Raw genomic sequence first — 70986 nt, forward strand, 5'->3', positions numbered from 1 at the left:
TAACTTCACCAAACCTATACTCTAGGTTTGAGTCTATTTTAAATTTGATAAAAATATACATTTTAATTCGTTTATAGTTCTTATAATTTTATGTCTATACAATTTGAATTACATGTTTGGCTTTTTATTTTTTTTAAATGAAGTAATTTTGATTCACTAGTAAAAAAAAAAAATGTTACATATATAAAAGTAATAACAATTATCATACATTAACATTTTTTTTAATAATAATGAGAAAATATACTAATAGTATTGGAGCAGAGCGCTCAGAGCTCAACGCTCGGTGGTCAGACCTCAGCGTTAACCATAGGCAGGTCAGCTCGATTCTTGGGTCAAGTTGTGCATAAGGCCTATGCGGCTAGCGAAGGGTAGTTTTGGACCTTGTAGTACTTAGGGGGTCTAGCTTAAGTAAACGTTTCCTTTTAAAACCTAAGTCCATGTGTGCTAGGGCATGTAGAGGTTAGGTTGCATGTGTTCAAAACATAACGTAGCACCACGCTAAGGGTGACTGCGTAAACAAATTGGACCCCTGATGTTGGTACATGAGTTGGTACCCTGGTGGTTATTCTGTTATGATTTTATGCACTCCATGAAGGAAATATTATGTTTTGTTGCGACATCGTGAGGGTGTGCCCTTGAGCAGAATATTTTCTTGTTGAGTATGCTTTCATTTGAGATTATATTCTCGTGATAGAAAGTTGTTACAAGAGGTAAAGTATAAAGGGGACTTGAGATCCCAGGTTAAGGTACGTTGTTTATAAGACTAAAACTTACTACTTTTTGTTTCTTATAAGCCCTGTATTGACTTGATCATCAGAGTGCAATCAATAGGTGGGGCCCCTTCTGTTGCAACAGAGCAACGTTCCAGTGCGACAAGACACAAAACAGATTCCATAAGAGACAGACAGAGCTAGAGCTTGTCAACCGACGAGCAGGTCAACCGACAAGAACATTTGGTGCCCACTGTGGGGCTCGATAAAACCAGGTCCCACCCGCAGTTGTAATCAAGCTTTTAGGCGTGATGAGGAATAAAAGTGATGTGAGTTGATTTTAAGATTTTTCATTTGTATGGTGACACTTAACTTAGATTTGGATTTTAAGACAATTATAGATGAGAACCTAAGGAAAATATGTTGATCAAGAGTGATCAAGAGCTTTGAAGAATCCAAATCCAAGGTGTTTGATGAAAGGCTGGTGTTGCTGCTGTGTATGGGTGAGATCTTGGTAGATTAAAGTGTAATCCACTCCTTGTTTGAATCCAGAACTGATTTGATTTGAAAACCTTTATAAAATGGAATGCTTTCTAACTAAGTGAAAAACAACCTGTTGTTTTATCGAATCAATAGGTTGTTTTGTTCTTAGAAGGTTTTGAAAAAGGTTGAAAGTTGTTTGACTTGGTTGACTTAATTGTCAAACCAAATCAATCAGTTGTTTCGTGTTTTCAACCGATTGTTTCTTTTAAAATCCTAACATAATTCAGTTCTGATTTGTGAATCTCTCTTAAATGATTTCTAACTGAATGTGCTCCTGTTTTAAATGTTTTTAATTATTCTTGGGCGTATAAAAAGTTAGTTATACGCTCCTGGAAAGTAAGAAAAACAGTTTTGAGAAATCATAGTGCAAATTGAATTTCAAGTTTTCAAGATTCACATCAAGCTTTGGATTTTTAAGTGTGTGGAATAGGATTGGGGTGTACTTCTGATATTTAAGCTTTGTAATACCCAGGTGTATTCTATTCTCTTGAAGGGCTCAAGGTCACTCTTTTGGTGGTTTGTGTTGTAATCTAGTTTTGATTGCATAGTAGAAACCCAAAAGTTTATGGGGACTGGATGTAGCTCTTGGTGTAAGAGTGAACCAGTATAAACTGTTTGTGTGCATTTCTCTTGCTTTGATCTCTCTTAGATTCTGTTTTTAAGTTGTTTTAAATTCTGCTGGTATAAACAACCAATTGAATCGAAGAAAAAACCAGTTGTTTTTCTGTGTTTCACTTTAAAACAGATTGTATTCTAGGCTAACTTGGTTTCTTTTCTAGATTTCTTCACTGAGTTTCATTAAACCTTAAAAAGTTTTTAAAAATCTCTTTTAAAAAATTCACTCCCTATTGTTTAAAGGCCATATATTCCAACAATTGGTATCAGAGCTAAGTTCTTGAAGTTACTCAAGGTTTTGATCCTAAATCCTTTTTTCTATGGCTAAAAAACTACCTTTTAGGGAGGGTGCCTCAATTAATATGCCACCTTTGTTTTGTGGTTTGAACTATCAGTTTTGGAAGGTTAAAATGAAAATCTTTGTTGAATCTCTTGATAAAGGGATTTGGGATGCAATTTAAAATGGCCCTTTTATTCCTAAATTTGAAAAGGAAGGTGTTTCTATCGAAAAACCTTGGTCCCAATGGACTGATGCAGAAAATAAAAAGGCCAAGTTTGATTGCATTGCCAAGAATATCATAACCTCTGCTTTGAACTCTGATGAATTTTTCAGGATCTCACAATGTGCATCAGCTAAGGAAATGTGGGATACTCTAGAGGTCACCCATGAAGGGACAAATGATGTGAAAAGGGCAAGGAAACATACTCTAATACAAGAGTATGAGATGTTCAGAATGCTCAAAGGAGAATCAATTGCTGAAGTACAAAAGAGATTCACTCACATAGTCAATCATCTAATGAGTCTTGGAAAAGTCTTTGACAAAGAGGAGTTGAACATCAAGATTCTCAAGTGTCTTGATAGCTTGACAACCAAAAGTTACTGCCATCTTTGAGTCTAAAGATTTGACATCTTTAACCACAACCTCCTTGTTTGGAAAGCTTAGAGAACATGAGTTGGAAATGAATAAACTCAATGTTCAAGAAAGTGAAGACAAACATGTAAGGAACGTAGCCTTGAAAGCTGCCAAACACAAAAATAAACAAGACTCAAGTGATGAAAGTGAGGGAAAAACTCTTAGTTTGTTGTCCAAAAAGTTCAGCAAATTCTTGAAGAGAAACCGCAACAAGGAATCCAACAAAAAATGGTATGGAAACAAGAAAACTAGTGATTTTAATCCTCACAGTTATACTTGTTTTGGTTGTGGAGAATAGGGGCATATAAAAGTTGAATGCCCAAATAAAGAAGGCAATGAAAAGAAGTCAAGCAAGAAGGAAAAGAAAGGGAAATCGAAAAAGGCCTACATTGCTTGGGATGAAAATGAAGTCTCCTCATCAAGCTCCTCATCAAGTGAAGATGAAGAAGCCAATCTGTGTTTGATGGCTAAGGGAGAAAATGATACAAGTAGTGTAAGTTCTTGTGCCTCTTTAAATGCTGAAAACTATAATCAATTGCTTCAAGCTTTTAAAGAAACACATGAAGAAGTTAACTGATTGGCTCTCTTGAACAATCGGTTGAAAGGTTTGAACAACTGGCTTGAAAATAGAGTCAAGACATTAGAAGAAGAATTGGAAAATTCAAAAACTGATCTTGAAAATCTTGAATTGCTTTACAAGAATTCTTCTTGCTTGTGTGACTCAAAAGTTTGTGAAACTCTTGAAAATAAAGTCCATTATCTTATTAAAACTGTGGATAAACTTTCAAAGGGTAAATCTAACTTTGAAAATGTCTTAGCATCCCAAAAATGTGTTTTTGGAAAATCTGGTTTGGGGTTTAATCTACAAAGCAAGAAAAGTGGGATTTCAAAGCCTTTTTCAAAAGTGCTAGAAAAACAACCGATTGAAAAATCGAAACAACCAGTTGTTACATGTTTTTATTGCATGAGTAGAGGCCACTATGTTAGATTCTGTAAAATTAGGAAATATTTTGTTCCTAAAGGTATTATGAGATGGATTCCCAAAGGTTATGAAGTTCCCAATGATAAATGTAATGCAAAAGGACTCACTTTTGTAAGGGGACCAAATCTTGGTACTTGAATTTGTCTTTTGTAGGGAAATTTGATGAAAAGCATGCAGTTGTGGTACCTGGACAGTGGTTGTTCCAAACACATGAATGGAGATAAATATAAGTTTGTGAACATCACTTTCAAACAAGAAGGGCATGTGACATATGGAGACAACAAAAAGGGAAGGATTCTTGGAATAGGCTCTATAGGAGACAAGAGCAACTTATTGATTCATGATGTCTTATATGCGGAAAGTCTAAAACACAACATGCTTAGCATTAGCTAACTATGTGACAAGGGTTATCAAGTCATCTTCAAGCCAAACTCCTGTGAGATCTTCCTTCCCAACTCAAAGGAAGTAATGTTAATTGGTAAAAGAATCAACAATATCTATCTCTTAGATATCTCTTCTTCTTGTTCCATCGATTGTTTTCTTTCTAAGCATGATGAATCTTGGCTATGGCACAGAAGAATAGCCCACATTCACATGAGTCATTTGAACAAATTAATTTCAAAAGATCTTGTGATAGGGTTACCCAAACTCAAGTTTGAGAAGGACCACATATGTGAAACATGTCAAAAGGGGAAACAAATTAAACATTCCTTCAAACTAAAGAATGTTGTTTCATCTTCAAAACCCCTTGAGCTACTGCACATGGACTGTTTGGTCCTTCAAGAACCATGAGTCTTGGTGGTAACTATTGTGCTCTTGTTATTGTTGATGATTTTTCTAGGTACACATGGACACTCTTCTTGGAATCAAACAATGATGCTTTCTCTGCCTTCAAAAAGCTTGCTAGAAGACTACAAAACACAAAAGGCAGTAGCATTGGTTCTATAAGAAGTGATCATGGAGGGGAATTTCAAAATGATAAATTCAACAAATTTTGTGAAAAGATGGGGATCCTGCACAACTTTTCTGCACCAAGAACTCCTCAACAGAATGGAGTAGTGGAAAGAAAGAACAAATCTCTTAAAGAATTAGCAAGAACCATGATAAGTGAATCCTCCCTACCCAAATACTTTTGGGCTGATGCTGTTAGCACCTCTTGTTATATGATGAATAGAGTCCTCATAAGGCCAATCTTGAAGAAAACTCCTTACGAACTCTTCAATGGAAGGAAGCCACACATTAGTCACCTAAAAGTGTTTGGATGTAGCTGTTTTGGTCTGAATAATTGGAAAGAAAATATGGGAAAGTTTGATGAAAAAGCTGATAATGGCATCTTTATTGGCTACTCCTCAAATAGTCATGCTTATAGGGTCTACAATAAGAGACTCATGGTTGTAGAAGAATTTGTTCATGTGGTGTTTAATGAAGTTGATCACAAAGAAATGAAATCCTCGAAGAATTGCGTAGAAGAGGATGAACAAAACATCATTTTGCAGAAGCTGGAATCCTGTCCAGAAAAGCAACTGATTGATTCGTCGAAACAACCAGTTGAAATTCTGCAGCAGGATGAGTTGCCTAAAGAATGGAGAATTCCAAGGGATCTTTCAGTGGAAAACATCATTTTGCAGAAGTTGGAATCCTGTCCAGAAAAACAACTGATTGATTCGTCGAAACAACCGGTTGAAATTCTGCAACAGGATGAGTTGTCTAAAGAATGGAGAATTCCAAGGGATCTTTCAGTGGAAAACATCATTGGGCAGATAAAGAAGGGTGTTTCTACATGCAATACTGTCTTAAACTACTGCATGCACACAACTTTTGTCTCTCAAGTTGAACCCATGTCAATTGAATAAGCACTTAATGATGAGAAATAGGTGGCTACAATGCATGAAGAGTTAAATCAGTTCACTAGAAATGATGTATAGTTTCTTGTTCCCAAGTCATATGAGATGAATATCATTGGAACTAAATGGGTCTTCAGAAACAAGTTGGATGAAGCTGGTGTGACTACTAGAAACAAGGCAAGACTAGTTGCCAAAGGTTACAATCAAGAAGAAGGAATTGATTATCGTGAAACCTTTGCTCTAGTTGCAAGATTAGAAACTGTAAGGTTACTGCTGGCCTTTGCTTGTATGAGTGGATTCAAATTGTTTCAAATGGATGTTAAGAGTGCTTTCCTCAATGGAATCATCAATGAAGAAGTCTATGTTGAACAACCACCGGGCTTTGAAGATCATCAACATCCCAACCATGTATACAAGCTGAAAAAGGCCTTGTATGGGCTTAAGCAAGCTCCAAGGCAGTGGTATGAAAGGCTTAATAACTTTCTATTATCCAATGGATATGAGAGAGGGGTGATTGAAAAGACTCTCTTTATCAAGAAGTCAAATTCTGAAATTATCTTGGCCCTTGATAGGTCCTCTGGGTTCGTACTGCACATCGAACTCTGATAGCTCCACCACCCAACACACCATTTGTCATGCCACATCAGGCTTCTGTAAGACCTTGCGAATGGGCAGATCTGTCATCACGATCACAGTGAAGCTCTGGAAGTAGTGGCGAAGTCTCCGCGCTGAGAAAACTACTGCCTGGGCTGCCTTCTCTATGGCATGGTATCTCACCTCAGGCCCTTGCAACACTTTACTCACGAAATATATCAGTCTTTGTACCTGATCCTGCTCCTAGCTGATTGCCCGATCTATGACTGCGAAGCGAAGCGGGGTGCCTGGCTACGGTTTGCACAATACTGAGGGGCTGGCCAAGTAGTCCTTTAGCTTGAGGAATGACTCCTTCATGGTGCAGATGAACCTGCTATTTCTCTTGAGGCACTGGAAATAGGGATGTCCCCAATCTCCCCCTGCTAACACGAATCTGGACAGAGCGACCATCCTTCTGTCAACTGTTGCACCTCCTTCACTGAGATCGGGCTACGCATGGCTATGATTGCAACACACTTCTCAGGGTTTGCCTCTATCCCACGCTCAGTGAGTAGGAACCCCAAGAACTTGCCTGCCTCTACCCCGAACACACACTTTTCAGGGTTCAACTTCAACCTGTACTTAGCTATTGTGGTAAATAGCTCTTCTAAATCAGTGACGTACTAATCTTTCACTTGGGAGGTGACCACCATGTCATCCACATACGGCAGGACATTTCGCCCTATTATGGGTGCAAGTACTTTGTCCATCAGTCGCTGGTAGGTTGCCCCTACATTCTTGAGCCCAAAGGGCATCACTTTGTAGCAGTAACAGGAGAGCTCCGTCATGAACGCCATCTTGCATTCGTCCCTAGGATGCATGCGAATCTGGTTGTACCTCGAGAAGGCATCCAGGAAACTAAGGAGCTTGCCCTGAGACGCTGTCTACCAGGGCGTCGATGCTGGGCAACAGGTAGGAGTCCTTTGGACAGTCTTTATTGAGATCTGTGTGTTGAATCAAGTGTGATCAAAAGCTTTGAAGAATCCAAATCCTAGCATTTGATGGAAGGCTGAAGTTGCTTGAAGTTGTTGTTGTGTTTTAGAGTAGGATCTGGATAGTTTATCTTTGTAATCCACTCTTTGTTGAATCTAAAGCTTAAGTGTTTTCAAATATTTTAAGTTTAAAGTATTTTTCAAACTAAGTGAAAAACAACCTTTATTTTTTTGAAACAACCGATTGTTTTACACTTAGTTGAAAACTGTTTTGGTTGGTTGACTTGTTGTCAAACCAAAACAACCGATTGATTCGCTCTTTCAATCGATTGTTTGTTTGAAAATCCTAACTGAAACTGTTTTGTTAATTAAGTGTGCTTTAAATGATTTTATAACCGAATACACTCCTGCTTTAAATGCTTTGACCATTCTTTGAAAGCTATAAATAGTTTGGTTAAGTTTTATAACAAACAATTAAGATAGAAAAACATATTTGAGTTTTTCACAGATTGCTTTCAAGATTTGAGTTTTCACCTTTGAGCTTTGGTTTATCAAGAGAGAGTGGAATAGGATTACATCTGTATTGATTTCAGTTCATTCTGTAACAAGTGGCGTGATCATGGAAATGAAGTGGGTGAATGGGGAAGAAGCGGACCCACTATCCATTAGTGGGTAAGGACTAGCATTCAATAGTTAAATATTTACTCACTATTGTTACAGAATTTCACTTTAAGATGAAATCCATAGATATATCAACCCAAGGCATTGAAGGGATAGGAAGAGGAGTATATAGACCATGGGGATGCATCTTAGACTTAGCTTTGCGGCAAACTATGCATTTATCACACAAACTATGAACATGTTTATGCATATGAGGCCAAAAGAAATGTTCATGCAACACATCCAAAGTTTTAGCAACCCCAAAGTGACCCATTAAACCCCCCTCATGAGCTTCTCTAATAAGAGATAATCTAATAGAGCACTGAGGAACACAAAGACGTTTTCCTTTAAAAAGAAAGCCATCTTGTATAAAAAAGTCTTTGTGTCCTCCCTTAAGACACTTTTGATAGATGAGAGAAAAATCAAGGTCATCATGATAAAGTTCCTTAATGTGATCAAAGCCAAGATATTGAGAGCTTAAAAGATTTAGCAAAGTGTATCTTCTTGAAAGTGCATCCGCCACAATGTTTACTTTGCCTTGCTTGTGTTTGATCACATAAGGAAAGTGCTCAATGAATTCCACCCACTTAGCATGCCTTTTGTTAAGCTTGTTTTGGCTTTTCAAATACTTAAGAGATTCATGATCACTATGTATCACAAACTCTTTGGGAAAAAGATAGTGTTGCCAAGTAAACAAAGTCCTAACAAGTGCATATAATTCTTTATCATAAGTGGAATAATTGAGATGACTTCCGTTCAATTTCTCACTAAAATAGGCTCTGGGGTGGCCCTCTTGAAGGAGAACAACCCCAATACCTATGCTTGAAGCATCACACTCAATCTCAAATGTCTTAGTGAAATTAGGAAGGGCCAAGATGGGAGCATTAGTCAATTTTTCTTTCAAAGTTTCAAAAGCTTTTTGTTGTGCTTCTCCCCATTGAAAGACCACATCCTTTTTCACTATGTCATTGAGAGGTGCGGCAATGGTACCAAAGTTTGGGACAAATCTTCTATAGAAAGAAGCAAGTCCATGGAAACTTCGGACTTCATTCAAGGTTTTCGGTGTAGGAAAATTTTGAATGGCCATCACCTTTGCGACTCACAACAAACCCTAGGAATTCTATATGATCAAGAGCAAACATACATTTAGTAAGATTAGCATACAAATGTTCCTGCCTAAGGGTTTCTAAAACTTGCCTAACATGCAACCTATGGTCCTCCAAAGATAAGCTATAAATGAGAATGTCATCAAAGTAAACAACAACAAACTTACCAATGAAAGGTCTAAGAACATGATGCATGAGGCGCATGAAGGTACTTGGTGCATTAGTTAAACCAAAGGGCATAACTAACCACTCATATAAACCAAAGTTGGTCTTAAAAGCCGTCTTCCATTCATCACCCGGTTTGATACGGATTTGATAGTAGCCGCTTTTAAGATCAATCTTTGAAAAGATTTTTGAACCATGTAATTCATCCAACAAATCATCTAGTCTAGGTATGGGATGCCTATACTTAATTGTAATGTTATTGATGGCCCTACAATCCGAACACATTCGCCATGTGCCATCCTTTTTAGGCACTAAGATGATAGGCATAGCACAAGGACTCATGCTATCTTGAACCCACCCTTTCTCAATCAAAGCCTCAACTTGTTGGCGAATTTCCTTGGTTTCACTTGGATTGGTCCTATATGCTGGACGGTTTGGTAAAGAAGAGTCCGGTATCAAATCAATTTGGTGCTCAATCCCTCTCAAAGGTGGAAGTCCTTTTGGAGGATCTTGAAACACATCTTGAAATTCTTCTACCAAATTTTCCAAACAATGAGGACTATCAACAAGTGTTTCTACTTTAAGAGTTCTAGGGATGGCTAAGAAAAGAGAATGATGAGCCACTATTTCCCTTTCAATCTCATGCCTAGACACAAGGAGTGTAGGCTTAGAACTCTTATCTTTTTTTATCTTTTTTATCTTTTCACTCTCCCTCTTTTTCTTCATTATGATTTGGTCCTCATGGACTTCTCTAGGAGAGAGAGATTTTAAAGTAACCTTGTGACCATGGAAATCAAAAGAAAGTTTTTTGGTAAAGCCATCATGTAAAACTTTTCTATCAAATTGCCAAGGCCTTCCCAAAAGAACATGAGTAGCTTCCATGGGCACAACATCACATAATACCTCATCTTTGTATTTTCCAATAGAGAAATGGATGAGGACTTGTTTATTCACAACAATTTCTCCTACTTCACTAAGCCATTGTAATTTATAGGGCTTTGTATGAGAGATAGTAGGCAATCCAAGCTTATCTACTACTCTTGTACTAGCCACATTAGCACAACTACCCCCATCCACTATCAAGGAACAAATGTTGTTTTGAATAAGACATCTTGTATGGATAATATTTTCCCTTTGACTTTCATCAAAAGGTTGTGAAACTTGGCCAAGAAGTCTTCTCACAACTAACAAATCCCCTTCAAGTGGACATTCACTCTCTTCCCCACTAGATGCACTAGAATGAAATGAATGTTTAGAAGAATCCGAATCATGCTCACTCACTACAATGCCTTCATGCATGTACATACTTCGTTTAGAAGGGCAATTAGCCGCTATGTGACCATAACCCATACATTTAAAACATTTGGTATTAGACGTTCTAGTGGGTGATTTAGGCCTAGAAGTAGATGGCTTAGGTTCCTTGGGTTTGAAAGAAGAATCTTTGGAAGGAAATTTAGAAAAAGACTTTTTGTTCCTCCAAGACTTGTTGTAGTAACCATCATTGGGAATATTTTTGAAAGAATTTTTCTTAGCAAGTTGGGCTTCCACCTTCATTGCAAGATGAACTAAAGAACCCAATGATGAATACTCTTGTAACTCAACAATATCTTGAATATCCTTCCTTAGACCACTCACAAACCTAGCAATCATAGCTTCCTCACTTTCCTCTAATTCAATTTTAAGCACAAGCGTTTCTAGCTCCTTATAATATTCATCTACATTTAGCGTGCCTTGTTGAAACCGTTGGAGTCTCAACATGAGGTCTTTCCTAAAGTGTGGGGGCACAAACCTAGCGCGCATTTGATCCTTTAAAGAGTTCCAAGAGTCCACGGTGGTTAAGATGGTTGCTGCCCCTTCAAGACATGTGTTTGATGAAGACTTCTATGTACATTTCATGTGTATTTTGCTTTGCTTTAAGTGTGTCTTAGGTAGTGCTTAGAGGTTGTTTAAGAGTGGGCTTTTTGCTGAGTAACTCACCTCATAACCACTGGCCATGTGATAAGAACAAGCATAAGGTTTCTTAAAACTGTTTTTCACATGTTTTACAAAAAACACGTTTACTGCATAAAAATAAATCTGTTCTTTTCTAAATAAACAGATTCATTTTTAAACTGATGCCTTGGCTAAGTCTGGTGAAAATTAGATTTTGTGCATCATGTATTTTGACTAAGTCTTCTACCTTTCAAAACGACTGTGTTTTGAATAGTTAAGCTTTTCTGTTTTTGTTTTGAAAAATAAATCTGTTCATCTGTAAATGAATAGATTCTTTTTTGTCTCTGGTGCCAAGTACAGCTTAAACGTTTTTCAGTTTTATCTCTGCACCAGAATGGTTGACTAAGTCTCCTCACTTAACAAATTCTCTAACTGTTTTTTGAAAATAAATCTGTTCATTTTATTTTCAATCTGTTCATTTTATAACAGCTTTAACTTTTTTTAAAAAATCTGTTATAAGTTGGCTTTCTATAAAATGAAAACTTGTTTCTGAGTTTAAGAGTCGTTCACACATTTGAGAAAACAAGTTCTACAGCAGAGAATTAAGAGTTTACAAAGAATTAGCATTTGTTCTTCAAAGATTTCAAAAATCACAAAGTGCTTGTTCTTGTTTGGTTCCAAAAGCTTGGTGTGAGGTGCTGCTACTGTTCTAGCAATCTGTTCTACGGGTTTAAGGCAGATTTCTGCATTCTCAATCTGGTGTAGTCGTTTCACTTTTCATTTCTTGTAAAAGTTTGGTTGTACACTCTTCTTGATAGGGTTTCTTGAAGAGTGGGTGTGTGTGCTGAAATAGGTTTTTTCAGCAAGTGTACCTAAGTTCTTGTAGGTTTCAAGAACAGTGGGATTTGTGTTGTTTGAATTGTGATTTAGTGAATTTCACCTTGGTTTAGGTGAAGACTGGATGTAGCTCAGTTGAGTGAACCAGTATAATTGCCTTGTGTTCATTTTCTCTCAATCTTTGCACTTAAGTTTCTGCATAATTTTTAAAACAGCAAAGAAATAAATCTGTTCAATCAAAAATAAATCTGTTCTTTCTGGGCTCGGTTCATATTGTTGTTAATTTCTGGAAAACTATTTGATTTCAAGAAGAACACTCATAATCTGTTAATAGCCACTTGAACAGGTTGATTGTATAAGATATCTCAATTCATTGTCTAGCCATTAATTGAACCTAAATCATTTTGCTTGAAATTGAAGCTTGCTGTTTTTTTGTGATTCATTGTTTTTCAATCTGATATCAGTGTGTGTACATCTGGAAGATCTATCTGCATAATCTTGTGATTAACCTTGCTGTATAAACGCTTTTCAAACACACAAACAGTGCCAAAATAAATCTGTTCATTGTCACATAAATCGATTTATTTTCTGTAAACTGTGTTAAACACTGTTTCTGCGAGAAGCTTTTAAAAGGTCAATTCACCCCCCTTCTTGAACTTTGACACTATTAAACCCAACACACGGGAGGACCCTTGTGATAGATAATGTCCTTTACAACACCATGCCACCATTTCATGGCATAATCACTAAACTCTAAGGTGGCTAGCTTAAGCTTATGTTCATCTTGGATCTCATGGATCTCAAATATTTGTTCACACTTAGCCTCCCAATCTAAATATACATTAGGATCACTAGAGCCATTAAAACAAGGAAGCTTGACCGAAGGTAGCCTAGCCTTTGCATCTTGGTAGAAGCCATTTCCATGATGATGTCTCTCCCCTTGGTGGTAGTGTCTATGTCCATGGAATTGGGGTGGAGTTCTCCTTCTCCTATGGTCTTCTTCACGGCCTATGTCATTTGAAGAAGCTCTTGTTGAAGGTCTATGTGAATGATGCCCATCATGGATAGAAGGAGATGGCCTAGCTTGTTGCACCTCCATCTTTTGCAATTTCTCTTCCAAACGCCTAATGGTGCGTTGAGCTTCATGCAATTCACCAAGGACCGAAGCTTTGGAAGGAGAATGCTGCTTGTAGGATGCATCACTTGAAAATCCAGCCATTTGCAAATAAAAACAGCAAACAAGTCAAGAAACAAAATTAGCAAAAACAGTGAGTTTGACAATCAAATTGCCGAAGTGAATTTGGCCAGAAAAAGAGGTCACTCTCAAAGAAATAATGTTCCTGTACCAATCTGATCTTGAGGTCTTGGAATCCTCAAATGAAAGATGTCAAAGCAAGGCACACCAATCTCAAAGCCAACCACAACAAAACCAATGAAGCAATAAAGACAAACAAGAAAAAGTATAAGCAAAGAAAGGCTAGAAAAAAAGGAATACTAGATGTTTGACAAAATCAAAGATTAATGAACAAAAGACAAGCAAGAAAATTAAAGAACTCAATGAGAAAGTAGGCACACAAAAGAATACTTAAAGAAAAGCACTAGAGTAGATGAAGAAAACAAAAATTAGCTACTGGAAAATATTTTTTATGCAAACTGTGTTTGATGTTCACTGATTTAACTGGAATGATATAGAGCGAAATGGATTATGAAATTTTAACCACACAAACTTCAAGATCTTAGCTCAAAAATGGCACTGGAATTATGCAAAAACAGTAAGCCAATTAATTGAGATAAATTTTTCAAAATCGCTGCCAGATTATCGTATATTTTTCGGCAGTAATGTACACTTTTTGTATTTTATTTATCATTTTTTGTGTACTTTGAATTTTTGAGTATTTCTTTTTTTTATGCTTTTATAACACTTTGAATAACACAAATCCATAATTTCAGAATTTTCCAGTGAGTAAATCAATTTCAATAAGGAAAAACAGTAAGCACGTTTTCAGAAAACAGAGGAATCCTAATAGGAATGAAAAACAGAATTATGAACTAGCAAAGACATAATGGAAAATGATGTATACAGAACTTGTATAGGTCTAGAATACAAGCATGAACTCAAACTAAAACAGAAAATGCACAAAGGATCAAATATCAAACTCAGAAAATTATATGACACCAAAGCAAGAAACAACAAAATCAATAAAAGTACTACAAGAAGTGATGACAATTATGGAAAAACAAGACTAAGACAAAACTTGTATGGATTCAAAAAGGAAAATACTCAAAAATATTGATCTTGCCGGCAACTCGAACGTGGAGGAATCGCTTCGTAGCACTCTCTGCCCTGTCTACGCGACTGCGTCTTCTGCAGGCGCACCCTCAGAACCTTCTCTTGCTTCTCCGAACGTGACCTGCAAAACACACAGACGGCGCCTCTAGCGGCCGTTTGCACTCCGACGATCAAGTTAGTCCACAGAACCACCAAAGACTAGGAAACTAGTAATGTGTGTGTGAAAAACTCTTGCACTCTGTTTTTCGTCTCCCCACTTCTCTCCCTGATTCCTCCTTTTATCTCTCTGTCTCTGTTTCTGGGCATAACAGAATTCTGTTATGCTTTTCTGGCATGTGTCAGAAACCTGTTATGCTTTTCAGAGACAGTGTACCTGCAGAATCAGAGAGTGTGGGCGTCTGTGCGTGTCCGCGCGTCTCTGCGCTGGGCTGCGCCTGTCTGTACCCTTAATGGTACGGAGTGCACTTTTGTCTGGACCGCACCCCTCTCAGATGGTGACACGTGGAGGCCTGCAACTCACATCTAACCACACACGTGTCACTTACTGGAAGGGCTCTAGCGCTTCTCTTTGTCTGCCTAAGTTACGCCCTTGCAGAGTAACTTAGGATATTTCTTCTCATCTGGGTAAGTCGCATACTCTTAGGAGAACGTCGGGTGTGGCTGGTCTAGGCGCACTCACCAGACGTTGCTCTCTGCGTATACAGCTTACCCTTCACGATGTCACGCACGTAATGGGTTGAGGGAATCACCAATCACTGACTGGTTTACTAGTTCCTTCAGGCCACTCTCGTGCATGATTCCCTGAGGTGTGCTCATGCGAGATCCATGCGTAACGCTCTCGCTGGGAACCTCAGTCCCAGTTTAACTGCGTGTAACACGAGACCCCGATGACTGATCAGTGTTTTTTTTTATTCGCTTCTCGCGCTCTGCCTCCAGGCGCGAGTCTGAGAACTGGTCCGTTGGTGGCCACTTGGCTACTGACCACCGATCACCATTCTGGATGATCTGTCCCCCGACCTCTCTGCCGCCTGATCTGTCGGTGGTCGCTTGGTTACTGACCACCGATCACCGCTCTTGGCGATCGTCTCCCTGACCTCTCTGCCACCTGGTCCACGTGTCACCCTGCGAGTGGTCCACGTGGTTCTCTGCTGCTGACGTCATCAACTATCGATGACCGATCGCATCACAAGCCCCTCAGTCTCGAGTCGAGAACTCGTTCTCAGCGAAGAGACTAAGTGGTCGTGCCCTCAGTCCACGTGGCAAGTGGGGCCGCCTCACGTGCCACCTCACGTGCTGCTTCTTTAACGTTTGGACTTCCTCTCTTGATCTCGCGACACGTGGCCCCATCGACGGCTAGCGCTGTGCGTCACTAGCGCTTCTCTTATTCAAATTGGCGCGCTCCTTTACTGTTCTTTCATCTTCTTCATTCGACTCCCAGACTCTCTGCGAACTTTCCTATGCGCACCTTTCTCTCCTCAAATTCTCTGCTGCCAAATCTCTTGCGATCATCCAAAGGTATGGTTTTTCTTCTCCCTGGCCCCTTTTTGGTCATCTTTACCGATTGCATTTATCATTCTGGTTATCATGCATTCATCTTCTCTATTTTCCTCTCCCGAACCCGCGCTAGGGTTTTTCACCCCCTCACTGTGGCTTCTACTTCTTCTTCTTCTCTTTTCACCTGGGCATCTCCTTGTCCTTTCCTATTCTTCCATTCATTCTGACTTTCGTTTTTCCTCCATTTGCAGCTATCTCGCGATGGCTCGCTTGAAACAAACTGCGCGTTTAGTTGCCTCGTCCTCTGGTGCACAGCCTTCCGCGAGTGCGCCAGCTTCACCACCGCCTGTTGCTACCTCCTTCCATGACAACGCCAGGGTCTACGAATGGGCCTCCCTGGCGTTGCTCGCTGAAACCTCCACTCTATTGCCCCAGGGCCACCTCACGTCCTTGCTGAGCCACAATCCTGATGAGCCTTCCTGCGCCATCGACAGGGAGAATGACTTCAATATCCGAATTCGCATTCCTCCTCGAGGAATGCCCATCTGCGCGGATGACAGGGCCACCAATGGGGTGCCCTTCGTCTTCATCTACTCCGCTATCTTCAAAAGGTTGAAGCTGCGCCTCCCTTTCACCTTCTTCGAAAAGGAGCTGATGATGGAGTTAAATGTCGCGCCTTGTCAACTCCATCCAAATGCCTGGGCCTTCATCCGGGCATTTCAAATCCTTTGCAGTCATTTCGGGCACAACGCCTCCGTGGACGTGTTCCTCTACTTCTTCGAAGCGAAGAACCCTGGGGACAGGTCCTGGGTTAGCCTGAACGGGGTTGCTGGGCGGGTGCTCCTGGGCCTGTACCAGCAATCCTTCAAAGACTGGAAGGGCAGATTCTACATGATATCTGCTACCCCTCAAAGTCCAAGTCTGCTCGAGGGATACCCCCTCTACTGGGTTCCTGGAGTTGAATTCAAGAAGTCCAGGGACCTCGAAGCTATGGCCCCCTACGAGCGCGAGCTATGTGGGCTGCTCCTGGGGGCCAAGTACAACTCCGCCCGCCTCATCAAGGATGAATTTGATGTGGTGGCTCTGAAAAAGTATATAGGTAGCTCTTCTTGCACTTCTTAGGATACTTGTCTCTTCTCATGCATGTTTTTATGTGCTTTTTTACTTACTTGCATAACTTGGCCAACTAACCCCTCCTTTTCTCGTCTATGCAGACTCAATGACGGGGAAAGACAGGAAGCTGGCCTTGCTGGAGCTTGCCAAGCGTCGGGGAACCAAAGGCACTGGGTCCTCCTCTTCTACAACTGAGCCCATCGCAGCCCCTCCCCTCTCGGTCGCGCCAGCTGAAGGCCCCGAGCAAGGAAAGAAGAGGAAGAGGCTGGTGAAGGCTTCCACTTCACTTGCTGCTGCTGCTACCGTCGCCTCAACTGAAGAGGAGAGCTCTGGCTCTCCTCTCATACACCGTCAGAGGAAGAAAGCAGCAGTTGAGGGGGCTTCGTCTCTCCAGCCTGGAGAGATCGAGGTAGTGGAAGTAGAGGAAGGGTCTTCCCCACCTCCCTGTGCTCAACCTGCCTCAGAGCCCTCCAGTCTTCCTTCTCCAGGCCAGCAGTTGCCTCCAACTTCCCAACTGCCATTTTCCCCCCCAGCAGGCCAATCACCTGGTCCACCTGCTCATCCTGCTGGGGGTCCACCACCACCACTGCCAATTCCCACCGCCACTGCTGAAGGTGGGGGGTCCAGCTTGCGCCCAAGCACTTCTGGGGCCAACCACGAAAACTTCAGCAGGGTCATCACCCTGGTCCGACAACTCATAAGCAACCGGGAGCTTGTCGAGTGGAGTGGTGATGAGGTGGATATGCACCTGGCCAAGCAGGTAGTGCTCTCTCTGGAGTTTTCCACCCAGCATCGCAAGCAACTAGCCCTGGAGAAGAGGGTGAAGGATCTTGAGCACGACAAGGAGTCACTGCGAAGTTGGTTCGAAGCTGCCCAAGAATCTGTGGAGTTGATGCGGGGCATGGTGGAGAAAGCTAGGAGGGAGTACCTAGCGCAGGTCCAAGAGACCATCAAGACAGAGATCTTGATGGGGCAAGTTGTTAGTTCTTTGGACTGCACGGTGGTGGAGCTGCGGGCCGAGACCTCCTCCCTACGCCAACTGAATTCTCAAATAGTGGGGGAGCTCGAGTCCACCAAAGAAGCAGCTGCAGCTGGGGAGAAGAGACTCGAGGAGGTGGTGGGCAAACTGTCCGAAGCTGCCTCCTCCCTTGATGCCATCACCACTGAGAGGGATGCTGCGGAGGCCTCAAAGCAGAAACTGGAGGCGGAGAATGCTGATTTGATGAATGTGGGTGCTGATGCCCTTACTGATGGATTCGAGCTAGCACTCGAGCAAATCAGATGCGTTCTCCCGGACCTGGACCTCTCGCAGTTCAGCATCTATCATGAAGTGGTAGATGGAAAGCTCATCCCTCCTGCCCCTTAATCTTTTCTCTTCTCTGTAAATTTAACTTCTGCACAATTTTCTTATTACTCTGAAATTTGTATAAGACTTGACTGTGAATACAAACTCTCAATGCTTCTTTTATTGCATAAGTTTCTTCCCTTGTATTTTCTTTGAGCTTCACTTATCTTTTTGCGCGCGACTAACGGTTAGCTAGCTTAGGTTCAGCGCGATCTTGGGCTTTACCTTTCCTTTCGCACACGACTAAGTGTTAACCAACTTAGGCTTAGCGCGATCTTGAGCTTCGTCTTTCACTTTGCGCACGACTAAGTGTTAACCAGCTTAGGCTTAGCGCGATCTGCTTCTCTTATTCTTTTGCTTCTACTTGATCACGACTGGCTATTCCCTCAGCTTGGTGTTTAATAGTCCTCGTGCGCTGCTTCGCACCCCTAGCCAATTACTGACGACTCATCAGTGATCGTTCTTTAGTCTTTACTTAGCTTTCTCTGTCGCTCTAGCGCTAAGTGCATGGAGGACTTTGACATCGATCGCTCAAGGTGATGCCTCGTCTTGGGGAAAGAAAAGTGTTTCTCGCTAACCCCTCTTACTTTCCCCAAGGTCATCACCCTTTGGCGGGTTGAGTCGCTCATTCCCTGCCTCACTCCTGGGGTGAGAAGGGTTTCGGACTAAGAGTCTTACTGGGCCAATATTGGTGTATGCCAAGCGGGTAAGGACGTTTTGTCAAAACCTTTCCTTTCCCTCCCTTGGTCTTACTAGCACCCCTGGCTTTTCAAACCTTTAACTGCTTGCGCTCACACCTGGGGTGAGGAAGACTTAGATCGGTGCCAGTACTTGCGCCTAGGGCAAGTAGGGCCTAACCAATCACCTGCACTTGCACCTGGGGCAAGGAGGATTTTAACTTTAATACTTGAGCACACTTGATATGCTGGAAATTTTTCTTTAATTGGGTGGCCTCGTTAAAAACCCTCTTTAGGGAAAAGAGTGCCCCCTTGTCTGTTCAACTGTTTCCACCACATACAAAGCATGTGTCTTTTAGCGCGAGAACGCCATTACTGTACAACTTTAACTGAAATAAAATTTTAAATGGGTGGCGTTCCACGTTCTGGGGATTGCTCCTCCTTCCAAAGTCTCTAGGCGATAGGCTCCGTTCTCTAATGTCTCCACCACTCTGTACGGGCCTGTCCACTTTGGGGATAACTTGTTCTGCATGTCATTCTGATGCGCCTTTCTCATCACCAGATCACCTTCCTGGAAGCGCCTGGGCCTCACTTTAGAGTTGTGCCTCCGCTCTACTCTTCTCTTCACAGCTTCAGCACTGACTCTGGCCTCTTCCCGCACTTCGTCTAGCAGATCCAGATTCACCTTACGCTCTTCATTGGACTCTTCAGCAACGAAGTTCAAGAATCTGGGGGAGCTCTCCTGTATTTCCACAGGAATCATGGCGTCTGTCCCATAGACAAGGCTGAAGGGTGTCTCATGGGTGCTGGACTGTGGGGTGGTGTGATAAGATCATACGATTCTGGGGACCTCCTCTGCCCAGCCTCCTTTGGCCTTGTCTAGTCTTCGCTTCAGCCCCCTGAGCAGCAATCGGTTTGCTGACTCCACCTGCCCATTGGTTTGTGGGTGCTCCACTGATGCGAAGACCTGTTGTATCTTTAACTCTTCACACATCTTCCTCAGCTGATGACTTGTGAACTGGGTGCCATTGTCGGAAACCAGCCTCTTGGGTATTCCGAAGCGGCAGACAATGTTCTTCCAGACGAAGTGCTCAACTTTCTGTGCGGTGATGTGCGTGACTGGCTCTGCCTCCACCCACTTGGTGAAATACTCGATGGCCACGATGAGGAACTTCATCTGCCTTGTCGCCAGGGGAAAGGGTCCTAAGATGTCAATCCCCCATGTATGGAATGGCCACGGGCTATGGATGGACCTCAACTCCTCAGGGGGTGCCTTGTGCCAGTCTGCATGCAGTTGACACTGTTTGCATCGCTGAGCAAACCTTATGCAATCTTCCTTCAGCTTTGGCCAGTAGTACCCCGCACGGAGTACTCTACTTGCCAAAGCACGACCACCTACGTGGCTTCCGCACACCCCCTCGTGCAGCTCAGACATGAGCCTGGTGCATTGCTCGCCGTGTACACAGATCTGCACAGGGTGAGAAAATCCAAATCTAAATAGGCTTCCATCTATGAGAGTAAACTTACTTGAACCCTTCTTTATTCTTTTTGCCTCTGCCAGATCGAGCGGGGGTGCACCATCTTCTAAGTATAGCTGGTATGGCGTCATCCAGGTGTCGGGTTCCTTCTCCGCATGGACCTCCATCGACACATCGGTCTTTGAGGGTCGCGATCTCACCCTCGGTGCTCTTAGCGTTTCTTGGGTCAACGACCGATGACCGATCGTTAGACGCTCCATTGACTTGTATACATGAAGCACCTGGTTGTCTGATACGAACGCGCGCGGCACCTTCAGGGTCTCCTGAATGACGGTCCTCTACTTCCCCCCCTTGCCTGAGCTGGCCAGCTTAGCAAGCAGGTCTGCTCGGGCATTTTGCGCTCTTGGCACGTGCACTAACTCAAACTCGGCGAAGGACGTCTTCAGGAGCTGCACATACTCCAGGTAGGCTGCCATCTGGGGATCCTTTGCTTGGAACTCCCCCGTAACCTGCCCGGTGACCAGTAACGAATCGCTCTTGGCCAACAGATTTCTTGCTCCCATTTCTCTTGCTAGCAACATTCCTGCGATCAGGGCCTCATACTCCGCCTGATTGTTGCTAGCTTTGAAGGCGAAACGGAGGGACTGCTCGATCAGTACCCCATTTGGTCCTTCCAGGATGACTCCAGCGCCGCTTCCCTGCTGATTAGAGGAGCCATCCACCGATAACACCCATCGGACATCTAACCCTTCTGCAGGTGTCGCGATTGATGACAGCTCGACTACAAAGTCCGCGAACACCTGCCCCTTGATCGGTCCTCGGGGCTCGTACTGAATATCAAATTCTGACAATTCTACTGCCCATTTGACCATCCTGCCTGCTACATCAGGTTTCTTCAATACATTCTGGATTGGCAGATCAGTCATTACCACCACTGTGAAGCTGTGGAAGTAATGCCTGAGTCTTCTGGCTGAAAACACCACTGCCAGAGCAGCCTTCTCGAGGGCTTGGTATCTTGTTTCAGGGCCTTGCAGCACTTTACTCACGAAATAAACAGGCCTCTGGGCCTGGTTCTGCTCTTGCACCAGGACTGAGCTGACTGCTCTCTCCGTCACAGCAAAATATAGACGAAGAGGGGTGCCTACCTGGGGTTTTCGCAAGACTGGTGGGCTCGCCAGGTACCCCTTTAACTTGATGAAGGCCTCCTCGCACTCCTGTGTCCAGAGAAATCTGCTATTGCGTTTGAGACACTGGAAGTATGGGTCACCTTTCTCCCCTCCAGCGGACATAAACCGGGACAGAGCTGCCAAGCGACCGGTGAGCTGCTGCACCTCCTTCACCGTCGTTGGGCTCCTCATTGCCACGATCGCCGCACACTTCTCCGGGTTAGCTTCGATTCCCCGCTCTGTCAAGAGGAAACCCAAGAACTTCCCAGCCTCCACACCGAAAATGCATTTCTCTGGGTTGAGCTTCAGTCTGTACTTGGCAATGGTGGTGAATAGCTCTTTCAGATCAGCTGCATGATGCTTCTTCTCTTGGGACGTGACCACCATGTCATCTACATAGGCGTGCACGTTCCTTCCCAGCATGGGCGAGAGCACCCTATCCATGAGCCGCTGGTAGGTAGCCCCCGCATTCTTTAACCCGAACGGCATGACCTTGTAGCAATAGCAAGACCGTTCCGTCATAAACGCAGTCTTGCATTCATCCATTGGGTGCATCCTGATCTGGTTATACCCCGAGAAAGCGTCCAAGAAGCTGAGTAGCTTTCCCCCCGATGCGCTATCGACTAGAGCGTCTATACTGGGTAAGGGGTAAGAATCCTTGGGACACGCCTTGTTGAGGTCAGTGAAGTCCACGCACATTCTCCACTTGCCGCTTGCCTTCTGCACCAGTACCACATTCGCTAGCCACTCGGGGTACTGGATTTCTCTGATATGCCCTGCGGCAAGGAGCTTCTGCGCTTCGTCGTGGATCACCTTCCCCTTCTCCTCGTTGAACTTCCTTCGCCTCTGACGCACAGGTCGAACCATGGGGTCCATCGACAGACGATGGCAGAGGAAATCAGGGTCGATTCCTGGCATGTCGGATGTTGACCATGCAAAGGCATTCATGTGCTTCTCAATCACACCCATGATCAGCATTCGCTCTTCTTCAGCGAGGGATCCCCCTAACTTGAACTTTCTTCCCCCGACGTCCACTTCGACCCATCCCTCAGCTGGGTGGGGCCTTCTCTCGCTGGCAATGACCGCTCTCGCGATCCCTGACTCGCGAGGAGTGATCGCGCCTTCCTCTTCTTCTTCAACTTGGGCTACCTGGGAGCCCCCCACCGCAGCATCCTCCATCCTCTGAGCGCCCTGTGTCTCCCTGACCACCAATCGCTCTTCGCGCACGCCTGGTGGTGGTTTTGTGGTGACGTGGCACACACTTCTCTTTTGCTTCAAGCTGTTCTCATAACAGCGTCTTGCCTCAGCCTGATCTGACCTGATGGTTATCACGGTTCCCTCCATCGACGGCAACTTCAACTTCATGTGCCTCGTTGATGGTAACGCGCCCAACCTATTGAGTGTTGGCCTACCCAACAAAACGTTGTACGCAGAAGGGGCATTCACCACCAGGTACTTTATCTTTTCAGTGCGGGCTGTCGTTCCGTCAGTGAACGTTGTCCTCAGCTCGATGTATCCCCGCACCTCTACCTGATCCCCTGCAAAACCGTAGAGGCAACCAGTATACGGTCTTAACTGATCAGGGGACAACTGTAGCTTGTTGAATGTTGGCCAGAACATGACATCCGCCGAGCTTCCTTGATCTACGAGTACTCTATGCACTCGTCTTCCTGCTGTGATGAGAGAAATGACCACAGGGTCGTTGTCGTGCGGGACAACGTCCCGTAGGTCAGCTTTCCTGAAGATAATGTCCACTTCAGGGTAATGACTCTCATTCACTGCATCTACCGCCATCACCGATCGAGTGTATCTCCTTCTTTGTGAAGCTGTGCATCCCCCACCAGAGAAGCCTCCCGCGATCGTCTGCACTTCCCCATGCACAGGGACTTCATGCTGTTGTTCTCCAGTTTGGGATCCTGACGCGCGATCACCCTGCGGCTCACGCAGGTAATCTGCTAGAAAACCAGACTTCACCAACTCTGCCAGTTGGTGCCCCAGCGCCAAACAGGAATGAAGTGTATGGCCAAAGGCCTGATGAAACTCACACCATTCATTCTTCTTCCTTCCAAGTACCTTATCTGTCTTCTCTGGTACTCGTAGTCTTGCTGCTACAGCAGGAAGGGCGATGAGATCCGCCAATCCTACCATGAAGTTGTATCTCGGGGGTGCGTTATTCTCCCTTGCACGCCCCCTGCTCTGGTCTTTGCCTGGTGCATAGGGACGAGGTTTTTCCCGCACCTTCTTCCCCTCCTTGGCCTCATGCACCCTTGCTTGCTGTGGCTTTCCTTGCCCTCCACGCGGTCTGGGTGGTGCAGCACTTCCCCTCTTCTCAGAAACCTCTGTTTCTGCCACTATGTGCGCCACCGCACGTCGTCGAATCTCTGCAAAGGTGCTGGGATGGCTCCTGATGAGAGACTCGCTGAAAGGGCCAGGCAGCACACCCTTCTTAAACGCGTGCACCAGCATATCTTCATCTTTGCTGGGCAGTCTAACCACTTGTGCTCCAAAGCGGTTGAGGTAGTCTTTCAGCGACTAACCTTGGTACTGGCGCACGTCGAACAGATCGTAGGACACTACTGCAGGTGCCTTGTTGACGATGTATTGCTCAGTGAAGAGCTTCGAGAACTGAGAGAAAGACGTGATGTGTCCTTCTGGTAGGCTTACGAACCACTCCATGGCAATTCCGCTGAGCGTACTCATAAACATTTTGCAGTAGACAGCGTCTGAACCCCCAGACAACATCATCTGGGTGTGGAACGCCGTCAGATGCGCTTCCGGGTCTTCTACCCCCTTGAACGATGCCTTGACCCCCACCAGGTTGGGAGGCACCATGGTTCCCATGATCTCAGGGGAGAATGGCATGGGGAACGCTCTTGGAGGTGAGGGCATCCTAGACACCCTTTCGTCAACCACGCGTTCCCTCTGCGCTTGCAGCGTCCTTCTCAACTCCTCATTGACACGATTCAGCTCGTCGTTCCTGCTTTGCGACGCAGCTAACTCCGTCTGCATCTTCTCTTGTTCAACCTTTGACGCTGCGGCGTTATCCTGCAGCGTGCGCACCATTTCCAGGACCTGCGCCATTGTCACAGCTCCTTCGTCAGCGGATGGCGCAGGCGATGGTTGTCTGTTTCTAGGCATCCTTCTCTATCAAGGAAACTGATAAAAACTCTGGTAAGTCTTTAAAACTGTGGTATATATGGGACAACGATTCACTCGAACCCCACGGTGGGCGCCAAATGATCCTGCCGGCAACTCGAACGTGGAGGAATCGCTTCGTAGCACTCTCTGCCCTGTCTACGCGACTGCGTCTTCTGCAGGCGCACCCTCAGAACCTTCTCTTGCTTCTCCGAACGTGACCTGCAAAACACACAGACGGCGCCTCTAGCGGCCGTTTGCACTCCGACGATCAAGTTAGTCCACAGAACCACCAAAGACTAGGAAACTAGTAATGTGTGTGTGAAAAACTCTTGCACTCTGTTTTTCGTCTCCCCACTTCTCTCCCTGATTCCTCCTTTTATCTCTCTGTCTCTGTTTCTGGGCATAACAGAATTCTGTTATGCTTTTCTGGCATGTGTCAGAAACCTGTTATGCTTTTCAGAGACAGTGTACCTGCAGAATCAGAGAGTGTGGGCGTCTGTGCGTGTCCGCGCGTCTCTGCGCTGGGCTGCGCCTGTCTGTACCCTTAATGGTACGGAGTGCACTTTTGTCTGGACCGCACCCCTCTCAGATGGTGACACGTGGAGGCCTGCAACTCACATCTAACCACACACGTGTCACTTACTGGAAGGGCTCTAGCGCTTCTCTTTGTCTGCCTAAGTTACGCCCTTGCAGAGTAACTTAGGATATTTCTTCTCATCTGGGTAAGTCGCATACTCTTAGGAGAACGTCGGGTGTGGCTGGTCTAGGCGCACTCACCAGACGTTGCTCTCTGCGTATACAGCTTACCCTTCACGATGTCACGCACGTAATGGGTTGAGGGAATCACCAATCACTGACTGGTTTACTAGTTCCCTCAGGCCACTCTCGTGCATGATTCCCTGAGGTGTGCTCATGCGAGATCCATGCGTAACGCTCTCGCTGGGAACCTCAGTCCCAGTTTAACTGCGTGTAACACGAGACCCCGATGACAATACACCCGATGACTGATCAGTGTTTTTTTTATTCGCTTCTCGCGCTCTGCCTCCAGGCGCGAGTCTGAGAACTGGTCCGTTGGTGGCCACTTGGCTACTGACCACCGATCACCATTCTGGATGATCTGTCCCCCGACCTCTCTGCCGCCTGATCTGTCGGTGGTCGCTTGGTTACTGACCACCGATCACCGCTCTTGGCGATCGTCTCCCTGACCTCTCTGCCACCTGGTCCACGTGTCACCCTGCGAGTGGTCCACGTGGTTCTCTGCTGCTGACGTCATCGACTACCGATGACCGATCGCATCACATATGATAGGCAAAAGAAATAAAACAGCAAGAAAACTCAAATAAGCCTAAAAACAGAACCGTAAATTGCAAGAAATTAAAGAGCTCTTGAAATTAAAGTGCTACACAACTCAAAAATTAAACAAGAACACACTTAAACTGATGTGATTCCACTAGCACAATTAGAATGATTCTTGACATTCTTAGGAATCATCTTGAGTTGGTTAAGAGCTAGGCACTTTCTCATAGAAATGGATCAAGGTTCTATGAACAAGAACTCACCAAAACTAGTGCCAAAACACAAACTCATATAGAAGATCCAATTATTGTCAAATTGAACCGAACAAAAAGGCACAAAAGCTAAGCAAACTGAATTTGAATGCTGGAAATTAAATTGAACCGAACAAAAAGCTGGAAAATGAAGAAGAAAGATGAAGAACAGCAAAGCATGATGAAAGAACCGAAGCAACACAACATTAAGCTGAAATTGCCGAACCAAAAACAACAAGGAACAAGCTAAGACATGGAATTAACAAAGAAGAAAGGAAGGAGAAGAGAATTGCTCATGAAGATGGATGAATGATGGATGATCTCGCCACTAGAAGTGTGGTTGCTCCTAGATGAGAGTGCTGCCGCCACTTGAGGACACCATGGATCCTTCAAGATAAGACTAGAGAAGAAGGCTCAAAAGCTCTCCAATGCTCACTCCAATTTGAGTATAGTTTCTTTAGATAAATTCCAATCTGAATTTTACAAAGAGAGCACCTCTATTTATAGCCTAAGGTGCTGAAATGCAAGCAACACAAATTCAAAAATTCCCTCCTAAGAGACATCTAGAATCGGCGCCAAAACCCAAGCATGAGGAAGGTGTGACTCCTTCCTTCACTTTGACACCTCCTATTCTACTTCTACACCTATCTACTAACACACCCCCCCTAAAGCTCCTAACTAAAGACTAAAAGATGCTATAACAAAAGAGGTTTCTAATGTTTCCCTCTAAGCACCTTCAACTAAAGAAATTACAAAAAGAGAAAATAAATGTCCCCTAGCTCCTAAAGCTTTGAACATGCTTCTTGTAAGCCTTTGAGGTGGGCTTTGACCTCCATGGGCTTCACCCATTTGTGCCTCTACCTCTTCTTGATCTTGTTGATTGGCCTCCATGTTCTCTTGAGCTTGATCTCCATCATACTCCCCGAGTTGGAGAGAATTCGACCACGAATTCTGGAGACCTACAGAAAAAGGAGTTAGATCGCTGACATTAAAAGTATGACTACCTAAGAATGTATCAGGCATATCTAACTCATAAGCATTGTCATTAATCCTCTTAAGGATTTGGAAAGGTCCATCCCCTTGAGGCATTAGTTTGGACTTCCTTTGAGTAGGAAAGCGATCCTTCCTCAAGTGAAGCCAAACCCAATCGCCCTCATCAAACAACAATGCTTTTCTCCTTTTATTGGCAAGTTCAGCATACTTGCCAACCTTCTTCTCAATTCTCTTCTTGATGTCTTTATGCAAAGTTTTCACAAAAGAAGCCTTTTCATCACCATCTTTGCACAAGACATCTCCAAGAAGGGGAATAGGAAGAAGATCAAGAGGTGTTAGGGGATTAAACCCATAGACCACCTCAAAAGGAGAATGTGAGGTGGTAGAATTTACTACTCGATTATATGCAAACTCAACATGCGGTAGTAAATTCTCCCACACTCTAGGATTCCCCGAAATAAAACATGTCAATAGTTGTCCCAAAGTTCTATTCACCACCTCGGTTTGACCATTAGTTTGTGGGTGGCAAGTGGTAGAAAATAAAAGCTTAGTTCCAAGCTTGCCCCACAAGGTCTTCCAAAAGTGACTCAAGAACTTAGGATCTCTATCGGACACTATAGACCTAGGAATCCCATGTAGGCGAACCACTTCTTCAAAGAAGAGGTTTTCAATGTGGCATGCATCATCCACTTTGTGGCAAGGAATAAAGTGAGCCATCTTTGAAAAACGATCCACTACCACAAAAATGGAGTCCTTTCCCTTTGATGTCTTGGGTAAGCCTAAGATGAAATCCATAGATATATCTACCCAAGGAATTGAAGGGATAGGAAGAGGAGTATATAGACCATGGGGATGCATTTTAGATTTATCTTTGCGGCAAGCTATGCATTTATCACACAAACTATGAACATGTTTATGCATATGAGGCCAAAAGAAATGTTCATGCAACACATCCAAAGTTTTAGCAACCCCAAAATGTCCCATTAAACCCCCGTCATGAGCTTCTCTAACAAGAGATAATCTAATAGAGCTTTGAGGAACACAAAGACGTTTTCCTTTAAAAAGAAAGCCATCTTGAATAAAAAAGTCTTTGTGTCCTCCCTTAAGACACTCTTGATAGATGAGAGAAAAATCAAGGTCATCATGATAAAGTTCCTTAATGTGATCAAAACCAAGATATTGAGAGGTTAAAAGATTTAGCAAAGTGTATCTTCTAGAAAGAGCATCCGCCACAATATTTACTTTGCCTTGCTTGTGTTTGATCACATAGGAAATTGCTCAATGAATTCCACCCACTTAGCATGCCTCTTGTTGAGTTTGTTTTGGCTTTTCAAATATTTAAGATATTCATGATCACTATGTATCACAAACTCTTTGGGAAAAAGATAGTGTTGCCAAGTAAACAAAGCCCTAACAAGTGCATATAATTCCTTATCATAGGTGGAATAATTGAGATGACTTCCCTTCAATTTCTCACTAAAATAGGCTATGGGGTGGCCCTCTTGAAGGAGAACAGCCCCAATACCTATGCTTCAAGCATCACACTCAATCTCAAATGTCTTAGTGAAATTAGGAAGGGCCAAGATGGGAGCATTAGTCAATTTTTCTTTCAAAGTGTCAAAAGCATTTTGTTGTGCTTCTCCCCAATGAAAGACCACATCCTTTTTCACTATGTCATTGAGTGGTGCGGCAATGGTACCAAAGTTTGGGACAAATCTTCTATAGAAAGAAGCTAGTCCATGAAAACTTCGGACCTCATTTAAAGATTTCGGTGTAGGCCAATTTTGAATGGCCACCACCTTTGTTTTGTCCACATGGACCCCTTTACAACTCACAACAAACCCTAGGAATTCTATATGATCAAGAGCAAACATACATTTAGCAAGGTTAGCATACAAATGTTCTTTCCTAAGGGTCTCTAAAACTTGCCTAACATGCAACCTATGGTCATTCAAAGATAAGCTATAAATGAGAATGTCATCAAAGTAAACAACAACAAACTTACCAATGAAAGGTCTAAGAACATGATGCATGAGGCACATGAAAGTACTTGGTGCATTAGTTAGGCCAAAAGGCATGACTAACCACTCATATAAACCAAAGTTGGTCTTAAAAGCCGTCTTCCATTCATCACCCGGTTTGATACGGATTTGATTGTAGCCGCTTTTAAGATCAATCTTTGAAAAGATTTTTGAACCATGTAATTCATCCAACAAATCATCTAGTCTAGGTATGGGATGCCTATACTTAATTGTTATGTTATTGATGGCCCTACAATCCGAACACATTTGCCATGTGCCATCCTTTTTAGGCACTAAGATGATAGGCATAGCACAAGGACTCATGCTATCTTGCACCCACCCTTTCTCAATCAAAGCCTCAACTTGTTGGCGAATTTCCTTGGTTTCACTTGGATTGGTCCTATATGCTGGACGGTTTGGTAAAGAAGAGCCCGATATCAAATCAATTTGGTGCTCAATCCCTCTCAAAGGTGGAAGTCCATTTGGAGGATCTTGAAACACATCTTGGAACTCTTCTACCAAATTTTCCAAGCAATGAGGACTATCAACAAGTGATTCTACTCTAAGAGTTCTAGGGATGGCTAAGAAAAGAGGATGATGAGCCACTATTTCCCTTTCAATGTAACGCCTAGACACAAGGAGTGTAGGCTTAGAACTCTTATCTTTTTTATCTTTTTTATCTTTTTCACTCTCCCTCTTTTTCTTCATGATAACTTGGTCCTCATGGACTTCTCTTGGGGAGAGAGATTTTAAAGTAACCTTGTGACCATGGAATTCAAAAGATAGTTTGTTGGTAAAGCCATCATGTAAAACGTTTCTATCAAATTGCCAAGGCCTTCCCAAAAGAACACGAGTGGCTTCCATGGGCACAACATCACATAATACCCCATCTTTGTATTTTCCAATGGAGAAATGGATGAGGACTTGTTTATTGACAATTATTTCTCCTACTTCACTAAGCCATTGTAATTTGTAGGGCTTTGTATGAGAGATAGTAGGCAATCCAAGCTTATCTACTACTCTTGTACTAGCCACATTTGCACAACTACCCCCATCCACTATCAAGGAACAAATGTTGTTTTGAATAAGACATCTTGTATGGAAAATATTTTCCCTTTGACTTTCATCAAAAGGTTGTGAAACTTGTCCAAGAAGTCTTCTCACAACTAACAAGTTCCCTTCAAGTGGACATTCGCTCTCTTCCTCACTAGATGCATGAGAATGCAATGAATGTTTAGGAGAATCCGAATCATGCTCACTAACTACAATGCCCTCATGCATGTACATACTTCGTTTGGAAGGACAATTTGCAGCTATATGACCATAACCCATACATTTAAAGCATTTAGTATTGGATGTTCTAGTGGGAGACTTAGGTCTAGAAGTAGATGGCTTAGTTTCCTTGGGTTTGAAAGAAGAATCTTTGGAAGGATGTTTAGAAAAAGAATTTTTGTTTCTCCAAGACTTGGAGTAGTATCCATCATTGGAAGCATTTTTGAAAGAGTTTTTCTTAGCAAGTTGGGCTTCCACCTTCATTGCAAGATGAACTAAAGAGCCCAATGATGAATACTCTTGTAACTCAACAATGTCTTGAATATCTTTCCTAAGACCACTCACAAACCTAGCAATCATAGCTTCCTCACTTTCTTCTAATTCGATTTTAAGCACAAGCGTCTCAAGCTCCTTATAATATTCATCCACATTTAGCGTGCCTTGTTGAAACCGTTGGAGTCTCAACATGAGGTCTTTCCTAAAATGTGGGGGCACAAACCTAGCGCGCATATGATCCTTTAAAGAGTTCCAAGAGTCCACGGGAGGACCCTTGTTATAGATAATGTCCTTTACAATTCCATGCCACCATTTCATGGCATAATCACTAAACTCTAGGGTGGCTAGCTTAAGCTTATGCTCATCTTGGATCTCATGGATCTCAAATATTTGTTCACACTTAGCCTCCCAATCTAAATATACATTAGGATCACTAGAGCCATTAAAACAAGGTAGCTTGACCGAAGGAAGCCTTGACTTTGCATCATGATAGAAGCCATTGCCGTAGTGAGTTCTTTCCCCTTGGTGATGATGTCTTTGTCCATGGACTTGGGGTGGAGGTCTCCTTCTCCTATGCTCATCTTCACGGCCAAAATCATTGGAAGAAGCTCTTGTGGAAGGTCTATGATGCTCATCATGAATTGAAGGAGATGGTCTAGCTTGTTGCACCCTCCATCTTTTGCAATTTCTCCTCCAACTGTCTAATGGTTCTTTGAGCTTCATGTAATTCACCAAGGATTGAAGCTTTGGATGGAGAATTCTGCTTGTATGATGCATCACTTGAAAATCCAGCCATTTTGGAAATAAAAAACAGCAAACACACAAAAACAGCAAACAAGTTAAGAAACAAAAATTAACAAAAACAGTGAGTGTGGCCAGCAAGAATGCCGAAGTGAAAAGAGGCAGAAAAAGAGGTCACTCTCAAAGAAAATAATGTCCTTGCACCAATCTGATCTTGAGGTCTTGGAATCCTCAAATGAAAGATGTCAAAGCAAGCACACCAATCTCAAAAGCAACCACCACAAAACCAATGAAACAATAAAGACAAACAAGAAAAGGTATAAGCAAGGAAAGGTAATTGCAAAAGGAAAACTATATGTAAGACAAACTCAAAGAGTAAAGAATGAAAGAAAATCAAGAAAATAAAGAACTCAAAGAGAAAGTAGGCACACAAAAGAATACTTAAGGAAAAGCACTAGAGTAGATGAAGAAAAACAAAAATTTAGCTACTGGAAATTTTTTTTTTAATGCAAACTGTGCTTGATATTCACTGATTTAACTGGAAGGATGTAGAGCGAACTGGATTATGAAATTTAAACCACAGAAACTTCAAGATGTTAGCTAAATAATGGCACTGGAATAAATTAAAAAGAGTAAGCCAATTAATTGAGATAAAGTTTTTAAAATCGCTGCCAGATTACCGTATTCTTTTCGGCAGAATTGTACACTTTTTTTTATTTTATTTATCATTTTTTGTGTACTTTGAATTTTTGAATGATTCTTTTTTCTACTCTTTTCTAACACTTTGAATATCACAAATCCAGAATTTCAGAATTTTCCAGTGAGTAAATCAATTGCAATAAGGAAAAACAGTAAGCACTTTTTTCAGAAACAGAGGAATCCTAATAGGAATAAAAAAACAGAATTATGAACTAGCAAAGACATAATAGAAAATGATGTATTGGAACTTGTATAGGTCTAGAATACAAGTATGAACTCAATTCTAAAAAGAAAAATGCACAAAGGATCAATATAAATTCAGAAAAATTATATGACACTAAAGCAAGAAACAATCAAAAACAATAAAAGTACTACTAAAAGTAATGACAATTATGGAATAACATGACTAAGACAAAACTTGACATGATTCAAAAAGGAAAATACTCAAACATATGATAGGAAAAAGAATTAAAAACAGCAAGTAAACTCAAAATAAGCCTAAAACAGAAACTTAAATTGCAAGAAATTAAAAGAGCTCTTGAAATAAAGTGCTACACAACTCAACAATTAAACAAGAACACACCTAAACTCATGATACCACATGATGTGATTCCACTAGCACAATTAGAATGATTCTTGACATTCTTAGGAATCATCTTGAGTTGGTTAAGAGCTAGGCACTTTCTCATAGAAATGGATCAAGGTTCTATGAACAAGAACTCACCAAAACTAGTGCCAAAACACAAACTCATATAGAAGATCCAATTATTGTCAAATTGAACCGAACAAAAAGGCACAAAAGCTAAGCAAACTGAATTTGAATGCTGGAAATTAAATTGAACCGAACAAAAAGCTGGAAAATGAAGAAGAAAGATGAAGAACAGCAAAGCATGATGAAAGAACCGAAGCAACACAAAATTAAGCTGAAATTGCCGAACCAAAAACAACAAGGAACAAGCTAAGACATGGAATTAACAAAGAAGAAAGGAAGGAGAAGAGAATTGCTCATGAAGATGGATGAATGATGGATGATCTCGCCACTAGAAGTGTGGTTGCTCCTAGATGAGAGTGCTGCCGCCACTTGAGGACACCATGGATCCTTCAAGATAAGACTAGAGAAGAAGGCTCAAAAGCTCTCCAATGCTCACTCCAATTTGAGTATAGTTTCTTTAGATAAATTCCAATCTGAATTTTACAAAGAGAGCACCTCTATTTATAACCTAAGGTGCTGAAATGCAAGCAACACAAATTCAAAAATTCCCTCCTAAGAGACATCTAGAATCGGCGCCAAAACCCAAGCATGAGGAAGGTGTGACTCCTTCCTTCACTTTGACACCTCCTATTCTACTTCTACACCTATCTACTAACACACTCCCCCTAAAGCTCCTAACTAAAGACTAAAAGATGCTATAACAAAAGAGGTTTCTAATGTTTCCCTCTAAGCACCTTCAACTAAAGAAATTACAAAAAGAGAAAATAAATGTCCCCTAGCTCCTAAAGCTTTGAACATGCTTCTTGTAAGCCTTTGAGGTGGGCTTTGACCTCCATGGGCTTCATCCATTTGTGCCTCTACCTCTTCTTGATCTTGTTGATTGGCCTCCATGTTCTCTTGAGCTTGATCTCCATCATAAACTCTTGATACCACATGATGTGATTCCACTAGCACACTTTGAATGATTCTTGACATTCTTAGGAATCATCTTGAGTTGGATATGAGATAGGCACTTTAAGATAGAAATGGATCATTGTTCTATAATCAAGAACTCACCAAAACCCAAACTCATATGGAAGTTCCACATATTGTCAAATTGAACCGATTGAAATGCAAGGCAAATTAAATTCAAAATTCCCCCCAAAAACTAATGAAAGTGGCGCCAACTATGGTCATGAAGAAGGTGTGACCTTCTCTCTCACTTTGGCACCTCCCTAGTTATTCCTACACCTATCTACTAACGCACCCCCCCTAAGACTCCTAATCTAAAGACCTAAATATGCTTTAACAAAAGAGGTTTCTAATGTTTCCCTCTAAGCACCTTCAAACAAAGAAATTACAAAAAGAGAAAATAAACATCCATTAGCTCCTAAAGCTTTGAACATGCTTCTTGTAAGCCTTTGAGGTGGGCTTTGACCTCCATGGGCGTCCTCCACTTGAGCCTCAACCTCTTCTTGCTCTTGATGATTGGCCTCCATGTCCACTTGAGCTTGATCTCCATCACTACTCAATGCCCTGAAGAGAGAAAGTTATCTTATGCCATCTATATGCTTATTGAAGAAGCTGAGTTTTGGTGGATAGGCATGAAGCAAATGATGGAAGACAGAAGAAAAGATGCCACTTGGGAGAACTTCAAAGTAAGATTCCTAGAGGAGTATTTTCCTGATAGTGTCAGATATGCAAAAGAAATTGAATTCAAGTAGCTGGAACAAGGAAATCTTTCGGTCACTGAATATGCTACTAGGTTCAAACACCTAGCTAGATTCTACACCTAGACCATGACTGAGGCTTGGAGATGTAGAAAATTTGAGTTTGGGTTGAAGCAAGAGCTTAAAGAAGTGGTGATTCCTATGTCTATTAGAGATTTCCCCGCTCTAGTGGAGAAAGCAAAAGTAGTGGAGAGTTTGAAAAGTAGTAGCAGACTTGTTAAGCCTCAAGTGGGAGGACCTTCTAGAAGCACACCTAAATATGAAGATAAAAAGAAGCCTTATTCCAAACCTCAATCTTATAGCAGTGGAAGACCCAGTTCTCAATCACCACCTAGTTTCAAATGTTTTAGATGCGGTGGGCCACATGTTGTTAGATTTTACCCTGATCCAGTGTCAAACGTGACATGTGATAGATGTCACAGGTATGACCATGCAACAAAAGACTGTCGTGTCCAATTGGGAGCTCCAAATTCTGGCGGAGTGCAGGAAGTACAACAAAATAGTAATAAAAAACCAAAAGTTGCTGGTAGAGTTTTTGCTATTAGTGGAGCTAAAGCTTCGCAGTCCGATAGCCTTGTTAGAGGTATTTGTTCTATCCTTGGAACACAATCATCTGTATTGTTTGATTCTGGGGCAACCCATTCTTTTATATCTTTTAATTGTGCTAAGAAACTTAAGTTGCTAGTCCGAGAGTTAGAATTTGAGTTGGTGGTATCTACACCAACAGAAGGGATTATAGTAACTTCTTCCATGAGTGCTGAGTGTCCAGTAATTATAGATGGGCAGAGATACAAGATCAACATGATTTGTATACCTCTAAAAGATTTGGAGGTTATATTGGGAATGAATTGGTTGTCTGCTAATCATATCCTTATAGATTGTGATCGAAAGAAGTTAATTTTCCCTGGATTAGAAGGAATGCAGGTTATCTCAGCTCATCAGTTTGAAAGAGAGATACAAGAAGGTGCAAAATGTTTTATGTTCTTGGCTTGTTCTATAGTTACTGATAAAGTACAAAAAGATATGTTTGTAGTTCAGGAGTTTATGGATGTATTTCCTGATGAGATTCCTGGACTTCCACCAAAGAGAGAGATAGAGTTTGCAATTGACTTGATTCCTAGAGCAGGCCCTGTGTCAATTTCTCCATATCGAATGGAACCAGCAGAGTTAAGAAACAACTAGAAGACTTATTGGAGAAGTAATTCATTCGACCTAGTGTTTCTCCATGGGGAGCTCCAGTGTTATTAGTGAAGAAGAAAGATGGTTTGTCACGTCTATGCATAGATTACAGATAATTAAACAAGTTAACAATAAAGAATAAATATCTTCTTCCTAAAATTGATGATCTGATGGATAAGTTGCATGGGGCAGTTGTCTTTTCTAAGATAGATCCGCGCTCAGGTTATTACCAAATTTTAGTGAAAGCGGAAGATGTTCAGAAGACTACTTTTAGGTCAAGGTATGGTTACTATGAATTTCTGGTTATGCCATTTGGTGTGACCAATGCTCCAGCTATCTTCATGGATTATATGAATCGGATATTCAGACCTTTTCTTGATAAGTTTGTGGTAGTGTTCATAGATGGCATCTTGATCCATTATCGTACAAGGGAAGAACATGCAGAACATCTTAGAACTGTCCTGAACATTTTGAGAGAAAAGCAGTTATATGCTAAACTTTCAAAATGTGACTTCTGGATGTTAGAAATACATTTTTTAGGACATGTCATCTCTGCACAGGTAATATCAGTAGATCCTTCTAAAGTGGAGGTTGTACTTCAGTGGGAACGTCCTAAAACAGTTACAGAAATTAGAAGCTTTGTCGGGTTAGCAGGATATTACAGGAGATTTATAGAAGGCTTTTCTAAAATAGTGGCTCCTTTGACCCAATTGACTAGAAATTATCATCCTTTTGCTTGGACTGAACAATGTGTGAGAAGCTTTGAAGAGTTGAAAAGAATGTTGACTAATGCTCCTGTATTGACAATCCCTGATTCCAATCAGTCTTTTGAAGTTTTCTGTGATGTTTCCTATCAGAGATTGAGTTGTGTTCTAATGCAGAATAAGAAAGTTGTTGCCTACGCTTCTCGTCAGTTAAAGGTGCATGAAAGAAACTATCCAACTCATGATCTAGAATTGGCAGCAGTTGTCTTTGCTTTAAAAATATGGAGACATTTTCTTTATGGAGTTAGTTTTGATGTGTTTAGTGATCATAAAAACTTGAGGTATTTGTTTGATCAGAAGGAGCTTTAATACGAGGCAGAGGAGGTGGAGAAAATTTTTAAAGAACTATGATTTTCAGCTAATATACCATCCTGGAAAGGCAAATGTTGTTGCAGATGCGTTGAGTCGTAAAAAGATACAAATGTCGTCGCTTATGACTAGAGAGTTAGCATAGATTGAAGATTTCAGGAGTATGAATTTGGATGTTTCCATGTCTTCAAATTGCATTAGTTGTAATACACTTGTTATAACTAACGAATTTCTGGAGAAGGTGAAGGAGAAGCAGTTGGAAGATTCAAAATTGAAGAACTTCATGGGCTTATTAAATACTGACAAAGCTAAAGACTTCTCTTTAGGAGTGGATGGTATTTTTGAGATTTAGAAATAGAATATGCATACCAGAGGATAATGAACTAAAGCAAACAGTGTTATCTGAAGGTCATAAAAGCAAACTCGGTTTACATCCAGGAATGACCAAGATGTATCAAGATTTCAAGAAGTCTTATTGGTGGCATGGCATGAAGAATGATGTAGCTAAGTTTGTAGCAGCTTGTTTGACTTGTCAGAAATCAAAGATTGAACATCAACAACCTGGAGGCATGTTAACTCAGTTAGACATTCCAGTGTGGAAGTGGGATAGTATCTCAATGGATTTTGTTACCCACTTACCACGTACTTTGCGGAAGCATGACTCTATTTGGGTCATAGTGGACAGGCTGACAAAGACAACACACTTTCTACCTATAGACTTGAGAACCTCTATGCAGAAGTTTGCCCAGATTTTCATAGATGAAATAATCATATTGCATGGTGTACCCTCCAACATAGTTTCAGATAGAGATCCCAGATTCTGGAACACACTTCAAGAAGCCTTGGGGACTAAACTCAAACTTAGTTCAACATATCATCCTCAGACTGATGGACAATCAGAGAGAACTATCCAGTCCTTAGAGGAATTGCTTAGGACTTGTGTATTAGATCATTTGGGCAGTTGGGATGAAATTCTACCTTTTATGGAGTTCACTTACAATAACAATTACCAAGCTAGCATAAGAATGACTCCTTTCGAGGCATTGTATGGAAGAAAGTGTAGGACACCTCTGTGTTGGTTTCAGGATGGTGAGAGTGTGTTAATTGGACCAGAATTAATACAACAAACCAACGAGAAAGTCAAAATGATTCAAGAAAGATTGAAAACATCTCTCAACAGGCAAAAATCTTATGCAAATCAAAGAAGAAGACCTTTAGAATTCTCTGCGGGTGATCATGCCTTTTTGAGAGTTACACCGTTCACTGGTGTAGGAAGAGCACTCAAACCCAAGAAATTGACTCCTAAGTTCATAGGACCTTATCAAATTCTCAGGAGAATACGCCCTGTGGCATATGAAATTGCTTTGCCTCCTCCTTTAGCTAACATTCACAATATTTTCCATGTATCCCAGCTAAGAAAGTACGTACCTGATCCCAGTCGCATTCTAGAGTCTGATTCAATCTAGGTGAAAGAAAATTTGTCGTTTGAAGTGAAGCCAATAAGAATTTTAGATTCACAAGTGAAACAACTTCGTGGAAGAAGTATTCCCATGGTGAAAGTTTTGTGGATCTCATATCTGGAGACTCCACTTGGGAAATTGAAGAGGAGATACGAGCATCATACCCTAGTCTCTTTATTGGTAAGTTCATTTTCGAGGACGAAAATTTTTGTAGTTGGAGATAATGTAAGAGCACTTTTTTTTAAAAACAAAACAGCAACCCCCTGCACCTGCACGCATATTTTTCTTTTCTTCCTTATCTCCATTTCTCTCTCTCTCTCTCCATATTCTCTTCTCTGCCTCTCTCTTAATTTTCTCTCCCAATCTTCATCTATTTTAGAATCTGATCGGACCACGTTGTAGCTGGCGAGTTAAGGAACATTTCTACCCGATCAAATTTTCAAACAGAGTAAGTTCATTTTTACTCTAAATATCCTTTATTCTCTGTTTTTCCTTAGGATTTAGTCATCAATCTTGATGAGGCCAGTTGAGAAGTTTAATGCTCTCAACTTATTCTATTATATACTAAATTTTTGTTCTGTTTGGATAACTTGCATTAGACCCGTAAATCTTGAAGCTTATCCAGACTGTGGGGAATAAAATTCTAGAAGTTGCTTGGAAAGCAAGCAATTGAGGTAAGGGAAGCTAAATTTAATTTTTAATAACACCCTAGGATAGAAGATCTGAATGCGGAAGGGACGTGGTCCCAATATTCAATTTCTCTTGCAGGGATATTGTGTGTTTATGTATATTGGGTTGTTTGTTTATATATTATTTAAATTTATGGAAATATTCGGTTTTGATGATTTAGTATTAAAGTGTTATTTTTTTTAGGTTAAATAGACTTTTGAATATTTTGGATCACTTTTTGAATGATATTGTATGATAGAATGGTATGGAATGGAATTCATACATTTGGAATAATGTATGGACTGAGCTTTGTTGTGTATTAAGTATTGATGCCTATGTGGTAACAGAGATCTCCGAGCTTAACTGATGATCTAAGTCACATACACTAAGATTTCAGGTGGTGAGAAGTTGATGGGAGAGTTCATGCACACCGTGACATATGAGATGCACGGCTTGGGTTGTATTGAACTTACCCTGATCCTTTCTGTTGGATTCGCTGGTAATCTTTGGATCAGGTGTTAGTCTCTGGTAGGACTTACTTAATACGGGTCTTCCGGAAGACGTTGTTTGTTGAATATTCTGAATGTGTAGATCCATGTGAGATCTCTGTGATCGTTTTATTGTTGAGATTTGAAGAAGATTGAATAATTTGAGAATAATTCTATTTTCACTAGCTTACCCTTGCTTTTCTTGTTATGTTTGAACTGCGATGACTGTACTACGTACACGAGCAGATGATCTTACAGGTGTTTGAGGATCTAAAGAGCTTTAGGGTGTTGATTTTGAAACTTAAATTGTAAATATTTGTATTTCTATGTGTCCTAATCATGTATTAGAAATGTTTTGAAAAACTTTATGCTTGTATAGAAATATGTAGAACCTGTATTGTAATAGTTAGATGTTCTTTTCCGGGGTGTTACACTTATAACTAAAACTAAGAATGAAAAACTAAGAATGAAAGAATATATGCATTTTTTTTAGTGACGTGCTAATTGGGGAGCCGCAATATAATAATACTCATGTCTGGGCACTCACTACTTATAAAATTACTTAAATATCTTATAGGTAATTAGATTTATTTTTTAATTAGAATTTTATATTAATAATTATTAAGGTTTTTTAATAAATTTGTTCTTTTACTGGATTTAAAATTAAAGGTGGTTAATGGCTGAACGTTAAAGAAATATCACTTGATCCTGCCGACAACTCGAGCGTGGAGGAATCGCTTACACGACTGTGTTATCTGCAATATCACCCTCAGAACCTTCTCTAGGATCTCCAAACGCGACCTGCAAAACACACAGACGGCGCCTCTAGCGGCCGTTTGCACTCCGACGATCAAGTTAGGTCACAAAACCACCAATAATCAAAACTGTGTAGTAATGTGTGTAAAAAACAGTGTGTGTGTATTTCTCTCTGATTCTCCTTTTATCCCTCCTCCTGTATCTGCGCCTAACAGAATTCCGTTATGCCTCTCTGGCATGTGTCAGGATCCTGTTGCGCTTTTCTGTGGCAACGTACCTCCAGAATCTGTAAAACGTGAGTGTCTGCGCGTGTCTGCGCTTGTCTGTATCTTCAACGGTACGGAGTGCACCTTTGTCTGGACCGCGCCCCTCTCAGATGATGACACGTGGAGGCATGCAGCTAACCACACACGTGCCACTACTTGAGGGGCTCTAGCGCTTCTCTCTGTGTGCCTAAGTTATTCCCTTGCGGAGTAACTTAGCGCATTCCTTTTATCTCGGTAAATCGCATACTCTCAGGAGAACGCCAGGTGTGGCTGGTCTAGGCACACTCACCAAGCATTGCTCTCTGGCGTTGACGATTTCCCCTTCACGATGTCATGCACGTAATGGGTTGAGGGAGTAACCAATCACTGACCGGTTTGCTAGCTCCCTCAGGCCACTCTCATGCACGATTCTCTGAGATGTGTTCATGCGAGGTCCGTGCGTAACGCTCTCGCTGGGAACCTCAGTCCCAGCTTAACTGCGTGTAACATGAAACCCCAATGACCATGCACTCGATGACTGATCGGTGCCCTATTTGCTTCTCGCGTTCTCCCCCAGGTGTTCATCTTGGAACTGATCTGTCGGTGACCGCTTGGTTACTGACCACCGATCACCGTTCTGGGTGATCTGTCCCCTGACTTCTCTGCCGACTGATCTGTCGGTGGCCACTTGGCTACTAACCACCGATCACCGTTCTAGGTGATCTGCTCCCTGATCTCTCTGTCACCCGGTCCACGTGTCACCCCACGAGTGGCCCATGTGATCATCTTCTGCTGACGTCATCAACTACCGATGACCGACCGGATCACAAGCCCCTCAGTCTCGAGCTGTGAACTCGTTCTCAGCGAAGAGACTAAGTGATCGTGCCCTCGGTCCACGTGGCAAGTGGGGCCACATCACGTGCTGCCCTTTAACGTTACGACTACCTCCCTTAATCTCGCGACACGTGGGCGCATCAACGGTCAGCGTGGAGTGTCGCTAGCGCTTCCCCTCTTTTCAAATAGGCGCGCGCCTTTACTGTTTCTTCATCCTCTTCAATCAACTCCCAGACTCTCTGCGAATCCCCTCTCTGCGCTTCCACCTTTCTTCCAGCTTTCTACCTTCAGAACTTTCGCGATCATTCAAAGGTATGATTTTTCTTCTTTCTTGGTCCATTCAGGTTCTTTTCATCGATTGCATTCGTCCTTTCATCATCATGCATCCATCTTCTCCGTTTTCCCTCTTCTCGACCCACGCTAGGGTTTTCGCATTCTTCACTCCGCTCTCTGCTTCTCCCTCTTCCTCTTCCCACCTGGACCTTTCTTTCTCCTTCCCTTCTCTGTTTTTCACCGAACTATTCATCATTCCCTCACCTTCCATTCATTCTGACTTTTCACTTTTCCTCCACTGCAGCTATCTATCAATGGCTCGCTTGAAACAAACCGCTCGAATCATTGCCTCGTCTTCTGGTGCACAGCCTTCCGCAAGTGCTCCAGCTCCACCACCACCTGTTGCAACCTCCTACCACGACAATGCCAGGGTCTATGACTGGGCTCCCCTGGCGTTGCTCGCCGAAACCTCTACCTTATTGCCGCAGGGGCACCTAAAATCCCTCCTGAGCAGCGACCCGGATGAGCCCTCTTGCGCCATCGATCGGGAAAATGACTTCAACATCCGCGTCTGCATTCCTCCTCGGGGGATGCCCATCTGCGCGGACGATAGGGCCACAAATGGGGTGCCCTTCACCTTCATCTACTCTGCCATCTTCAAGAGGTTGAAGTTGCGCCTGCCCTTCACCTTTTTAGAGAAGGAGCTGATGATGGAGCTGAACGTCGCACCCTGCCAACTCCATCCAAATGCCTGGGCTTTCATCCGGGCATTTGAGATTCTCTGAAATTACTTCGGGCTTAACGCCTCCGTGGACGTGTTTCTCTATTTCTTCGAAGCGAAGAACCCTGGGGACAGGTCCTGGGTTAGTCTGAATGGGGTTGCTGGACGGGTGCTCTTGGGCCTGTATCAGCAATCCTTCAAAGATTGGAAAGGCAGGTTCTACACGATATCTGCCACCCCACAAAGTCCAACATTGCTCGAGGGGTACCCCCTCTACTGGGTTCCTAGGGTCGAGTTCAAGAAACCCCGGGATCTCGAAGCCATGGCCCCCCACGAGCGCGAGCTATATGGGCTGTTCCTGGGGGCCAAGTACAACTCTGCCCTTCTCATCAAACATGAGTTTGATGTGTTGGCCTTGAAAAAATACATAGGTAGGCTCTTCTTCTTTCACCTCTTAAGATACTTGCACATTCTCATGCATGCTCGCACACGTTTTGACTCACTTGCATAACTATGCCATCTAACTCTTCTTTTTCCCTTCGATGTAGATACGATGTCAGGGAAGGAAAGGAGGAAAGCTTTGCTAGAGCTTGCCAGACTCCAGGGGGCCAAAGGGACTGGCTCCTCTTCTTCCACCACCGAGCCTATCGCAGCCCCTCCTCTCTCGGTCGCGCCAGCTGAAGGCCCCGAGCCAGGAAGGAAAAGAAGGAAGCTAGTGAAGGCCTTTCCTTCATCTGCTGCTGCTGCTGCTGCCGCTGCTCCTGCCCCTTCAACTGAAGAGGAGAGCTCTGGCTCTCCTCTCGTTCACCGCAAGAGGAAGCTTCCAGCTGTTGGGGGGGCCTCATCTCTTCAGCCTGGGGAGATTGAGGTAGTGGAGGTAGAGGAAGGTTCACCCTCGCCCCCCTCTATTCAACCTGCCCCAGTGCCTACGTGCTTTCCCTCTCCCTAACAACTGCCATCCCCAACTCCCCGATCGCCTTCTCCTTCCCCAGCAGGCCAACCACTTGGTCAATCCACTCCACCTGCTGGGGGCGATTCTGCTCGCTCGGGGGATCTCCCGGGACCTTTCGTGTCGCCACCACCACTGCCAACCTCCGCCGCCACCGCTGAAGGTGGGGGGGCCAGCTCTCGACCAAGCGGCTCTGGAGCAACCAATGAGAACTTCAGCCGAGTCATCGCTCTGGTTCGACAGCTCATTCGCAGCCGGGAGCTCATCGAGTGGAACGGGGAGGAGGTGGACATGCACCCGGCGAAGCAGATAGTGCTTTCCATGGAGTTCTCCACCCAGCACCGCAAGCAGCTAACCATGGAGAAAAGGATCAAGGAGCTTGAGCATGACAAGGAGTCACTGCAAAGTGACTTTGAGGCTGCCCAAGGATCCGTAGAGCTGATGAGGGGTATGGTGGAGAAAGCCAGGGGAGAGTACCTAGCGTAGGTCCAAGAGACCATCAAGACTGAGATCTTGATGGGGCAAGCCATCAATGCCTTGGACTGCGAGCTGCGGGGCAAGGTGACCCACCTGGAGGCCGAGACTTCCTCCTTACGCAAACTGAACTCACAACTGGCGGGGGATCTCGAGTCTGCCAGGGAAACGGCCACTACAAGGGAGAAGAAGCTTGAGGAGGTGGTGAGCAAGCTGTCTGAGGCAAAGGGCCAATTGGAAGAAGCTGCTTCTTCCATTGCTTCCCTTACTGCCGAGAAGAATGCTGCAGAGGCCTCCAAGCAAAAGCTCGAAGTGGAGAAAGCTGACCTTATGGGCGTGGGCGCTGAAGCCCTGGCCGATGGGTTCGAGCTGGCCCTCGAGCAGATCAAATGCGTTCTTCCGGATCTAGACCTCTCCCAGTTCAGCATCTATCACGAAGTGGTAGATGGAAAACTCATCCCTCCTCCTTGAGCTCTTCCTCTTTTTGTAATTTTACACCTTTGCACCATTTATTGCACTTGGAACTTGTATAAACTTTGTTGCGTAATATATATTAGTTTCAGCCGCATACCCTTCTCTTCGCATACGACTAACTGTTAACTAACTTAGGTTTAGCGCGATCTTTCACTCTTTGATCTTGGCCTCTACTTGATCGCGACTAGCTACTCCCTTAGCTTTGTATTTAACGGTTCTTGTGCATAGCTTTGTACTGGACGACTGACTAAGCGTAATCTGTCTGCCTCAGCTCGTTGTGTAAGAATTTGTTTGGAAAAGTTTCCTCCGTCAAGGCAAGACTGATCGGTCATCGTTCTTCAGGCAGCGTACCCACCAACAACTCATCAGTCATCGTTCTTCGGGCAGCGTACCCACCGACAACTCATCAGTCATCGTTCTTCATACTTCACCTTGCTTCTTTGTCGCTCTAGCGCCAAGTGCATAGAGGACATCGATCATCAGAGGTGATACCTTGTTTGGCGAAATTTGCTCAACTGCGTGGACTCAGCAATACTGGAACTTGACCCTCCATGTACCGCTTTTAACTCGAGCAAATTGTTTAACCTTATAACAAACTTGGCAAACTGTTAACTCAAAGTAAACTTGAGCAACTATCAACTCTTCGGCGATGACGTACAATAAACTTGTGAACTTAAGGCAACAAATCTTAACAGGAAATCACTTACTAGGCAGCAGGTCCTGACTCAAACTAGTATTAAAATACAGTTTACCTGATCTGCCAAGTGAAATCCGTCCTACTTCTGCCATTGCCCGGAACTCTTCGGATCTGGTACTCGCCGCACAACCCCTTCACTGTCTCAACTTTCACGTCATAGGGTTCTGGCGATGTTGCCTTTCTTCTTTTCATGACCTGATCATTGTTCCCTCACCTGGGGGTAGAGGCGCCTTCCGGATCCTCCTCTACCTCCCTAAGTTTCGGACCAACAATCTGGTCTTACTGGGTCAGTATTGACGTTTCACTTAAAGGGGAAAAGCATTTTCTTTCCCTTCCCACCACTTGAGGTCACAAACACCCCTGACCTTTCAGCTCATCTTGCCTGAACTCACTCTAAGGTGAGAAGGACTTTTTCTTGCCTGAACTCGCTCTAAGGTGAGAAGGACTTTTTCTTGCCTGAACTCTCTCTAAGGCGAGAAGGACTTTCTCTGGTGCCTCAACTTGCCCAGGGTGTACATCTCCAACCCCCCCCCCCTGGATGCACTGAGGACTTTTAATCTTGCCTCTATCTGCTGGTGCAGAGAGGTCCTTTAATCTGTTCTTGCCTGCACTCGCACAAAGTCGAGGAGGACTTTATCTGGTGCCTCCACTTTGCCCAGGGGTTACATCTCCTCTTCCCTGGACGCACTGGGGACTTTTTACTCTGTTCTCGCCTGCACTCGCACAAAGTCGAGGAGGACTTTTATCTCTTTCTCGCCTCAAGACGCGCGAGGGCGTTGAGGTCTTTAATCGTTGCTGGTGCCTCCGATCGCCGAAAGACGATGAGGACTTTAAAACTTTAACTGTGCCGCCGATCGTCGAAAAGCGATGGGGACTTTAAAACTTTAACTGTGCCGCCGATCGCCGAAAAGCGATGGGGACTTTAAAACTTTTAACTGAGAGCATGCAATACGATTTTACTGTTGCCCTAGATCACATACGAGTAATAAGGCCTTTTTCCTAAAACTCTCGAAACCATAAGCATGCAAACATAGAAGCTTTAAACTTTGAAAAACTCTTCTTTATTGGGTGGCCTCATTAAAAACCCTCCTTAGGGAAAAAAGAGTGCCCCCTCGAAATTGTTTTAACAGAAACTATTCGAATCTCTTCATATTCGTCTTTACTTACAAGGCTTTAACTGTAATACGACTTGAGATGTGTTGCGTTCCAAGTGCGAGGAATCGCCCCTCCTTCTAACGTCTCCAAACGGTAGGCGCCATTCCCGAGCGCCTCGGTTATTCTGAATGGTCCCGTCCATTTGGGCGACAACTTGTTCTGCATCTCATACTGATGGGCCTTCCTCATCACCAGATCGCCGCTTCTAAACTGCCTTGACGTTACCTTAGAGTTGTACCTTCGCTCAACTCTTCTCTTTACCGCTTCGGCTTTCACTCTCGCCTCCTCCCTGACCTCATCCAGCAAATCCAGGTTCATTCTTCTTTCTTCGTTCGAGTCTTCCGCCACGAAGTTCTGGAATCTCGGCGAGCATTCCTGGATTTCGACTGGAATCATCGCATCACATCCATAAACCAAACTAAAGGGGGTCTCGTGGGTTCCTGACTGCTCTGTGGTATGGTATGCCCAAACTATGCGGGGTACCTCTTCAGCCCATGATCCCTTAGCTTTCTCTAATCTTCTCTTTAAACCTCTCAGCAACACCCGATTGGCAGACTCCACTTGGCCATTCGTCTGTGGGTGCTCGACAGATGCAAACACCTGTTGTATCCCCACCTCATCACACAGCTTTTTCAAGAGGTGACTTGCAAACTGAGTCCCATTGTCTGACACCAGGCGTTTAGGCACACCAAACCGGCACACTATGTTCCTCCATACAAAGCTCTCGATCTTGTGTGCGGTGATCTGGGCCACTGGCTCCGCTTCGATCCACTTGGTGAAGAATTCAATCGTCACCACCAAGTACTTCATCTGCCTGATCGCCAATGGGAAGGGTCCCAGAATGTCAATTCCTTAAGTATGGAACGGCCAGGGGCTGTAAATCGACTTCAGCTCTTCTGGGGGTGCCTTGTGCCAATCGGCGTGCTGCTGGCATTGCTTGCAACGCTGGGCGTATCTCTTGCAATCTTCTCTCATCGTGGGCCAGTAATAGCCTGCACGGACAGTCCTTGTCGCCAGCGATCGACCTCCAATGTGGCTCCCGCAAATTCCCTCATGGAGCTCAGCCATAATCCTCGTGCACTTCTCTCCGTGTATACATACAAGAAGAGGGTGTGTGAATCCAAACCTGTACAGCTCGCCGTCAATAAGGGTAAACTTGCTGGAGCTCTTCTTTATTTTTCTGGCCTCAGCTGGGTCCACTGGAAGCACACCATCCGCTAAATAACGTTGGTAAGGCGTTATCCACGTGTCTGGCTCGTGGACAGCGCAAATCTGCATCGATCTTGCCCCTTCTTCTGCTGGGCGCGCTCTGACCCTCGGCGCCCTCAGAGTTTCCTGCGTTAGGGACCTATGACTCCTCGCCGGTCTTCCCATTGATCTACAAACATGGAGAACTTGGTGGTCTGCCACGAATGCTCGAGGCGCTTTCAAAGTTTCTTGGATGACAGTCCTCTGCCTACCCCCCTTGCCCGAACTGGCGAGCTTGGCTAGCAAGTCAGCTCGGGCATTCTGTTCTCTTGGCACGTGCACCACTTCAAACGAAGCGAAAGATCTTCTTAGCTCCTGCACGTACTCCAAGTAGGCTGCCATCTGCGGGTCCTTGGCTTGGAACTCGCCAGTTACTTGTCCCGTGACCAATAGCGAGTCGCTCTTGGCCATCAGCACTCTCGCCCCCATTTCCTTAGCCAGCAAGATTCCAGCGATCAAGGCCTCATATTCTGCTTGGTTGTTGCTTGGCGGATGCAAGGCCCGAATATGAGGCTATTACTGGCCCACGATGAGAGAAGATTGCAAGAGATACGCCCAGCGTTGCAAGCAATGCCAGCAGCACGTCGATTGGCACAAGGCACCCCCAGAAGAGCTGAAGTCGATTTACAGCCCCTGGCCGTTCCATACTTGAGGAATTGACATTCTGGGACCCTTCCCATTGGCGATCAGGCAGATGAAGTACTTGGTGGTGGCGATTGAATTCTTCACCAAGTGGATCGAAGCGGAGCCAGTGGCCCAGATCACCGCACACAAGATCGAGAGCTTTGTATGGAGGAACATAGTGTGCCGGTTTGGTGTGCCTAAACGCCTGGTGTCAGACAATGGGACTCAGTTTGCAAGTCACCTCTTGAAAAAGCTGTGTGAAGAGGTGGGGATACAACAGGTGTTTGCATCTGTCGAGCACCCACAGACGAATGGCCAAGTGGAGTCTGCCAATCGGGTGTTGCTGAGAGGTTTAAAGAGAAGATTAGAGAAAGCTAAGGGATCGTGAGCTGAAGAGGTACCCCGCATAGTTTGGGCATACCATACCACAGAGCAGTCAGGAACCCACGAGACCCCCTTTAGTTTGGTTTATGGATGTGATGCGATGATTCCAGTCGAAATCCAGGAATGCTCGCCGAGATTCCTGAACTTCGTGGCGGAAGACTTGATCGAAGAAAGAAGAATGAACCTGGATTTGCTGGATGAGGTCAGGGAGGAGGCGAGAGTGAAAGCCGAAGCGGTAAAGAGAAGAGTTGAGCGAAGGTACAACTCTAAGGTAACGTCAAGGCAGTTTAGAAGCGGCGATCTGGTGATGAGGAAGGCCCATCAGTATGAGATGCAGAACAAGTTGTCGCCCAAATGGACGGGACCATTCAGAATAACCGAGGCGCTCGGGAATGGCGCCTACCGTTTGGAGACGTTAGAAGGAGGGGCGATTCCTCGCACTTGGAACGCAACACATCTCAAGTCGTATTACAGTTAAAGCCTTGTAAGTAAAGACGAATATGAAGAGATTCGAATAGTTTCTGTTAAAACAATTTCGAGGGGGCACTCTTTTTTCCCTAAGGAGGGTTTTTAATGAGGCCACCCAATAAAGAAGAGTTTTTCAAAGTTTAAAGCTTCTATGTTTGCATGCTTATGGTTTCGAGAGTTTTAGGAAAAAGGCCTTATTACTCGTATGTGATCTAGGGCAACAGTAAAATCGTATTGCATGCTCTCAGTTAAAAGTTTTAAAGTCCCCATCGCTTTTCGGCGATCGGCGGCACAGTTAAAGTTTTAAAGTCCCCATCGCTTTTCGACGATCGGCGGCACAGTTAAAGTTTTAAAGTCCTCATCGTCTTTCGGCGATCGGAGGCACCAGCAACGATTAAAGACCTCAACGCCCTCGCGCGTCTTGAGGCGAGAAAGAGATAAAAGTCCTCCTCGACTTTGTGCGAGTGCAGGCGAGAACAGAGTAAAAAGTCCCCAGTGCGTCCAGGGAAGAGGAGATGTAACCCCTGGGCAAAGTGGAGGCACCAGATAAAGTCCTCCTCGACTTTGTGCGAGTGCAGGCAAGAACAGATTAAAGGACCTCTCTGCACCAGCAGATAGAGGCAAGATTAAAAGTCCTCAGTGCATCCAGGGGGGGGTTGGAGATGTACACCCTGGGCAAGTTGAGGCACCAGAGAAAGTCCTTCTCGCCTTAGAGTGAGTTCAGGCAAGAAAAAGTCCTTCTCACCTTAGAGCGAGTTCAGGCAAGAAAAAGTCCTTCTCACCTTAGAGTGAGTTCAGGCAAGATGAGCTGAAAGGTCAGGGGTGTTTGTGACCTCAAGTGGTGGGAAGGGAAAGAAAATGCTTTTCCCCTTTAAGTGAAACGTCAATACTGACCCAGTAAGACCAGATTGTTGGTCCGAAACTTAGGGAGGTAGAGGAGGATCCGGAAGGCGCCTCTACCCCCAGGTGAGGGAACAATGATCAGGTCATGAAAAGAAGAAAGGCAACATCGCCAGAACCCTATGACGTGAAAGTTGAGACAGTGAAGGGGTTGTGCGGCGAGTACCAGATCCGAAGAGTTCCGGGCAATGGCAGAAGTAGGAGGGATTTCACTTGGCAGATCAGGTAAACTGTATTTTAATACTAGTTTGAGTCAGGACCTGCTGCCTAGTAAGTGATTTCCTGTTAAGATTTGTTGCCTTAAGTTCACAAGTTTATTGTACGTCATCGCCGAAGAGTTGATAGTTGCTCAAGTTTACTTTGAGTTAACAGTTTGCCAAGTTTGTTATAAGGTTAAACAATTTGCTCGAGTTAAAAGCGGTACATGGAGGGTCAAGTTCCAGTATTGCTGAGTCCACGCAGTTGAGCAAATTTCGCCAAACAAGGTATCACCTCTGATGATCGATGTCCTCTATGCACTTGGCGCTAGAGCGACAAAGAAGCAAGGTGAAGTATGAAGAACGATGACTGATGAGTTGTCGGTGGGTACGCTGCCCGAAGAACGATGACTGATGAGTTGTTGGTGGGTACGCTGCCTGAAGAACGATGACCGATCAGTCTTGCCTTGACGGAGGAAACTTTTCCAAACAAATTCTTACACAACGAGCTGAGGCAGACAGATTACGCTTAGTCAGTCGTCCAGTACAAAGCTATGCACAAGAACCGTTAAATACAAAGCTAAGGGAGTAGCTAGTCGCGATCAAGTAGAGGCCAAGATCAAAGAGTGAAAGATCGCGCTAAACCTAAGTTAGTTAACAGTTAGTCGTATGCGAAGAGAAGGGTATGCGGCTGAAACTAATATATATTACGCAACAAAGTTTATACAAGTTCCAAGTGCAATAAATGGTGCAAAGGTGTAAAATTACAAAAAGAGGAAGAGCTCAAGGAGGAGGGATGAGTTTTCCATCTACCACTTCGTGATAGATGCTGAACTGGGAGAGGTCTAGATCCGGAAGAACGCATTTGATCTGCTCGAGGGCCAGCTCGAACCCATCGGCCAGGGCTTCAGCGCCCACGCCCATAAGGTCAGCTTTCTCCACTTCGAGCTTTTGCTTGGAGGCCTCTGCAGCATTCTTCTCGGCAGTAAGGGAAGCAATGGAAGAAGCAGCTTCTTCCAATTGGCCCTTTGCCTCAGACAGCTTGCTCACCACCTCCTCAAGCTTCTTCTCCCTTGTAGTGGCCGTTTCCCTGGCAGACTCGAGATCCCCTGCCAGTTGTGAGTTCAGTTTGCGTAAGGAGGAAGTCTCGGCCTCCAGGTGGGTCACCTTGCCCCGCAGCTCGCAGTCCAAGGCATTGATGGCTTGCCCCATCAAGATCTCAGTCTTGATGGTCTCTTGGACCTACGCTAGGTACTCTCCCCTGGCTTTCTCCACCATACCCCTCATCAGCTCTACGGATCCTTGGGCAGCCTCAAAGTCACTTTCAGTGACTCCTTGTCATGCTCAAGCTCCTTGATCCTTTTCTCCATGGTTAGCTGCTTGCGGTGCTGGGTGGAGAACTCCAGGGAAAGCACTATCTGCTTCGCCGGGTGCATGTCCACCTCCTCCCCGTTCCACTCGATGAGCTCCCGGCTGCGAATGAGTTGTCGAACCAGAGCGATGACTCGGCTGAAGTTCTCATTGGTTGCTCCAGAGCCGCTTGGTCGAGAGCTGGCCCCCCCACCTTCAGCGGTGGCGGCGGAGGTTGGCAGTGGTGGTGGCGACACGAAAGGTCCCGGGAGATCCCCCGAGCGAGCAGAATCGCCCCCAGCAGGTGGAGTGGATTGACCAAGTGGTTGGCCTGCTGGGGAAGGAGAAGGCGATCGGGGAGTTGGGGATGGCAGTTGTTAGGGAGAGGGAAAGCACGTAGGCACTGGGGCAGGTTGAATAGAGGGGGGCGAGGGTGAACCTTCCTCTACCTCCACTACCTCAATCTCCCCAGGCTGAAGAGATGAGGCCCCCCAACAGCTGGAAGCTTCCTCTTGCGGTGAACGAGAGGAGAGCCAGAGCTCTCCTCTTCAGTTGAAGGGGCAGGAGCAGCGGCAGCAGCAGCAGCAGCAGATGAAGGAAAGGCCTTCACCAGCTTCCTTCTTTTCCTTCCTGGCTCGGGGCCTTCAGCTGGCGCGACCGAGAGAGGAGGGGCTGCGATAGGCTCGGTGGTGGAAGAAGAGGAGCCAGTCCCTTTGGCCCCCTGGAGTCTGGCAAGCTCCAGCAAAGCTTTCCTCCTTTCTTTCCCTGACATCGTATCTACATCGAAGGGAAAAAGAAGAGTTAGATGGCATAGTTATGCAAGTGAGTCAAAACGTGTGCGAGCATGCATGAGAATGTGCAAGTATCTTAAGAGGTGAAAGAAGAAGAGCCTACCTATGTATTTTTTCAAGGCCAACACATCAAACTCATGTTTGATGAGAAGGGCAGAGTTGTACTTGGCCCCTAGGAACAGCCCACATAGCTCGCGCTCGTGGGGGGCCATGGCTTCGAGATCCCGGGGTTTCTTGAACTTGACCCTAGGAACCCAGTAGAGGGGGTACCCCTCGAGCAATGTTGGACTTTGTGGGGTGGCAGATATCGTGTAGAACTTGCCTTTCCAATCTTTGAAGGATTGCTGATACAGGCCCAAGAGCACCCGTCCAGCAACCCCATTCAGACTAACCCAGGACCTGTCCCCAGGGTTCTTCGCTTCGAAGAAATAGAGAAACACGTCCACGGAGGCGTTAAGCCCGAAGTAATTTCAGAGAATCTCAAATGCCCGGATGAAAGCCCAGGCATTTGGATGGAGTTGGCAGGGTGCGACGTTCAGCTCCATCATCAGCTCCTTCTCGAAAAAGGTGAAGGGCAGGCGCAACTTCAACCTCTTGAAGATGGCAGAGTAGATGAAGGTGAAGGGCACCCCATTTGTGGCCCTATCGTCCGCGCAGATGGGCATCCCCCGAGGAGGAATGCAGACGCGGATGTTGAAGTCATTTTCCCGATCGATGGCGCAAGAGGGCTCATCCGGGTCGCTGCTCAGGAGGGATTTTAGGTGCCCCTGCGGCAATAAGGTAGAGGTTTCGGCGAGCAACGCCAGGGGAGCCCAGTCATAGACCCTGGCGTTGTCGTGGTAGGAGGTTGCAACAGGTGGTGGTGGAGCTGGAGCACTTGCGGAAGGCTGTGCACCAGAAGACGAGGCAATGATTCGAGCGGTTTGTTTCAAGCGAGCCATTGATAGATAGCTGCATTGGAGGAAAAGTGAAAAGTCAGAATGAATGGAAGGTGAGGGAATGATGAATAGTTCGGTGAAAAACAGAGGAGGGAAGGAGAAAGAAAGGTCCAGGTGGGAAGAGGAAGAGGGAGAAGCAGAGAGCGGAGTGAAGAATGCGAAAACCCTAGCGTGGGTCGAGAAGAGGGAAAACGGAGAAGATGGATGCATGATGATGAAAGGACGAATGCAATCGATGAAAAGAACCTGAATGGACCAAGAAAGAAGAAAAATCATACCTTTGAATGATCGCGAAAGTTCTGAAGGTAGAAAGCTGGAAGAAAGGTGGAAGCACAGAGAGGGGATTCGCAGAGAGTTTGGGAGTTGATTGAAGAGGATGAAGAAATAGTAAAGGCGCGCGCCTATTTGAAAAGAGGGGAAGCGCTAGCGACACTCCACGCTGACCGTTGATGCGCCCACGTCTCACGAGATTAAGGGAGGTAGTCGTAACGTTAAAGGGCAGCACGTGAGGTGGCACGTGATGTGGCCCCACTTGCCACGTGGACCGAGGGCACGATCACTTAGTCTCTTCGCTGAGAACGAGTTCATAGCTCGAGACTGAGGGGCTTGTGATCCGGTCGGTCATCGGTAGTTGATGACGTCAGCAGAAGATGATCACATGGGCCACTCGTGGGGTGACACGTGGACCGGGTGACAGAGAGATCAGGGAGCAGATCACCTAGAACGGTGATCGGTGGTCAGTAGCCAAGTGGCCACCGACAGATCAGTCGGCAGAGAAGTCAGGGGACAGATCACCCAGAACGGTGATCGGTGGTCAGTAACCAAGCGGTCACCGACAGATCAGTTCCCAGATGAACACCTGGGGGAGAACGCGAGAAGCAAATAGGGCACCGATCAGTCATCGAGTGCATGGTCATCGGGGTTTCATGTTACACGCAGTTAAGCTGGGACTGAGGTTCCCAGCGAGAGCGTTACGCACGGACCTCGCATGAATACATCTCAGAGAATCGTGCATGAGAGTGGCCTAAGGGAACTAGCAAACCGGTCAGTGATTGGTTACTCCCTCAACCCATTACGTGCATGACATCGTGAAGGGGAAATCGTCAACGCCAGAGAGCAATGCTTGGTGAGTGTGCCTAGACCAGCCACACCTGGCGTTCTCCTGAGAGTATGCGATTTACCCAGATAAAAGGAATGCGCTAAGTTACTCCGCAAGGGAATAACTTAGGCACACAGAGAGAAGCGCTAGAGCCCCTCAAGTAGTGGCACGTGTGTGGTTAGCTGCATGCCTCCACGTGTCATCATCTGAGAGGGGTGCGGTCCAGACAAAGGTGCACTCCGTACCGTTAAAGGTACAGACAAGCGCAGACACTCACGTTTTACTGATTCTGGAGGTACGTTGCCACAGAAAAGCGCAACAGGATCCTGACACATGCCAGAGAGGCATAACGGAATTCTGTTAGGCGCAGATACAGGAGGAGGGATAAAAGGAGAATCAAAGAGAAATACACACACACTGTTTTTTACACACATTACTACACAGTTTTGATTATTGGTGGTTCTGTGACCTAACTTGATCGTCGGAGTGCAAACGGCCGCTAGAGGCGCCGTCTGTGTGTTTTGCAGGTCGCGTTTGGAGATCCTAGAGAAGGTTCTGAGGGTGATATTGCAGATAACACAGTCGTGTAAGCGATTCCTCCACGCTCGAGTTGTCGGCAGGATCATCACTTAAAAGTTTTCTAGTTTTGTTTTACTTAATGTAGATTACTTTTTTTTTACTTATAATATTTTTTTTAACCATGTTATTAAAATTAAATAAATAAATATGTATTTAAATTTATGTTGTACCTACACTTTGTTTTTTCTTCATCAAAATAAAATAAAAATATTTATACATATATGTGTGGGTATTTGTGGATATATGCTCTGTGGGTATTTTTAAAACATTTATAAGTTTTAAATTAATAAGTTAGTTTATTGAATTAAAATTATTTAATATAATTAGTTGATAAACAAGTAGATAAAATATAAAATAATTTAAAAAAATATCACTATAAATTTTATTATATAAATAAATTTGTTTTTGTTCTTGCCAGTGACTTGGCTACCGGTTGACTGTGGCGACTGGTTCAAATTATGCCTGTCTCCTCTGATATCTGCACTTCTCTTGGTTGTTGAATGCTTTTACTTGTAGAGACAGAGAGCGTCCTTACGGTCGTTTGCACTCCGACGCTCAAGTCAGTAAGGGCTCACAAAAACAACAATAATTCTCAGTGTAGTGTGTAAAAACAGCGTACAAAAATAGTGTACCTTCACCTAGGGTTTCAACCCCTCTTTATAACCGCACATGCAACAATTGCACTTGAGATAAGCAAATATTAACTGAAAATAAGCACATTATCTTATATCTCTAACAAAAACCCACCTGCCACATGCACCAATGACCTTTAGGTGCTAAACTGCAAGCCACATTCTGTTATACATACACCTCCCTATCTTTTTAGGGTTAGTAACATCTATCAACAGGTATTTTACATGCAGCAAACAGATAAAATATCTCTTTATATTTTATCTTATATCTTCATAAAATATATCTTTATATTTTATCTTTAAGCACATACAACTTGAATTTAAATCTTAACACATCATTAGAAAATTAGGCCCATTAACCAAATAGGCCCAACGCCGCTACCTTCCAGGTCCATGGGCGAGTTGACTTTTACTCTACCCGAAAATCGAGTAGTAGTTGGTCCAAGACCGATAACCGAGCTCCTGTCCAATACTGTTTTATAGAAATAATATATTATTCTGTAATTATAATTTTAGTTTAATTTGTATTAAACTTTTTAATATTCTTTATTTATTTTTTACTTGAATAAGTGATTTTATTTTAATTAATTAATTAAATAAATATTAAAAAATATAATTTTACTATAGAAAATTAATAATAAGTAAAGAATTAAATATAAGAAATATATAAATAATAATAATAAAAGAAAGTTAAAGAAATTAGCTAAAATAATTAATAATTTCCAATTTATAAATTTTTTAAAAAAATTATTTAATAAATCTCGCCAAATAATTTTATATTAGATAAACTAATTAAATAAATTAATATTTAACTTATTATTAGTTTATTGAAATTAAGAAACTAACTCAGAAGTTCTTCATTGCTTCTGGTCTACCTACTTCTATTTGTTAGTGTTATTTTGTGAGGTGCCACAAATTTGAAATAAATTATTTTTCAATAAAAACTAATATATATTAAATGTTATCCGCTTCCACTTTCCATCATTAATATTTTGTTAAAACAAAAACACAAAAGGTGGGTAATTAAAAAGGGAAGTGTTAATAGCATGGCTGTTTCAGCAGCCCAATTTAACGTTGTATATTATCAATTTAATGTCCTTAATAACCCCACCTACTTTGCCTAACTTCACCAAACCTATACTCCAGGTTTGAGTCTATTTTTAAATTTGATAAAAATATACATTTTAATTCGTTTATAGTTCTTATAATTTTATGAATGTCTATACAATTTGAATTACATGTTTGGTTTTTTATTTTTTTTAAATGAAGTAATTTTGATTCACTAGTAATAAAAAAATGTTACATAGTAATAACAATTATTATACATTAACATTTTTTTTATTAATAATGAGAAAATATATAAATGGTATTGCACCAGAGCGCTCTGAGCTCAACGGTCGGTGGTCAGATCTCAGCGTTAGCCATAGGTAGGTCAGCTCGACTCTTGGGCCAAGTTGTGCATAAGGCCTAGGTGGCTAGCGAGGGGTAGTTTTGGACCTTGGGGTGTACTTAGTATGCAAGGGGTCTAGCTTAAGTAAACGTTTCCTTTTAAAACCTAAGCCCATGTGTGCTAGGGCACGTAGATGTTAGGTTGCATGTGTTCAAAAGATAATGTAGCACCACTCTGAGGGTGACTACGTAAACAGATTGGACCCCTGATGTTGGTACATGAATTGGTACCCTAGTGGTTATTTTGTTATGATTTTATGCACTCCATGAAGGAAAAATTATGTTCTGTTGCGACACTGTGAGGGTGTGCCCTTGAGCAGAATATTTTCCTGTTGAGTATGCTTTCAGTTGAGATTATATTCTCATGATAGAAAGTTGTTACAAGAGGTAAACTATAAAAGGGACTTGAGATCCCAGGTTAAGGTACGCTGTTTCTAAGACTAAAACTTACTACTTATTGTTTCTTATAAGTTTTGTACTGACTTGATCGTCGGAGTGCAATCAATAGGTAGGACCCCCAATGTTTCAACAGAGAAACGTTCCAGTGCGACAAGACGCAGAACAGAATTCATAAGATACCGACGAAGTTAGAGCTTGTTAACTGGCAAGCAGGTCAACCGGTAAAAAAACATTAACAATAGGTCAAATTACTTATGTGAACAAATAAAGGATAAGATGCACAGTTAAAAAAAAAAACAGGTATCAAAATTGCTTAATTTTTAAACAATGTGGATCATGAAAGGAGTTTAAGTAAAATATATTTAAACATGATAACACTATATATTTAAAATAATTTTAGTGTTAAACTTATATTACAAGTTGTTTTATTTATAATTATTGTATTAAAAATAGAAAACAAAACATATTTTTACAGCACATATAAAACAAAATTGACTTTAACGTAAATGGTGATTGAAGTTAATTTAAACATACATTATGATTACGTTTAATGGTTTTAAATTAATTTATTAAAACTGAATTTTGTTAACTTTAAGCCATACGGTTTTTTAATACATTTTTGTGATATTTTTTAATCCGCTTATTATATTTTTATTAATTATCTTGTTCAATAAATAAAATAATAACATTTTATATATTATATTTATTTTTATTGAATATTTTAATAAACCATTATTATTATTATTTTTTATAAAAGCTATTTTAATAAACCATTATGAAAATTAATAAAACGATATTATTGTATTATTCATTATATTTTCATTCTCAATATTAGAAAAATACAGACTCTTTTTTTAATTTTATCATTTAAATATATTTATGTTTAATATTAAAATTTAAATAAATAATGTAATTATTCAAACATTTATATTAATAATATAAATTTATAATTTATTTTAATAAATATAAATATACATTATAAATATATATATATATATATATATATATAAGTATAATATATACTATTATAAGTATTCAGCCTCTGCAATAGAGAGAGCCACACAAGCTTGCTTCTTACTATGCCATGAAATGAGACTTGAACTAAGAAGGTGGCAAGTACCACTTGTGCTTTTTCTGTCTAGCTTACACCCTGCAAAATCAGAATCTGAATAGCCAATTAAATGTATAGGAGAGTGAGAAGGATACCATAGACCAACATTTGTTGTTCCTTTGAGATATTTCAGAATCCTCTTTGCAGCTTTGAAGTGGGATTCCTTTGGATTTGCTTGATATCTTGCACAAAGACATACTGCAAACATGATGCCTGGTCTACTTGCAGATAGAGCAATGAGCCAATCAAACCTCTATATTTTGTTTGATCTACCCCTTTTCCAGCAACATCTACATCCATATAGCAACTTGAGGGCATAAGTGTGCTTGCTTCCTTGCAACTTTCCATATCAAACTTCTTGAGAATTTCTTTGCAATACTTTGATTGGCATAAAAAGATTCCATCATTTGTTTGCTTGACCTGCAATCCAAGAAAGAAAGAAAGTTCCCCCATCATAGACATTTCAAACTCACCTTTCATAGCTGCCACAAATTCTTCACACAAACTATCTTGTGTAGCACCAAAGATGATGTCATCAACATAGATTTGCACAAGGATAATTTCAGAATTTGACTTCTTGATGAAGAGAGTCTTGTCAATCATTCTTCTTTCATAACCATGTGACAAAAGGAAATTGCTAAGCCTCTCATACCACTGCCTTGGAACTTGTTTAAGCCCATACAATGCCTTTTTCAGCTTAAAGACATGATTAGGATGTTAATGATCTTCAAAACCCGGTGGTTGATCCACATATACTTCCTCATTGATGTAGCCATTGAGAAAAACACTCTTTACATCCATTTAAAAGAGTTTAAATTCACTCATACATGCAAAAGCCAAAAACAACCTCATAGCCTCCAATCTTGCAACAGGAGCAAAGGTTTCCGCATAGTCAATCCCCTCCCCTTGCTTTGTAGCCTTTAGCAACTAGCCTTGCTTTGTTACTTGTGATCATTCCATCCTCATCCAGTTTGTTTCTGAAGACCCATTTCGATCCAATGATGTTCATCTCAGCTGTTTTAGGGACAAGAAACCATACCTCATTTCTAGCAAACTGATTCAACTCTTCATGCATAGCTTCAACCCACTTTTCATCCTTGAGAGCTTCTTCAATAGACTTTGGTTCAATTTGAGAGACAAAAGCAGTGTGCCTGCAGAAGTTTGAGATAAAGTTACGTGTAGAAACACCCTCCTTTATCTGCTCAATGATGTTCTCCACTAACAGATCTATAGGGATTCTCCATTCTTTAGGTAACTCACTCTACTGCAGAATTTCAATCGGTTGTTTCGAGCATTCAACCGGTTTTTTTTCTGCACAACAGTCCAGCTTCTCGAGATTGATGTTCTGCTCATCCTCTTCTGTGTTGTTCTTTGAGACTTGAATGCTTTTGCCATCAACTTCATCAAAGACCACATGAACAAATTCTTCTACAATCATTAGCCTCTTGTTGTAGATCCTATATGCATGACTATTTAGGGAATAGCCAATAAAGATTCCATGATCAACTTTTTCATCAAATTTTCCTAGGTTTTCTTTTCCATTGTTCAGAACAAAATAACTGCAACTAAATACTCTAAGGTGACTGATGTTTGGTTTCCTTCCATTGAAGAGTTAATAGGGTGTTTTCTTCAAGATTGGCCTTATTAGCACTCTATTCATCACATAGCAAGAGGTGCTAACAACATCAGCCCAAAAATACTTGGGTAGGGAAGATTCACTTAACATTGTTCTTGCTAGTTCTTCAAAGGATCTGTTCTTCCTTTCCACTACACCATTTTGTTGTGGAGTTCTTGGAGCAAAGAAGTTGTGCAGAATTTCCATTTTCTCACAAAATTTGTTGAATTTCTCATGTTGAAATTCCCCTCCATGATCACTTTTTATTGAGCCAATGTTGCTGTTCTTTGTATTTTGCAACCTTCTAGCAAGCTTCTTGAAGGTAGAGAAGGCATCACTTTTTGATTCCAAGAAGAGAGTCCATGTGTACCTAGAAAAGTCATCCACAATAACAAGGGCATAATGGTTGCCACCAAGGCTCATGGTTCTTAAAGGTAAAAAGAGATCCATGTGAAGTAGTTCAAGGGGTTTTAAAGAAGAAACAACATTTTTGATTTTGAAAGAATTTTTAACTTGTTTCCCCTTTTGACATGCTTCACAAATGTGTTCCTTCTCAAACTTGAGATTGGGCAGCCCAATCACAAGATCTTTTGAGATTAATTTGTTTAAGTGATTCATGTGAATGTGAGCAATTCTTCTATGCCATAGCCAATACTCATCATGTTTAGAGAGAAGACAACCAATAGAACAAGGAGAAGAGATATCCAAGAGATAGACATTATTGATTCTCTTACCAATCAACATTACCTCTTTTGAGTTGGGAAGACAAATTTCACAGGAGTTTGTCTTAAAGATCACTTGATATCCTTTGTCACATAGTTGGCTAATGCTTAGCAAGTTGTGCTTTAAACCTTTTACAAATAGAACATCATGGATGATCAAGATATCCTTGTCTCCTATAGAGCCTCTTCCAAGAATTCTTCCCTTGTTGTTGTCTCCATATGTTACATGGCCTTCTTATTTAAAGGTGATTCTTACAAACTTTGATTTATCTCCAGTCATGTGTTTTGAGCAGCCACTGTCCAGATACCATTGTTGCATGCTTTCCTTCAAAGTTTCCTACAAATTAGATTTTCAAGTACAAAGATTTGGTCCCCTTATAAATGTGGGTCCAATTGGTTTACATTCATCATTTGAAACCTCACAACATTTGGGAATCCACTTCATGAAACCTCTAGGAACAACATATTTCCTTATTTTACAGAATCTGACAGAATGACCTCTTTTCATGCAATAAAAGCATGTAACAACCGGTTGTTTCGACAGAACAATCGGTTGTTTTTCTGGCATTTTCGAAAATGACTTTGAAAACTTGTCTTGCTAGTTTTGTGGATTAAAACCTAATCCTGGTTTTCCAAAAACACAATTTTGAGATGCCAAGACATTCTCAAAGTTGGATTTACCTTTTGAAAGCTTATCCACAGTCTTAACAAGATAATGAACTTTCTTTTCAAGATTTTCACAATTTTCACAAATAAGAGTGTCACACTTGCTAGAAGAGTTTTTATAAAGGATTTCAAGGTTTTCAAAATCAATTTTTGATTTTTCTAGTTCTTCTTCCAGTGTTTTGACTCTGTTTTCAAGCCAGTTGTTCATTCCCTTCAACCGATTATTCAAGAGAGCCAGTCGGTTAGCTTCTTCATGTGTTTCTTGAAAAGCTTGAAGCAATTGACTATAATTTTCAGCATTTGAAGAATTAGAGGAACTTACACTGCTTACATCATCTTCCTCTTTAGCCATGAAGCAGAGGTTGAGACTTTTTCGATTTTGCCTCCTTTTTCTTCTTGCTTGACTTCTTGTCTTTGCTTCCTTTGATTCAGTGATGTTTCCATGAGTAGTTTTGAGGGTGTCCCACATTTCCTTAGCAAATTTGCATTCTGATATCCTGAAAAATTCATTAGAATCCAATGCAGAGGCTATTATGATTTGGGCAATACAATCAAGCTTGACCATCTTACATTCTTCATTGGTCCATTGGGACCAAGGTTTTTTAATAAAAGATCCATTCTTTTTAATTTTTGGAATGAAAGGGCCATTTTCAATTGTATCCCAAATCCCTTGATCAATGGATTCAACAAAGATTTTCATTCTAGCCTCCCAATACTTATGATTCAAACCATAGAACAAAGGTGGTTTGTTAATTGAAGCACCTTCCTCAAAAGATAGTTTTCTAGCCATTGAAAAAGATTTTAGGATCAAACTTGAGTATTTTTCAAGTACCAAGCTCTACATGCCAATTGTTAGAATGTATGGTCTTAAACGAGAGGGGGGTGAATTGTTTAAAGGGGGTTTTCGCAAACTTTTTAAGCAAGAATGGAATTCTTTGCAAGAAACCAGATTAGGAATTCAGTTAGCCAAGAAACAAAGCTCAAAACAGTAAAACACCAGAAGAACAATCGGTTGTTTCGAAGAAACAATCGGTTGTTTATACCAGTAAAAATAACAACAACTGAATTTAAAGAGTTTAAGGAAAAAAGAGATGCACAAACATTTTATACTAGTTCACTCTTAAACCAAGAGCTACATCCAGTTTCCCAGAAACCACTGGGGAATCCACTAAATAATCAAAACCAGATTACATACACACACCACCAAAGAAGTGACCTTGATCCCCTCAAGAAACACACTTCCTTTGCCTCAACACACACACACACACACTAAGAATGTTGATCTTGACAACCTCAAGAGCACACAACCCTTCCTGGCTTTACAACACTAGAATGTACAAAGTATTCAGAACGAATTACACTTGTTACAGAATGAACTGAAATCAATACAGATGTAATCATATTCCACTCTCTCTTGATAAACCAAAGCTCAAAGGTGAAAACTGAAATCTTTGAAAGCAATATGTGAAAAACTCAAATATGTTTTTCTTTCTTGTTGTTTATTATAAAACTTAAACAAACTATTTATAGCATTCAAAGAATGGTCAAAGCATTTAAAGCAGGAATGTATTCAGTTATAAAATCATTTAAAGCTCACTTAACTAAAAAAACTATTTCTGTTAGGATTTTCAAACAAACAATTGATTGAAAGTGCGAATCAATCGATTGTTTTGGTTTGATAGCAAGTCAACCAACCAAAATAATTTTCAATCTTTTCAAAAACACCTAAGTATAAAACAATCGGTTGTTTCAACAAAACAACAGGTTGTTTTTCACTTAGTTTGGAAAATACCTTAAACTTAAAAGATTTGAAAACACTTAAGCTTTAGATTCAACAAAGAGTGGATTACAAAGATAAACTACCCCAGATCCTACTCTAAAACACAACAACAACTTCAAACAACTTCAGCCTTCCATCAAACACTAGGATTTGGATTCTTCAAAGCTTTTGAGCACACTTGATTCAACAAATAGGGGGTGGGGGTTGAATTTTAGCTTGTTCCTAGCTCTTTTGGAAGGCATTTTGACCTAGTTTCTAGAAGGACAAGCCTAAGATGCGGGTTTGACATAGTCAAACCCTAAGGCTTCCCCTTTTTTCCCTTTTCCCATCCTACCCCTTTAGCTTGTTCTCCAAGGCTCCTTTACCTATAAATAGGAGGCCTACCTAGTGTATTTTGCAAGTTGAAATTAATAGAAGAAGAGTTACTCTGCACAAATTGTGTGAGGTGTTAGCGAGGTTTGAATTCCTCTTAGCACTTAGGTCTTATCTGGTGAGTATTGAGAGCTCTCAAGTGGCGACTATCTTCACTTATCTTGGAGGCCAATCACACTCCAAGTGGCGTGTTCCACTTCTCAAATCCATCACATAAGCTTTCTCCTTCCTTCATCTATTCTTCCATTGTCATTCCATTTTTACTTTTTGTATCATGTTCTTGTTTGGTTTTCTTTGTTTCCATTCGACAATTCTATTTTGGGTGGTACCATCAGTACTGTTGCCACCAACAGTACGGGTGGTACCATCAGTACTGTTGCCACCAACAGTACGGGTGGTACCATCAGTACTGTTGCCACCAACAGTACTGGTGGTACCATCAGTAGTGTTAACACCAACAACAGTGGTGGTACCATCAGTACTGTTGCCACTAACAGTACAGGTGGTACCATCAGTACTGTTGCCACCAACAATACTGGTGGTGCCATCAGTATTGTTGCCACCAAAAGTACTAGTGGTACCATCAGTACTGTTACCATCAACACCACTGGTCGTACCATCAGTTCTGTTGCCACCAGCAGTACTGGTGGTACCATCAATACTGTTGCCACAAAAAGTACTGGTGGTACCATCATTACTGTTACCACCAATAGTACTGGTGGTACCATCAGTACTGTTGCCACCAACACCACTGGTGGTACCATCAGTACTGTTGCCACCAACACCACTGGTGGTACCATCAGTTCTGTTGCCACCAACAGTACTGGTGGGACCATCAGTACTGTTGCCACCAACAGTACTGGTGGGACCATCAGTACTGTTGCCACCAACAGTACTGGTGGGACCATCAGTACGGTTGCCACCAACAGTACTGGTGAAACCATCAGTACTGTTCCACCAACAGTACTGGTGGGACCATCAGTACTGTTGCCACCAACAGTGCTGGTGGTACCATCAGTACTGTTGCCACCAACAACACTGGTGGTACCAACATTTTTGTTGCCACCCACAGTACTGGTGGTACCATCAGTACTGTTGCCACCAAAACTACTGGTGGTACCATCAGTACTGTTGCCACCAACAACACTGGGGTTATCATCAGTACTGTTACCACCATCAACACTGGTGGCACCCTCTGTTAGAATATATGGCCTTAAACGAGAGGGGGGGGGTGAATTGTTTAAGAAAGACTTTAGTAAACTTTTAAGCTTAGAATGAAAATTCTTCAAAAGAACCTTGATTAAGGATTCAGTTTTTCAAATCAAAACAACAAAAGCACAAAGCTGGAAAAACAATCGGTTGTTTTAGCAAAACAATCGGTTGTTTATACCAGTTTCAAAAATATCAAAACTGAATTTAAAGAGATAGGGATAGAGAAATTGTACACAGTTGTTTATACTGGTTCACTCCAAACAAGAGCTACATCCAGTCTTCTCAGAAACCCTAAGGATAACCACTAAGCAATCACCACTTGATCACTTACACCACAACCAAGAGAATGACCTTGAAAACCTCAAGAAACACACTCTCTTTGGCCAACACTAAGATTGTTGATCTTGAACACCTCAAGAACACACAGCCAATCTCAGCAAAACACACAAACGAATTGTTCAGCAGTTTACAAAGATTACACTTGTTACAGATGAATATCTAAAATCAATACAAGTAGAATCCTATTCCAGCACCTTGATCAATCTCTAAACTCTTAAGCAATCTCAGAACTCTTTTAAAAACTCTTAGTCAAAAACTTTGTTTCAAGATTCTTATTTCTTCATTAACAGTTTTTCTGAAATTATACAAAGATATAGTTTGTTATCAAATCTTAACAAACTCTTAATTGCATTTAAAATAGATTGGTCAAAGCATTTAATGACTAGAGCGTATTCAGTTAAAGAATTCAAAGCTCAGTCAAAGAAAACAGTTTTTCTGTTATGGTTACAAAACAAACAATCGATTGTTTCCTCGAATCAATCGGTTGTTTTGTTACTTAACAGTTTTAACCATTCAAAAACAGTTTTCAAACTTTCTCAAAACACCTAAGTGTAAACAATCGGTTGTTTCGACAAAACAATCGGTTGTTTCGACAAAACAATCGGTTGTTTCAACTTAGTTTGAAAAACATTTTACTTTGATAAAGATTGAGATGTTAATTGCTTGAGATTCAATCTAAGGGTGGATTACAACATTAAACTACCCCAGAACAAAGCTTAAACCAGCACAACAACAACAACAAGCAAAGCAGAGGCTTCAACATCCTTCAAAGGATTTGGATTCTTCAAAACTTTGAACACCACTTGGTTCAACACCCTCAGTACTGTTGCCACCAACAACACTAGTGGTACCATCAGTACTGTTGCCACCAACAGTACTGGTGGTACCATCAGTACTTGTTCCTGCCGGTTGACTGAGAAAATCTTTGCGCGTGGCTCTAACTTGCACTCGAGGACTCCTTCGTCTTCAACTCAGATCTCCGCCTTGCGCCGTCGTGAGAACCTGAAATGAAACGAGCAAAGGGCGCCCTCGCGGCCGTTTGCACTCCGACGATCAAGTCAGCGAATCAAGAAACATCAAAACCTCCGTATCGGAGATCGTTACTGAATCGTAACTAACTCTGATCTTTCTCTCTCTCTCTCTCTGAGTGAGTGTGTAAACTGAGTCAAGCGTGCTACTGATAGAACATACCTTAGTAAAATTTCAGAGAAGCTTATATACCTTGATGTTTCAGTGCTTACTGCCACGTGTCCTTCTGACTTGACCGCAATTCTACGTGGAAGATCTTACAGCGCTACATCCCAACTTAGGGAAATTCTTGCGTGTAAAGAGGATGTAGATGCCCAAGTTGAAGACGCTCAAGAAGTCATTAGCCCACCTCATAGGCTTACAAGGAGCAAGTTTAAGGAATTAGGAAATAGTGGAAGATTGTTTTCTCTTTTTATAGTATCTTTTGTATTAAAAGGTGCTTAGAGGGAAACATTAGACACCTATTTTGTAAAAGCATCTTTAGGCTTTAGTTTAGAAAATTCTAGAAGCTTGGGGAGTGAGCTTAGTAGGGGCGTGAGCTTAGGAGTCTTTTGGGTAGCTTATGGAATAAGCTTTGTAAGCAAATGACCGGCCCTTGCTCCTATAAAAGGAGGGCTTAGGTCCTTCATAATTCAGAATTGATGTTTGAAGTAGCAAAACTCTCCCAAATTGGTGATTGAGTGTGTGAGAACTTGTCTTCTCCTCTTCCTAGTCTCATCTTGAGAGCCTTGGTTCCCTCAAGTGGCGGCAATTCACACTTATCTTGGAGCATTCATACTTCAAGTGGCGTGTCCATCAACCAAGCTCTTCATTCACATAAGTTCCTCTCTTCTCCATCTTTTCATTTCATCTCCATGTTCATACGAAGCTAAAACATGTCTTAGGTTCCTATTCTTGCAATTTCATTTGGTACTTTAGCTTAATTCTTGTTTTAGATCGGTTCTTCTTCTCTTTTGCTGGATTCGTTTGGTTCTTCTTCATTTCCTATTGTTTTGTTCGGTGCTTTTCAGTTTCTAAGCAATTTAAACGGTTCTTTTGCTTTCTTACCTCTTTTAATCGGTTCAATTGGCAAGAAATGGGTCTTCCATGTGAGTTTGGTGTTTGGTGCAAGTTTTGGTGAGTTCTTGAAACATAGAACATTGATCCATTTCTATTAAAAGTGCCTATTCATTCTCCAACTCAAGTTGATTCCATAAAATGTCAAAGAATCATCTATATCTAGCTATTGGAATCATATCATGTGGTATCATGAGTCTTAGGTTTGTTCATGTTTGATTCTGAGTTGTTTTGCACTTTTAATTCAAGAACTCTATCTTCTTGTTGTTTTTCTTTCTGTTTTTAGGCTTAATTTTGAGTTTTATTGCTGTTTTCTTAATTGTGCCTATCATGTGTTTGTGTCTTTTCCTTTTTGAATCCTTTTAAGTTTTGACATAGTCCTGTTTTTCCAAGAATGTTATCAATTCTTTGTGGTCCTTTTATTGTAATTTTTGTTTCTTGTTTTTGTGTAATACAGTTTTTCTGAACTTGTTTCTTGATCCTTTGATGCATTTTATGTTTAGTTTTGAGTTCATACTTGTATTTTAGATCTATACAAGTTCTTTTACATCACTTCTATTATGTCTTTGCTAGTTCTTAATTCTGTTTTTCATTCCTATTAGGATTCCTCTGTTTTCCAAAAAGTGTGCTAACTGTTTTGCCTTATTGCAATTGATTTACTTACTGGAATGTTTTGAAATTTTGGATTTGTGTTCGTTAAAGTGTTATAAAAGAGTAGAAAAAAGAAGTACTTCAAAATTCAAAGTATAAAAAAAATGATAAATCAAAAACAAAAAGTGTGTAATTCTACCGAAAAAAATACGGTAATTTGGCAGTGATTTTAGAAAATTTATCTCAATTAATTGGCTTACTGTTTTTGAGTAATTCCAGTGCCATTGTTGAGCTAAGATCTTGAACTTTCTGTGGTTACAATTTCATCATCCAGTTCGCTTTATATCATTCTTGATAAATCAGTGAACATTTCGTACAGTTTGCACAAAAATGTTTTCTTCGCCTACCCCTAACGACGCCTACACCTGGCGACGCCTAAACTGGTCAACCTGTTGACTTTCTCCCCTGGGCCCCTTGGCGGGTCCCACCACGCGTTTGACTTTGACTTTGACTTTGGTCAACGCTCGGCGACGGGACGGTACATAAGCCCCCAGTCTTGAGTTGACACTTGCTTTCAACAAAAAGACTAAGGCCTCGCCCTACCATCCACATGGCACTCATGATGACGTGACATTCTCTGAACAACTGACGTGACATTCTGCGCTGAGGACGTGACACTTTAAGTTATGCTCTAATCTCTTGACACGTGGCCCAATCGCACGGCCACAACTTAACGCCTCTCGCGCTCCTCAAGTTAACGTTATATCTTTCAAAAACGCGCGCTCCAAACCATTGTTTCATTCACTCTTCACATTCTCTCTACTGTTCATCTTCCCAAACTTTCTCTGCAATCTTTGTACCGACTAGGTCATCGGGTGTGATGACGTGTCTAGCACGTGACTAAGTGGGGGGCGCTCATTAGAGCACGTGGACAAGAGAAAGGTGAATGGTTCAGAAGCAAGCATAGTCGGTTGTCGCTGGGTTTGTGTGCCATCGACGTATTAGATAATGGAAGATCGAGTGGTCTGACATCGCCAGAATGAGCACATCGCCGGATCTCCCAGTAAACTTAGTTAAAGCTGCTGGAGGCCCAGAAGAGTAAGTTCAAGCGTATAAGCTCGGTAAGATGATTGTTGCGCCAGCATGGGGCGTGAAGGTCGAGTGGGTTGAAGGGAACAACTTGCTCATCAGCGACAGGATTCCCAGAGTGGACATTCGTTGGTGGCAAGGTTTCCTCAGCTAGAACATTCATGGCGTAACAATAAGGAAGGTGCCACTTGCGACAAGCGATATCACAGAGATGGTGCACTTTGTTGCATCCGATACTCGCCTTGTCAGGTGGTGTTCCAGAACGTATTACGTGCTAGATTACTCCTTGAATAGGAGACTTAGCCGCGCGACTGGTTACTACACAGAAAAGACGCTCAAGTTACCCCAACCCAGATGACGACACGTGTAGGGTTGGATGCTACCTATTGCTCCAGCCCAGATGGCGACATGCGTAGGGTGGGATGCTACACAAAAGTGACGCTCGAGTTATCCCCGCCCAGATGATGACACGTGTAGGGCTGGGTACTACCTGCTACCCCAGCCCAGATGATGACACATGCAGGGTTAGATGCGAGCCACGCGTCCAAAGCGCAACTGCCTGGAGAGAGAAAAAACCTAGGTATAAAGGTAAGCGTAACAGAATTTGCAGAGGTACGTTTTTCATTTCGGCTCAATGCTTAGGGTTGAGAGCACTTTAGTACGGTTCTACAGAATATAGTTTTCTCTCAGTTTTTGGGTGTTCTCATTACTGACTTGAGCGTCGGAGCGCCACCGGCCGCAGAGGCACCACTTTGTGTTTTCAGTTCTCAGAGAGGCTATCTGTGGAGTAGACTTGGAGGGCACGTGGTGTCAAGCTGGTGTTGAAGTTCGTGACGAGGCAACGCTCTGACGCTAGGTCAACCGGCAGGAACATCTGGCGCCCACCGTGGGCCCGTATAAAAGGTGATTCCCAACCACAGTTCGAGTTTGTTGAAGTTTTGGTGTTTCCTGTCCGACTGCTTGCTGTCGCAGTCGGTTTTTGAAGTCCTCACCATTCGTTTGGAGTTTCTTTGAGTTGCTGAGTTTGCTGGGGAAGGATGAGGACAACGCGGTCCAATTCAGTCGTGCCGTCAACAGATGAGGATGCTGTGTCTATGACACAAGTGATGGATATGATGAGGACGCTGCAGGAGAACGTAGCTGCATCGCGTTCTGAGCAAGAAAGAATGCACGAGGCACTGGTGGCCTCACAAGCTAGGAATGAAGAGCTCAACAGGATCAACGAACAGCTGCACAAAGCTCTTTAAAAACGGGAGGAGCGCGCGGTTGGGGACAGATCTGCGCCCCCATCCCCACCGCGCAGCTTTCCTATGCCATTTCCTCAGGAGATCATGGACTCAGTGGTCCCTGCAAATACGGTGGCGGTGAAGGCGTCTTTCAACGGAGTGGAGGACCCTGAGGCTCATCTCACGGCGTTTCACACTCAGATGATGCTCTCGGGGGGGTCGGACGCAGTCTACTATAAGGTGTTCATGAGCACTCTTAGTGGAACGGCGTTGGACTGGTTCGTCAGTTTACCTACTGGCCACATTACCATGTTTCAGCAGTTTTCCAAGATGTTTGTTGAGCAGTATATAGTGAACAAGGCACCACCGTTGGTGTCTTACGACCTGTTCGACGTGAGGCAGTACCAAGGGGAGTCCCTAAAGGATTTCCTGAACAGATTCGGAGCTCAGATAGTCCGCTTGCCAGGTAAAGATGAAGAAATGTTTGTACATGCCTTCAAAAAGGGTGTGTTGCCTGGGCCCTTTAGTGAGTCGCTTATCAGGAGTCAGCCCGCCACGTTCGCTGAAATCCGGCGATGTGTCGTGGCTCACATCGCCGCTGAGAGCGAAGTCTCCGAGAAAAGGGGAAACGTGGCCCCAGCTAAGCTACGTGCCCAGACAAGGGTCCAACCGCAAAGGGTAATGGAGGCGGCTGCGGGGAAGAGGGACCAAAGGATGCGTCATCCTTATGACCCTAAGAAGAATAAGGGGAAGGCGCCGGGGCGGCCCAGAGAGACTAATCGCCCGCCAAGGTATGAGTTCGTGATGGGGTTGGCCGATTTGATCGCCATCCCGAACACTGCTGCCAGGCTCAAGGTGCCTGAGAAGACGACGGAAAAGGTTTTGGGACCAAAACCAGACGCGTGGTGTGAGTTCCACAAGAGCTTTGGCCACTCTATCAACTCGTGTTTGGCTTTGGGATACCAACTCGCCGAGTTGGTCAAGTGTGGATTCTTGAAAGATTACTTGTTGGAGAAGCAAGCGGGCCAATCAACAGGTTTCCAATCGGCGGGCAATGAGGGACAGCAGCACGAGGTGCCCATTCACGGTGAGATCCACACCATAGCTGGTGGATTCTCAGGTGGAGGGT

General features: G+C 42.8%; 6 protein-coding genes across 6 annotated transcripts in view; 4 read left to right on the forward strand and 2 right to left on the reverse strand.

Annotated features, from left to right (window-relative positions):
• Positions 1 to 15912: 15912 nt before the first annotated feature.
• On the forward strand, positions 15913 to 18243 carry LOC137805824 (uncharacterized). The gene is made up of 2 exons (XM_068605737.1): positions 15913 to 16756; positions 16872 to 18243. The coding sequence occupies exons 1-2, from the start codon at positions 15919 to 15921 to the stop codon at positions 18134 to 18136; spliced, it is 2103 nt and encodes a 700-aa protein (XP_068461838.1). The 5' UTR covers positions 15913 to 15918; the 3' UTR covers positions 18137 to 18243.
• A 16370-nt stretch (positions 18244 to 34613) lies between these two features.
• LOC137839215 (uncharacterized) lies at positions 34614 to 35726 on the forward strand. The gene is made up of 2 exons (XM_068648340.1): positions 34614 to 35312; positions 35583 to 35726. The coding sequence occupies exons 1-2, from the start codon at positions 34614 to 34616 to the stop codon at positions 35724 to 35726; spliced, it is 843 nt and encodes a 280-aa protein (XP_068504441.1).
• Positions 35727 to 43707: 7981 nt separating this feature from the next.
• Positions 43708 to 44136, forward strand: LOC137839216 (uncharacterized). The gene has a single exon (XM_068648341.1). It carries the CDS (start codon positions 43708 to 43710, stop codon positions 44134 to 44136), a length of 429 nt encoding a protein of 142 aa, XP_068504442.1.
• Positions 44137 to 50595: 6459 nt separating this feature from the next.
• Positions 50596 to 51024, reverse strand: LOC137839217 (uncharacterized). The gene has a single exon (XM_068648342.1). The coding sequence runs from the start codon at positions 51022 to 51024 to the stop codon at positions 50596 to 50598; it is 429 nt and encodes a 142-aa protein (XP_068504443.1).
• Positions 51025 to 63564: 12540 nt separating this feature from the next.
• LOC137839218 (uncharacterized) lies at positions 63565 to 68794 on the reverse strand. Its single transcript, XM_068648343.1, has 3 exons — positions 68723 to 68794; positions 64243 to 64583; positions 63565 to 64192 (listed from the first exon to the last, which is right to left on the reverse strand). The coding sequence occupies exons 1-3, from the start codon at positions 68792 to 68794 to the stop codon at positions 63565 to 63567; spliced, it is 1041 nt and encodes a 346-aa protein (XP_068504444.1).
• A 1744-nt stretch (positions 68795 to 70538) lies between these two features.
• The window catches only part of LOC137839219 (uncharacterized), a 965-nt gene continuing 517 nt past the window's right edge, over positions 70539 to 70986 (forward strand). The window contains exon 1 of the mRNA XM_068648344.1: positions 70539 to 70986. This exon is cut by the window's right edge and continues 305 nt beyond it. Within this exon, the coding sequence (XP_068504445.1) occupies positions 70539 to 70986 (448 nt within the window).

The sequence above is a fragment of the Phaseolus vulgaris genome, chromosome 3, assembly GCF_000499845.2.
Source record: "Phaseolus vulgaris cultivar G19833 chromosome 3, P. vulgaris v2.0, whole genome shotgun sequence".
Taxonomy (NCBI): Eukaryota; Viridiplantae; Streptophyta; class Magnoliopsida; order Fabales; family Fabaceae; genus Phaseolus; species Phaseolus vulgaris.

Excerpts from the sequence above, each read along its gene's own strand:
- LOC137839216 (XM_068648341.1), top strand. The coding sequence starts at position 43,708 with ATGGGGCAAGCCATCAATGCCTTGGACTGCGAGCTGCGGGGCAAGGTG.
- LOC137839215 (XM_068648340.1), top strand. The coding sequence starts at position 34,614 with ATGACTGAGGCTTGGAGATGTAGAAAATTTGAGTTTGGGTTGAAGCAA. Across the intron at positions 35,313-35,582 it reads CCATGAGTGCTGAGTGTCCA|GAGTTTATGGATGTATTTCC; the intron begins GTAATTATAGAT and ends TTTGTAGTTCAG.
- LOC137839217 (XM_068648342.1), bottom strand. The coding sequence starts at position 51,024 with ATGGGGCAAGCCATCAATGCCTTGGACTGCGAGCTGCGGGGCAAGGTG.
- LOC137839218 (XM_068648343.1), bottom strand. The coding sequence starts at position 68,794 with ATGAATGTTCTAGCTGAGGAAACCTTGCCACCAACGAATGTCCACTCT. Across the intron at positions 64,584-68,722 it reads ATCCTGTCGCTGATGAGCAA|CTTAAAAGTTTACTAAAGTC; the intron begins GTTGTTCCCTTC and ends TTTCATTCTAAG. Across the intron at positions 64,193-64,242 it reads CTGATGGTTTCACCAGTACT|TACTGATGGTCCCACCAGTA; the intron begins GTTGGTGGCAAC and ends TGGTGGCAACAG.
- LOC137805824 (XM_068605737.1), top strand. The coding sequence starts at position 15,919 with ATGGCTCGCTTGAAACAAACTGCGCGTTTAGTTGCCTCGTCCTCTGGT. Across the intron at positions 16,757-16,871 it reads GGCTCTGAAAAAGTATATAG|ACTCAATGACGGGGAAAGAC; the intron begins GTAGCTCTTCTT and ends TCGTCTATGCAG.